Raw genomic sequence first — 59,838 nt, forward strand, 5'->3', positions numbered from 1 at the left:
CACCAAAAGTTTGTTTACCTGACAGTCATGGTAGGAAGCAAGTGATATCCCAAAACAAAGAATACCAAATGCTATATATTTTGTTAATTATATGCTTTTAAAAACAGAGCCTTTAATAACTAAAATTTGAAAAACATTAATCATATTATGCCTTCTAAAATGGCTGGGGTGGGAAGCACCAGTTAAAAAAAAAAATTCCTTTGGATGCAGAGAAAGGAAAGCATCCTTATTTAAAAACAACTATATAGCAGTTCTATAAAGTGCCTGTTTGAGGAAACACATCAACAGATGTTTTCCTTGTGCAAAATAGACATTTTTCAGCTCAAATCTTTGGAACATATATGCTACCCAGAGTTTGTGTTGATGCATTACCTCCAATTTCAGTAACTCAATAAAACTTCTAATCTGCACTGCCAAAATTGTTTTGCTTGATGCAAACTGTCCACCACCGCCAATTCAGCTTTCAGGGCTTGAGCTAAAAAAAATGTCATCAGAAAACTCTGGTTTTCGTTTTCTCATTTCTTAATTTTTCTTTTAACTTATTTGCCCATTGTGCGTGTTTACTTTTGACTGTAAAAGTCCATTACTGAAGGCTATACGAAATACATTCTCTCCTAGGGAACAGCAAAACCACATTGCATACCATTGTAAGACACCGTTAAAATTTTTAAAAAGCAGCATTTAGGATCAATCTAAAGCCTGACAGAGATCCGTCTCCACTTTGAAATGCAAAATGCAAGACCTCTTGAAATGGCTTTATTATTAGAGAGTGGATATTTAAAGTGTTTTGAAACTTAAAAAGAAAGGTGCCTAAAAGTTAAAAGGAAGCTGAAGCAGCCCAAGTTACTGTCACTTTCAGTTTTAGGCTCAGGTCCACCTACAACCAAGCACAGACATTACAAGAACAGAAACTGCACAGACAGGAGAAGGCGGCCATCAGCCTGCGCCCGCCAGTACTGTAATCGCTGCAGTGCAGCAGAGCCACACCAACACTACAGCGGTTAGCTCAGTTACAGGTAAGGCTCTAGCTGTGGCAGCAAGGAAAGTTAAAATGCGTACACCATCCCTCTCAGTCTCACCGTAAACTGGCTACTAACTGTGTATCACTGAATTACTAATATTGGATTTAAGCTTTTCAGTGCCTACATCCATTACAGGCTCCAACGGGAGTGGTGAACAGGGCCAGCAGAGAGAGTACAGGTATTTCTTTGTAAACCACAAGGCTGCAGATCAAAATTTCCAATGAACAAACAAAAACAACCACCCCAGAACACCACCAGTCCTTCCCCTCAAATGTGCCCTCCCCTCCCAGCCCACTACTATTTTGGCAGTCCATCGTCTCTTCTGTGTGTAAGAGGAGTTTTCACATCTCCAAGCAGGAGAGGAGAAAATAGGTACAACGCTTATGAGAACAAGTATGAATTACATGTAAATCAAGATAACAGATTTAAGTGTCTTAAATACATGTACATTCAAAAAAAAAAATTTAAAAAAAAAAAAGATATATTTGCCCATTTTAGAGAGAAGCTGCCAAGTGTTTATTTGATCTGAACTGTCTCTTGTAGGAAAGGTATTCTGAATGTACCAGTGTATAGCTGGTCTGACCAGCCAGGAAGTTCATGCTGCAAAGGAGTCCTTCTTGGATAAAACGTGTAATCAGGCTCATAGTTCAAGAGACAACTCAACGATGCCATGTAGATATCTGCAAATCTAGAGAGACGTCTTAGGAAATACGTCGGATTCTCATCAGTTCTGAATAAGCTTCCGAACTGTGCGTTGAAGAAATTCCTGTTCATCTCCCTGTCCCCCAAAAAAAGAAAACAGAGGATGAAGTGAACATACCTGCAGATATCTCTTTACCAGCTAGCATCCAGAACTTGAAGCAAGCAGTTCCTATAATCTGTTCTATGCATTATTCTCTTGCCATTGCACTTCAAAACACTTAAATGCACCACATAAGAAATTTTTGCACCTCTTGCAAATATGTAGCCCAGATCTAGCAATCACAGTAGTGAACAGAAGAGCTTCACACTTCTACCAATAAAACCAGTGATAAGTTGCTTCTGACTTCAGAAACACGGCATCCCAAGCTTTCCTTTCTAGAGACTGTGAAAGAAGACTTTTGCCTTCATCTAAAATACTAATGACACCCACTTGTCCCAAAGATAAAAGACTTTTTAAAAAAACACGAAGATTTGGCTTAAGGTACACAAAAAGCTTAAACACATCTTGGAATTAACTTCTGTTATTAGTCACTGCCAAGTATCATTCCCATTTCACTTACCTCCACGTTTCTGGGGAAGGCTGCTGGTGGTACAGCTGCTGGCCTTGCCAACTGTGCACTTCGCACACCCTGCATTTAGGGATTGCTCCTTCATGATAACAGATTTTTAGGAGTTTTAGCCCTATTACCTATTTTTGTGATGAGTCCACTGCTAGTCTAGTGCAGAGCCCAGTTTCTGCATATTCTAAAATGTATTGCATGTAATCTGAAGAAATCATCTAAAAAAACTGAAGAAGTGACCTAAGTCTTGATACAGAAACACATTTTTAAATCATGCAGAAGTAAAGCTGTATAATCAATAGCGACAGTGACAGCTGAAGATAGAGGGACAGGAGAACCGAGATGAGAAGGAAAAGTATTTGATATGATGTTACCCTTTCATGCAGAAAACCAACATCTGTTCCAAAGAAGGGGAACAGGGAAGAGGGGTTCATATGCACAAAGGGTCAGAGGGGAGAAAAGCTGCACAAGAGACAGGCAGAATATTGCTTTACACAGATTATTTTAGAAGGTCTGTAACTACCAGGGAATATAAATCAGGGACAGAGAGAAATTCTGAAGAAACCTGTGGAAGACAGCACATGGAACACTTGGCTACCATGAAGCATATTGCAAATTCTTCATCTCCCGTGTCTTACCTCATTTCCTTTCTTTCCTTCTTCCATTCTTCTAAAATCATTTGTGAATCAGGATCACGGTGAACCTGGAATGTAAAGTATGGATAACAGGTAACTAAGGATGCCCTCTTAAATGAGCCTTTCCATTAATAAACCCTTATCAGCTAACAGAACAAGAGCAACGCTTTAGAGATCAGCATACAGAAGTTATCCACATGCATTTTAAACAATCAAAAGCAGCAATCAATCCAGGCTGACCAGTGGAGGAAGGGGACAAGATTTTGAGAAAACTCTTATTAACTACCCACACAAATAATTGCATTTATTTATCTACAGTCAAACTGGTGAACTTTAATGAGACAGAAAGCACTTGCAATGTCCATGTCCAGCATTTAGAAACTTGGCTGGATCCCTTCTGCTATACAGAGCCGATTACACACACACACACAGAACAAACCTGCATGTGTTCCAGTAATCCTGTCAAGGTTTGCAGCCAGGTCATGGTTTGAATGTACTTCTCTGTGTTCATGATTTTAATCTCTGATCGTAACTCTGGAATAATTGCACCAGTGCGCCAGCCATGCTTCAGGGTCAAATCCTATTTACCAAGAATTACAAAATACAAGTATTAGTCTTAAAAAGAACTACTTAAAAGAACTGAAGAATTTGACCATTACTTATCCCAAAGGGGCACTAATTTAATTGCTTCTTATGTATAAGCAGAAATATTAAACAGTGGAACTTAAATTCTATTGCCTATTGGTACAGTTAATTTCAGAGTAAGCTTCAAATGCCACATTTTTAAAGAGAGGGAGATAAAGAACACATAAGCACTTGCAAATAAGCACTAATTAGGTTTAAAACAAACAGTAGGAAATTCTTCTTGTTCATCAGACCTCTGCTGCTGTCAGAAGTATCTGGAGGAAACTGTGCGTTGGGTTTGTGGTATTTGCCTATACACCCAGCTGACAGAAGGGTCCTATCGGCACCGCCAGCTATTCAAGCTCGTCCTGAGAAGTACAGGACGAGGCAGCTGCTACCTGTGCTTTCTCCTCCATTGTGCCAGAGAAGAACAGAGCTGCATCCTCCTTCCTTTGCCCCTCAGCCTTCTGAAGCACCCAAACTTACTTCTCTTTTTAATAGCAGATTGATAACGTTAACACCTGCTGCTACTGAAACATGTTACCACAGCTTGGCAGTGGAAAGTCATATCCAGGCATTCATACGCAATCAATCACAAAAGAGTTAAGTGGTGGTCACTTATTCTAAAGTAACGGTTAACAGTACATTTGTTCGTAAGGTAGTAAGAAAATGCCTGGATAGTGGGGCTACAAACCATAGCAAGATCTTGGGAAGAAAGAAAGTTTACCATGAGTGACAGAAAGTTTGCCTCCTGCATTCAAAACAGAAGTTCATTCAGCTCTTATTACACTTGGTAGTAAATGTCACCCAAATCAGCCACACCCTGTAGGTTTGGATATCTGTGTTAACGCTCTGTTACATCTGACACAATCAGTATCTGGATCAGGAATTCAAACTCACACATTCCTGAGCACAGTTTGTAAACAAGTTAAATGCTACAAGTCAGGTGGAAAATATGGTCGGCCTTTTACGGCACCAATTTTCTTCACTGCAAGAAAAGCAATATGGCTTAACTACCGACTCAAATTTTGTTGTATTTAGAAATCTCAAATGAAAGTGTGTTATATTGAATAACTGGGGAGGAAGAGAGGAAAACTAACAAAAAGCCTCGTCTTTTATCCTATTTTGTGAAAGTAAACTACTTACTGCCAAGTCACTGTAAATGTGATCACCAAAGTAGAGAACCTTAGAGCCCCTCCAGCCAGTAAGCTTCAGAAATTCGTACAAGTTACCCTGCAGAAACAATTACACGTACATTGTAGTGGCATGCAACTTGCACCTTCACAGGCATGAAAAAGGAATTTACTACACCCCTAAAAATATTTTCATATCAAGAATCTTGTCCTCAGTTTATATTTTATGAATCCCAAATTTTACAGGTGATTTCAGTAATACTATCACTTCAAGAAGCAAGTAAACTGCAGACGTACAACACCAACAATGACTTTGTACTGCTTCAATCATTAAAATAACTCTCTTAACCTATCTACTTTTTAGAAGCCTTTATGATATCTAAAGAAGCTTGGGATTCTAGGAAATAGGTATTAAATTTGAACTGAAAGAGTTTATTGGAAGCGTACCTGTTTGTAAATCTGACCTTTCTGTAGCTTGTGAATTTTGTCCCAAAGCAACACTCCCCTTTCATTCACCTTCCGAAATGGTCTAGAATAGAATTATATACAATTGTTACATTGCTGTAGAAATTCTGTCACTTTTTAGGAGGAGATTAAGATTTTAATATTAAAAATATTCATCTTTCAAAAGGAAAACATGCTCTCTAGCATCTGAACATTTTGTAATTGACAGAAAAAGCAAAGCTCCGAAACTTCCGCTTTAGCCAGTGAAATGCAATGTTATCTATCCAGTATACCTATGACGTTTATAATGGAGTTTGAGAACAACTGTTGAGAACTAAGGCAGGGATCCCAGACAGAAGGGAAGAAACAGTGTGAGTTGTCTGCCATTAAGGAGAGAACAGAACACAAAAAAAGTGAAGATGTGTAAAAATCTTGCCCAATACCTCATTTTGTACAACTGAACAAGAAAGAGGCAGAGGACTGGGGGCAAGACGTACAGCAAAGTTCTTTTTAAAATTAAATGAAAAAGAGTAAAGGGGGAAAAAAATCCCACCTCCCTCTATCTCACTTTCAAATCATAAGTACACATAAAGGAATAGGTCTTTTTCAGGTGTAAGAGTAGTGCATACACATTACAAATGTGTTTACTTAATTGAACAAATAGTCCAAATACTCTAGTCTGTCAGCCAGTCTGCCCTTTAAATATCATGTGTGACTTAAAAAAAAAAAAAAAAAAAAAAAAAAAAAAAGCAGAAGCAATGAAAGACATTTCCAGATAAGGGACTGATTCTGAAGGCACCAAAATTTCTCAGGTTTATTAGGAAAGGAACACATTTCACCAACTTACAAGCTAAGATGTTAAAAACAGCTTCTGTGACCCTAACTCAGTCCAGTAGACCTGTAATATCTACTGGAACTTTCTTAGGTAAGAAATGGTAAATATTTGGACTTCAGAATTGGGTGTTGCTGCATTCTGTAATGACCTTAAACAGGATTTCATCAAATATTATTTCATTTTACATTGCATCTAAATTAAAATATTTCATAACACGCTCTATAGCCTTACGTGGAATAAGCTGCTTGAATCATTCTCTAGTGACTAAATACCCACCTTCGCTTATCATTGAAAAAGTTTGGCTTATCAGCCTGTACAATGACCACATCAAAGAGATCCCTCCAGTCCTTGCCGACTATGAACTTCATGCCTTTGTCCCTAAAAAGGACAGAGGGATGTTAACAGTGAAGCGTAACAGGAGTGCAGTTATCTGTGCAATATAATGAATTACATTTGAGAATCTCATCCTCCCCCATCATTTAAAAATGTATAGTTGAACAGCAAACAACTGTTCACTTACACAAAGCTGCTGGGACTGTTTGTGATGAGAAACATCTTCTTGCCATGATCAGCCAGCTTTGCTAACACCGCACGAGTTTGTTCAGCATAGCAGATGTATTTCTCTGTGAGGATTGGGAAAATTACAGTATTAATTGTAAAAGTTTTTCATGAGAATTTTCTCTGCATTCAACCAAGGGTTCAGAACACGAGGTTATACTTAACAAAGGCACCTTAGGCAAGTGGAAATAACTCTTTCAAGCTTTAAAATTTAGAATTTGTAATCTTAAATAAGGAAGCCAGAAAAATCAGTATACTATCAGTCAAAAAAGCTTTGATAGATGATCTCATTAGTACTTACCAATATCTGCTTCAATTGCTCTGTACATTATTCCTTTGATGTGGACATCCCTGATTGAATCCTGTCAGGAAAGCAACAGAACACTAAGGAACTGAAAAATCTTTTCAAGTATAAAAACAGTGCTCACTGCATAGCAGTAGTAATTTGTTTTTAAAACAATTCCTTTCTCTGAATTCCACTTTCAACTTTACAGAAATGCTATGTGATGTTCATAATACATATGTCACCACTAGACAAAGAGTAAGCCTGTTCTCCAAGAAACTAAATTCATACTTTTGGGAAGTACAAAACTGCATAGCACAAGGGCTGTTTTACGCAACAACTGTGAAAGGGCGCTCAGAAGCGTGAAGTGAGGTGAAAGCCCTCTACAGAAGCAGTCATGACAGATTTCCAATGACCTTTGGAGCAGAACACATTCCTTTCCTCTTGCAAAAAAAACCCAAAAGCTTTAAGACAGACAGATTTTAGATTATGATCACTCACAAATGCCCTGGTTATTTAAAAAAGAAATTTATGAACAGATGAAAGAAGCTAAATGCTTAAGCAAAGTACTCGTAAGGCGCTCTGAAGGCATGTGGCAGCTCTCCTGAGCCAGCTCTGCACCAGGCAGCTTTGTTTAGAACAGTGGTACCACCATTTTGGTACTTACATGGGGTATGTCCTAAAAATCCTCAAAAAATGCCACTATAGGGCTTCCAAAATGTTGGTAGTGCTGAGCAGTACAGCAGTTTCTACAAACCCTTCAGCAGAAAACGCTAGAACTAGCCTTCTGACTCTATGTAACCACAGGCAGAAGGGAAAATTACTCTGGAAGTCAAAAGTTTCTTAAAACCCATCTGATCTACTTGAGAAAGTGAGAAATTCAACATTCAGGTGCATCACATATGCTGAACAACTACACAAGTTTAATACATGTCAACAAGGGGCCAGGAAAAGGTTTTGGATGGAAAGCCTGTGCAGACAAATACCATCAACTTGGGCATGACCTCTTCTGTTCTTAAATAATGTCCTGGTTTCAGCTGGGATAGAGTTAATTTTCTTCCTAGTAGCTGGTACAGTGCTGGGTTTTGGATTTAGTGTGAGAATAATGTTGATAACACACTGATGTTTTAGTTGTTGCTAAGTAGCGCTTATCTTCAGCCAAGGACTTTCCAGTTTCCCATGCTCTGCCAGCAAGCAGGTGTGCAAGAAGCTGGGAGGGGACACAGCCAGGACAGCTGACCCGAACTGGCCAAAGAGCTATTCCATACCATATGACATCATGCCCAGTATATAAACAGGGGGGAGTTGGCCAGGAGGCATGGATTGTGGCTCTGGCATCGGTCAGCAGGTGGTGAGCAATTGCATTGTGCATCACTAGGGGGTTTTTTTCTCTGCCCCCCCCCCCCCTTTTTTTTGTTATATTCCTTTTCATTACTATTATTATATTTCATTATTACTATTGTTAGTATTATATTTTACTTTAGTTATTAAACCGTTCTTATCTCAACCCACGAGTTCTACCTTCTTTCCTGATTCTCCTCCCCACCCCACTGGGAGCGGGAGGGGAGTGAGGGAGCAGCTGCGTGGTGCTTGGCTGCTGACTGGGGTTAAACCACGACAAATAACCATGACATAAAACTATCTCCTCTGCAGGATAATCCTGAGGAATCAAGAGGGTCAAATTACTCTAGTCATTATTACTAGATTTTTTTGGAGGAGGAAGAGAGGAAAACAGGCAAAATAGATATGCCAAAAGCAAGAGACAGCAAATGATCATATACTAGCAAAGATACGGAGGCAGTACAACTGAAAGCTCCAAACTGGAATTTCCTATAGCCTTTTACAATTCCTACTAGTGAGAAAAGTATGTGTTTAATAACAATCAAAAGAAGCTTTATTGACGTACAAGGGCTTCTTCACTTTCCCCCATCCACCCCTCAAACCTACAAAAAGCAACAGCCCTAGAACTTCAGATTTAAAACAAATTTCAAATTATTCTATGTTTCTTTTCCAAGGTCTACCTTCATTTTACTTATGTTTTTATGGTTGAATAGCAATAATTTCTCTATACAAAACCTAAAGTTGAGGTATTTCACTGAAGCTGACACAACAGGTTGAAGCTTCCTGAAGTGCTCAGAGACAAGATGCGCAAATGTAGGGGTTTACCTAAATCTTCAAAGCTAGTACCTTGACATCTTTGTACAGATGAACAGGCTCATAGTCTATGTTGTTTTTCAGAAAATATTCATTCACACAAGAAAGGAGTGTCATTTCTGGCAAGGAAAATATATCCATGAATTGCTTCATTGTATTTCCATGTGAGCTCTACAGGGGTGGGAAGAAAAAAGAAGAAAGGTGAGGCATTTCTCAGATTAGAACGCTTTCATTCATTCAGTATAGACACTTCAGCTTAGTTGCAGATATTCAGCTTTTGCCATCACTGCTCACATTGCTTTAGATTCTTTTTGAACTAACAGACTTTCAATAAAATAACTCCAACAAAAGTGTTGGCTTTATTTTAAGAATTAATCGTGACTCATTACTCTTAAGAGCAGTATTTTAGTTCATAAACACATAAAAGACAGTGCGCAGCTAAAAGTCAAGGGAAGGACTTAGAGGGCTTCACTGGAAGTCTGCACTTCTATAAATAAGAGGCACTGTGTATTGTGATGGGGGTGGAGGTTTTGTTACTCGTTTGGTTGTTTTGGTTTTTTTAATAAGTGGAATACTGATTAGGACTGCAAAACAATGTAGCTCCTTGAAGAGAGAAAAAAGCTGTAAGAATCTACAATAACTAATGCAGTAACAGAGGAAGAGATTTCTAGTCTGCAAAAGCTGTAACTATAGTTAAGTTTCACAAAAGTAGAGAATCTCATTATACAAAAGCAAATACAAACCAAATACTTCTCAAGGAGAGAGGTAAAGCAACCAGCTCAAGACAGCACACTGGTCAGGATCACAGAAACACAGAATGGTTGAGCTTGCAAGGGACCTCTGGAGGTCATCTTGTCCAACCCCCCTGCTCAAGCATGGCCACCTAGAGCCAGTTGCCCAGGACCTTGCCCAGATGGCTTCTGAATCTCCAAGGATGGAGACTCCACAACCTCCCTGGGCAACCAACGCGTGCCAGTGCTCAGTCACCCTCACAGTAAAGGAAGCGTTTCCTCATGTTCAGAGGCAACCTCCTGTGTTTCAGTTTGTGTCCACGGCCTCTTGTGCTGTCACTGTCCTTTCCAAGATCAAAGCAAGCATAGACCTGCAGAGACCAAGGCATCCCACAGGGAATGCCAGGGCGATATTCAGAACTGCTGCAGAGACCAGATTTGGGAATTCTAAGTTCAGCTCCTTAAAATAAGAACAAGTACGAGAACAACAAAATGCTCCACAGCACAAAGAAGGGCCTTTCATGTCAACATGGAAATAACATCCATAAGTAAAAGGGGTAAAATAAACTTGTTTTTTACTAAAAAGATCAACTTTCCCCACAAAGTCAAATCCTAAACTTAAAAGCTTTATCTTTTATCATTCATCTTTTGTCAAATCCTCTTATTGTCACTCTGTCAGCTTGTATGCAAGAGATGCCTCCACACATTTACTTGCTGCTACATCAGCTAAGCCATTAGACCACCGGGAAGAAGTACATAGCCAGGATAAGGCACCAGATACGGTTCATTTCCCAGCCTTTATCAGATTTGCTGTGCAACACTGAGCAAGTCACTTGATTTTTCTATGTTCCGCTTCTCTGTCTGTATGACTGGGCAAGGGAACAGTGAAAGAAGAAACTACAGCGAGCAGGAGAAAGAAAAGATATTTGTCACTTTAGAGGGCGGACTTCACAGCTAGCACTAAGTCAATCATATATTGAGAAAATATAACTGCTAGTAAGAACAAGAACAAAATGTGAACACCACTACCCCCACCCAAAAAAAAAAAATTTTTTTTTAAAGAGCAGTTTGTGGTTTTACCTTTCCATAAAAGTCACTCATTTGTTCTAAAGGGACATGGGAACCATCATACATTGCAATGACTTCTTCATCTGGGACAACACTGAGGCCTCTGGAAAACAACATTAGCTTTAGTTCAAAAGTCAGATTAAAAATTTTCAAGTAATTACCGAATGAAAGTCTGACAGATTAAACACGCAGATCTGGAGCTTATTAAAATACTAATAACGTCACAGGAACACTTTAGTCTGTAAGTTAAAACAGCATCTTTCCTTACAGAACAAGTAACATTTTAACAGGCTGACGCACATGGAACACATTCCAATTTTAAGTCCTTTTTACTTTCTTACGGGAAAAGAGCTAATTAGTCTCCATTGAAACTATGCCTCAAGGGTTTGTAAGAAGTAGTTAGAGCTTCCAGTTTCTTAACACAAAGTAATTCCTCACTCTGCCTTTGTTTCATACAGCACTGATGATGTGATAGTGTTTAAACGAGACCATTCTGCAGCATGACCTTGAAGATTCAAGGGAAAGAAAAACATACAGAACCTTTAACTAAATAAGAATTTCTTTTAAACTGTATCATCAGTTCAGTTTCCCAAAATTTAAGATTAGTTGAAGGACTGTTGACAAGTAATTAAAATATAAAAATATAACAACAAATGAGGAAGAAGGAGACATCATCTCTCTCCATAGTTTCTTTATCAACTATTAAGAGATTAAAGGCTTTGTTTTGGTTTGGTTTTGAATGTTTACAGTATCAAGCATCTTGCACTAAAGCATCTAAAACACTGCAGGCATGCAAACATCCTCACCAGAGGACACAGAAGTGTTGAGGTTTTGCTTAAGATTAAAGAATGCAAATGAAAACCAGATCATCTGGTCCCTTTTTTCCAAGCCTTCTTATGGTGGTTTGCAGCCTTGTAAGACAGACAGTTATTTCGGTGCCTCCCTTTCCTGGTCTTACCCAGAAGTGTTATGAGGCATTAAAAAATAAATTAATTCATTAATAAGCCTAGTACTTTCAGTGTTTAGCATCCACACCAGCTTTGCAGTGGAAGGGCATGATACATGAATTTCCTCAGGGCTGCTATGGTAGCAGAGTCCCACGTTAACTAGCTCCTTTACTGCACTTCTCAATGCTACATCGACTTGCACACAGCTCTGTGCTGCTGCTGGTAGGAGTCCAGCATTCAAGTTAGTATTGTGCACAAACAGGGCAGATAATACTTTGGTTTTGTACCATACAGACTTCAGCATCACCCACTCCACAGCAGTAAACACAAAGAAATGCAACCAAAATATTAAACATATACCAAGTAATACGATCAGAATTGAGAAGGACTGACTCATCTAGTCTGCAGACAGCTATGCCAAGTGGTACGTGAATACTGCTAAAGAAAACACTTGTGGATCAGGAGCTACTTAAGCACAAATCAAGAGAGGACAATAGACATACGTAAAATCCAGAGAGGAGAGATGACTGCGTAGGCAAAGCTGTAGATTAGTTTTACCAGAAGACTCATAGTCTTGACAGTTCACAGTCCAGCTGTGTAACTACAAAGTTTATTTTATTCCACTGACAGCATGGACAGACGGCACTAAAAGCATGACAGTTCACCTACAGCAGTGCTCCCACTGCTGCTCCTGGAGATGTGCATTGTTAGAGGGATACCACAATTGCTTACACCTCACAGTGCAGATGAGGCTGTACACTGGGGCAAGTCCTGCTACCTTCAGCTGTATAATTGACCTACACACATACAGAACACATGGAAGGTTAAAACTAAGAAATACAGATATGCAGCAACTGACAGCAAAGCTCAGTGTTGGTACAGAAGAGAAAAGTAATCTTATTTTAAACAAAATTAAGAGAAAGTATTGAGTGAAATTGGTAGCTTTCATTCTCACCCTCACACACACTCACAAGTACCAAGATGTGTGACCTAGCAGTCTGTCCAGAATTACTTTGGGTGATGCAGAGAACAAAGGACACCAGCTCTTCAACAAATCTCAACACCTCTCTAGAGTTTTCTTCACCAGTCATCATGTTCTGGCTTTGGATGTGCCTTTTGTACTAGGAGTTGACAGCAACTGTGATCTTCTGCCTCTTCATTCTGTCCCACTCTGAGTCATAAGGCAACACTGCTGATGGACTCACCACCCATTCACCTTCCTGTCTAGGTCACTATACAGTTCCAGTCATGCCATTCTTCCTGACATCATCTCTCAAAGCCTTCAGCCTCTTTTTTGCTCCCCCCATCCCCATATGGGTGTTTGGAGAAACAGCATGCAGATGTGATGACATCGTGACGACCAAATGATCCAGGCACCACCAACACATGCCATCCTTTTGTCCCTTCTATCAACATTTCTTCTGGTGCTCTCACACATACACATTTCCATTCATATCAATCTTAATATTTCTAGTACATACCTCTACAGATAAACGTAGCTTTGATTACTTCACCTAGCCTTTAATCTAGCAAACTAGCATTTTTCACAGTGAAAAATGTAAAAATGTGACAGCCTTTTTAAATGAATCTTACAGTCAGCGACCTTCACACTGACTTCTCTGGTTCCCTCCTAGCCCTGCATAAACGATTCCTTTGAAAGCCACAGGAACAGGTTTTGTCAGTTGAAACAGACAATAATTATTCTACATCAGCATGTATAAAACACACAAATAAATGGTATAAAGTTTCACTCAGACTCTGATGATACATACAGAACACATTGTTTTGGCAGCTTTAGACAGCTACTATGTTGACAGTATGAGGCTAATGCTGGACCATGACGTCTTTTTTCCTCTTTCATTTTCCTTCCCTTCCTCTCCCCTCTCCCAAAGGGCATCTCAGACTAACTCATAAAAGAAAAGATCAACGACTATGGCTGAATCACCTACCTATCTGCCTGACTGGCAAACAAAAAGAAGTAATGAGCACATTATCATCACTTCATAGTACCATATACAGTCCCCCATAGTAAATCACTTCAGGGTTGTATTATCTTTTGGCCCCAAAAGAAAACTTTTTGTCCAATGACATTAAGAAAGGTGCTCAGGCTTCTTGTTTAATTTAAAATCTGGTACCGAGTGTGGTGTTCACATCAGTCAAATGTGTACTGCTTCATTACAGCAAACTGAGCCATACTAAAAAGTGTCCTGTCAGATCACATACAGTACGTCTGTATCACGTAACAAAGCACAGCACAGAGATTGCCAATTTTACATCAATTCAGTAAACTCAAAAAGTGTCAGGCTGTGCAGACACAAAGCAGTTGTGCTCCGTTCTGCAAGTATGATGTGGTTAATGTGTCCAAACTTAAAAGCTCTGTGCAAACACAGCAAGACCTCTCAAGTGTCTTCACAACCACACCAAAGTCATGCTAACAGTTGCTCTGTGACAATTATTTACATAGAAAGCAACAGCGGAGAAGTCATCAGCGTATTTTTAGATATCTTTCAGCACAATTTAACAGCCGGAAACAAAGTGAGTCAGCACTATGTGACCAACCAGCTTGCCAACTTCCCCAGCTCCGAACTGGGGAATCAGATGTACTGTATCAGTCAGTAAACATGTGCGCATGTCTGTGTGTACACAGAGGTGCAAAGAAACCCCCTTCCAGTAAGACTGCAATGTTCATTCATGTCTGTGCTTGTCAGGGCACTGTTCCTGATATGAACCTAAGATGTACACTAATAAATGCAACTAAGAGATTAAAAAAACAGGAGTATACATTTTTATTATAAATAGGAAATAATTTTACCCACCTGTAAACTGTTCCCAGCTGAATATAATGAAAAGCATCAATCTTCATTAATAATGCCTTGCAGGGGAAAAAAAAAAAGTATCAGTTTTTATTACATCAACTATTTGACATGAAATTATAAAAATCAAAGCCATTTTATCTATAACCTTTCTGTCTCAAGAACACCTGAGCACCTTCACTTCAACTTCCTTCATAGCTTCCAAAATACTTTTATCAATGGCTTTTACCTAGGGCTTGCCAAATCACCAAGGAAACATTGTCCAGTGACCTGAGCTAAGTCATGAAGAAATAACTTTTCCTACTAGCAGATGCCTGCTTAGGTTTATTCTGTTGCACTCTAAATTGTCATCCCCCATGAGAACAAAACACCCAAAACATTTTCTACTTAAGATTTAAAAAAAAAAAAAAAAAAAAAAATCAAGCTTGCTATGAAAGGAAAAATATGAAACAAAATCCTTACACATCAACGCAGAGTGAAAAGCTGGAAGACTTAAAAGCCCTATTTATTTTCTTTGGCTAGGTTCTCAGCACTACATCACTCATCACAAAGTTATTTATACATACCCGGTGCACATCATAATGAAGTCCTCTGATTGCAAAATTGGGATCATAATCGTATTTTCTTATTTCTGCAGGATACTAAGAAGAGAGAGCAATGATTGGATTTTAAATCCATAACAGAAACAAATAAAAAATTGTTTCTGCAGAATTTTAAAAGCCTAAGTTTTCTATGCTTCTCATTTTCACTATTCATTAAGAGGCTTTTTGATAGGTTGGTGAGATTTGCAAGAACACATGTAGAGTGCAAGACAAGTCAAACATTTTTCCAAAAACCAAGGTCATTATTTTAAATCTAACTCAAGAACGGTACCTAAAGTTGGACATCCAGGTACTCTGTAGTGATCACCTTTGAACATTAGCTTCTTGTTCAAAAAGTTATTTTAATATATGCACCTTTGAAAACAAACTAAATTTTATTAGCTTCCTAAAATTTAATAGCTGAGTTACCTTGCATTGTGAAGTCTCCCCATGAAACAGACTACACAGTTTCCAACTCAACCTTCTAGCTAGAAACCCAAGAACATGCCCTAATTTACAGAGATACCTGAACCTTAGTGCTCACTTCTACTGAAAGAAAAAGCAATACAACATCATCAATATTAACAGGAGCAAAAAAATCTTTGGCATTTTCAAGAAATAAAAGCAGCACAGCTATTGGTTTTGACTCCCTCAGTGCGGATCATACTCCTGATCTTAGATTGTCGAGTTTGAAATATAGACCCCAGAGGTGTTTAAAGATATGGTGCACTGCAAATGAACACAGATGGGGAGGAAGGAAGAAGAGAATTCACAATGGCTAATGTGACCTGGAGAAGCCAGGCTCCCCTAGCAGGGACCTTCCCCAAGGTACAGTGTGTCACAAAGATCAGATCCTGAAAGCAAGTCAGGCATCAAACGCTGTCAGGGCGAGTCGCTTCAGGAGAACGCCACAGTGACCCAACTATATTTACCCTAGAGAGCATTTGTAACACCTCTTTGTTTAGAGACGCATGTGAACTGAATGTCTGTCATGTACTCTTTCCTCAGGTTCTTTACAGATAGCATAGGTAGCTCACACCACCTATTAGAGAGTTTTCTAACATTTTTCAGTACAAGCCTTTTTTCAGTCGATTGTAATTTTGTCCTGCTTTAAGCATAGGTTAGCCGTGAAAAAAATAGACGTTAGGTGTGTGCCTTGGGCTAAGGGGTTTGTTCATTTGTTTTTAAAAGGTAAAATGCTTCATTCATTTCTGACAAGGCCTGAGAAAACTATCATTCCTTTGATTAACCAACTGAAAGGCAATCCTTCATTTCCCTCCCACAGGCTACAGCAGTCTTAGAACTTGACAAATGCATCTCAGGCACATTCTCCACCTTCTCTACAACAGTCTCCATAGATATATGGCTAATTTACAAGCCTTCGGGGAAAAAAGTAGATTATACAGCTTCAACAGAGGCTCTAGCTACTTTTACAAAAAATAAATCGCAATTTCTCCACAAAGTTTTTATCTGTGCTGAAGAGGACTTGCTCTACAACTGCTGTAGATTGTGCTTGTACTGAGCACAGGCATCTACATTTAAAGAAAATAGTCCTATCATCCCTACTACCACTTCCAGAAAACATGGGGGAGGCTACTGATCTGAGTGAAGAACAGCATCAAAAGCCTGCAGACAGGTTGGGAAGATGTGTAGATTCGCCCAGGGAACATGAAGCAGAAGAGAGAAGGGAAAACATCAGGGGAGGACATAGAATGTGATCAATTAAAAACTACAATGTATTGCACATGCCCCAAGGCAGCCACATCAAGCATGAACAAGGAAATTTATTTCTGACTTTTTCAAATTTCTGCATACTTGACTTTCCTACTTTAATTTATTCTAGTAGAAGGCCGTCTTTTTGCATGCATGCCAGTACATATGAGAAAAAGATTGAGCCTACCTTGGCACACAAATCAAAGCCTCCTTACAAGTCAAACAAAAAAAATGATAAAAATTGCACTGTTTGCTTACCCAACTCTTGGTAGGGATACATATATCCGGACTGAAACAGCAGTCCAGATAAGGTGGCACAAGGCCCGTACATTAGGAAAGAAATAAACCCAAGAGGAAGAGTTTACATTCAACACCTGCTGCCACCTCTGAGATTAGCATTAAATTGATGTTTGTTCTCTTGGACACACTTCAAAATTCCTTGCTTCCTACACTGCATTTTGCAATTTCTGATGAATTACCTTACACTGCCATGACCATAATTGGCCATCTTTTAGGTTGACTGTGACAGTCATAATGGGCAAAACTATCTAGAAGTTTTTTCTAATGTTAAAGGCAAGAAAAACATTACCAGTATAAGCAGCTACAGAGATAGCATTAATAAAAACTGTTGTCCCTCAAATTCCAACAGGAGATGATGTATTTCAATAAGCTGTCTCAAAAAGTAATTACAGCTTCATTTACTAGAACTCAAGATATTTTAATCAAGACAAACTGGAAAGTTATTACTACCTGAATTCATTCAAATAGTAAAGACAGAGCACCATTTGAATTTTTGTCTACAAGAATTAATCTTGACTCCTACAGTAACATTGGTTTTTGCAAGAACCACATAGCTTTAATAAAGTGTATTTACACATCCTACAGAAATTGCTACCAAGACATGCCAAAATCTTAGGGGGATCAAGTTGTGTATGCTTGTAGTGCCCATGAAGTTTTGTTTGTTCTTCCAGGGATATTTATAGATGTTTATATATAGCTCCTAACCTTTAGATTCAAATACGAAAGTAGAATAACACCACCCATTCAGATTTACATTGTATCAAATACACAAGCAGTTTTATTAATTAAGTTACTCTGTGGACTTTTTGTCCTTTATTTTCCTGCAAGTCCTACCGTTCAATCAACTTTGCCTCTTTCAGTCCACGTTTTCTTCAATCTTTTTCCCTGCGATACCTTCAGTTTCCCAAGTCACCCATCTGCCCCCCGCTTCCTGACACACAGTAACTTTGCCCATCCCCAAACTACGGAACAACCAGCTCCAAGCTGCTCGGATGTCAACTGGTCACCGATGCAAACACACTGCTTGGTGAGGCAACAGGGCAGTGCTCCCTCTTAGGGGACTACTGAGCTGAACACTTACTTGGGTCTCTCTTGTATCCAGCCTCTGATTACAGCGTCACTGCACACGCTGCCCCTTCAGCTAACTCAGCTGAAGCGCCGGGTGCATACAGAGCACCTCCCAAGCACACAGTGCAATCAAAGACCTCCTGAGAAGTCAGGCTAAAAATATTTCATATGGAAATTAATCACTGCACTCACAGCAATGCATAAAACAGAGCAACAGTAAATTTTAAGCTTCTTATCTATTAGGGCGACTCCAATAATTGACAGTCAGGAAAAAAACAAAAAATCACACCACTACCACCAAATTAAAAAAAATAAAACAAACAAAACTCTGTTCCTTAACAGTTGTCAGATTGCACTCTGCTCAAAACTGCAGCTGAGAATAAACCAGGACTTCTGTGGTTCATATGTAGCTGTTGTACAAAATGTGTTACAAAGGGAGCCAAGCTAGGGCTGAGGCATGAAAAGATGAGTTATGCCCCTCTCAGTTAGAAATTACTTATTATACTCTTTATTCATAAGTTTATTGTTATTCCATTAATTTTACTTACCCGATGCTCGTTAATAAGAAGATCTCGAGCAGCATTGAAGATCAGCGTGTGCAGATGTTTAGAATAAAAGACCAACGTGTAGTCATAATCAAAACCATAAATTTCAATGTCCGACAGGCTCATTTCATTGTTTGAAAAAATAGCATCCGGATTCAGCATGTTACTCATAATTGAAGGAACCAACTCTGGGAACAGGGGAGAGAAAAAAGTTATACCAGCCTTGTAGTTTTATTTAAATAAATACATAGAAATCCATTAGCAATTTCTAAATATAGATAAATAATGATGGAAACTATCAAACTAATTCACACTAACCAGCTCATCCTTAACAACATGATGCTATTGACAATGCTGTTCCTAACTTGTCTTGGTGATCCACAGTTTTTATTTGAAGGACACTTTTCTCTGTACAGTTCAAGTAGGAGAAAAGATGCATTTTGGCATCTTGCTTATTAGAGAACCCCAGACTCAATATATATAATTTTTTACTAACTCCATTAACACATTTATTACTGCTTTTGAAAATGAACTTTGGAGTTGGAGGAGGATATTATTATTACTCTAGGAGCCTTGTCTTCTCCTCCCATTATTTGGTCCAGCTTCTGCCCCAGAAGCAGAACTGACATTAAAACAACTGACATTGTTTTAATTTGACATTGTTTTAATTTCTTTTGGTTCACCACTTCAAGGTTACCACATTACTCAATTTCAACTCAAATAAGTAAATTTTATGTGATTGCCATACTTTCCAAACAACAGTTACATACACGTTGCTATGCTTATTAACCTTCTAGCAAATCAGGAAATCAAAAATATTCTGCTTGTTCTCTACACACATGTACCTAGTGTGTGTAAATCACTTCCACTTTTAAGGGTATGTTTCTCTTGATATTTGTTTGAAAAGTATACTGAGAAGTTAAGACCACTTACATAGAGCCGTAACATATTAAGTAACTTTAAGACCAACACCAACATCAGTATTAAGGATGTTTGTATTCCTTGTTTAGAAAACTTGAAAGAGCAATAGTAGGAGGCTAAATGCTACCCTCCTGGAAGCATAAAACACGAGCACGTTGTCATTCCTTCCCTTCCCATATACTATCTTTATAATTCAGCCTTCCCTACTAGTGGAAAAAAGGGGAGCTTTCATCTTAAATCTGTGCTTGGAAGGGTGAGTTTAAAGGGAATATACTTTGTTTGGTTACTTTCTACATATAAGTCTAGAAAGAACTGGTCACGCTTATCTCAACACCTTCAGCTCTGAGGACAGATACACTACGTGCTACACCATGGGAGGAAACCATCTCAACGAGGCAGGTAGGCGTGGGGTCCAGATCTGTTAGAAAGATAGTGCTCCATTTTCAAAACTCTGGCCAACTCATGGAAAGGGAAATAACATTTCTTTTGTAAAAGCAATGTCTTAGACTGCTGCACAGTTGACGGGCAGATACAATAAGAAACTTATACAGATGCCCAATAACAGATGGTAATCTGAAACCATTCAACTTTATCAGATGCAGATACCTAACCCTTTTAATTTTTAAGACAGAGAAAGAACAGTGATTTCACCGAATTTAATTCCAAGTTTCAAATGAAGTCCAGCATCTCTTTCACCAAAAAAGATCCCAGGAGTTCCCCATGCTTAAGCTGACACGAAAAGCTGTATCTTTCATTTCAGGAGATTTAACAAAATAAGTCTCAATCAAAACATTATCCCCTACTATCTCCAGTCACTGCTTATAGTAATACAGGAACTAAATGTTATGCTCAGTTGAGGTAACAAAATAATCAAATGCAATTTGACACACTACTATTAAAGCAAATACTCTTACTCTATAAAAAGGGCCATAAGTCATTTAATTAACTTGAAGTCATAACCATAGTTTTGAGTGAACTTCCAAAATCACGTTACAACATCCATTTCTGTATTAAAATATTTTTTCAGATGTCAATTGTGCAGTCTGGTGAGTCCACATTTGTTTTAAAAATAACGATATTTATATATCTATATATAGATATAAAGATATTTCAGATTAAAAAAACCCTTCACTAGCGTCTGTCTGAAAACAGACAGTATAAACACTTTGTAGCTATTAGACATTCTGGCTGGCAGACAGCATCCCAAGTGCTATAAACCTTTGGTCAAATATCAGGACAGCTTTGTCATGCTAACGCTGTAACTAAGTGAAACATCACATACTTGAAGCCATTGGGTGACTTAAGCTGTAATAAAATATTCTGAATTATTCTAGAAGCACTTGCCTCGTCTTTCGCCAACCCACACCCACTGACTGATTTTCTCTTAACGTTACCCTACTCTCTGACCTCAGCTCTGAAGTATTATTCGGGTGTGGTTTAGAATAAGAAAAAGTTAATTCCAAAAACAGGAAAAGAAAAAAAGATCCAAAATAAAAGGCTTTTACTCTCTTCTTCCTATCCCTTATCCCACCCTCCAAAGTCCATAGCATTCTTCTGAGATCTCTAACACGGCTTCTTATTTCACTTGTGAAATGCTGCCACTATTTTATGTTTGCAAATGCTATGTTTGCACCCAACACAGCGAAGCCCCAGTTCATGCTCAAGACTCTTAAGTGCAGGATAATACAGTAATTTCTTTTCTTTTTTAATTTTTTTTTTTTAAAGGGTAAAACATGCAAGACTAAAGCATTATCCATTGCCACTACAGGACAAGCTTTCTCACCTGACTTTGTGGAACACATGCTGCCTCTTTCTCTTTCGGTTCTCTAAAAAGATCCCATATTCAAGCACCTTGGTAATACTCTTCCCATCAGAGCAAGGGCAGAAGCAAGCAAGCTTCAAGCAAGTATTTGGCCCTTAACTTTTTGCCTAGCTGGGCTGAAGAACAGGGCTTCCCAGACTCATGAACGTATCATTAGCATTTCACCCTGGCTTCAACGCTTCACAGTATTTTAATGGAACCATAGACAAAACGAAAAAAGTCCTCCAAAACTTCACAGCATTTTAACTTTTTGGAAGAGCAGCCTGTTGTGGAAAGCCCCTCAAACAGATGACCAACTTCCTGATTTTCTGTTTTACATTTGCTTTTCTCCACACAATGCATCTCCAACACCAGCCACCTTGCCCGGCCCAAGCTATACGCTGTACGAAAGGCTTCTTCCCCAAGGCGCTGCCGAACAGCCACAGCCCCGGTGGGTCAGAAGGGCGGCGGTCCGACGGGCTCACCCCTTCTTCACAGCAGGGGAAGAAAAAGGGGCAGCCGCCCCCCGCACCGCGTGTCCACCGGGTGTCCGGCCCTCGGGACCTACCGAGGTGACGGTCTCAACCTGCGCTCCCAGTTGGACTCTGGGAGAGCACTGGAGACCACCAGAAGGGAGAGAGAGAGCACTTTGACACCAGAGCCGCGGCGATTCCAGGAGCGGACGGCGGCTTCGCCGGGCGCCGCGGGACGGACCCACGGCTGCTCACCACGGCGACCCACGAGGAGAAACCCCGCGGGTGGAGGCGCCCAGCGGCTGGCACGGCCCCCCTCCACCCCCCATCCCCTGAACGCTTCACGCTGCCCGCAACGGCTCCCACAGGGTTCGCCGTTCCTCCTCTCCGAACCGCCAGCCTGTATTCATTTGCTCGAAGACCGGCGGCACTCCGACCTGCAGGCAGGAGGAGGGCTGGCACGGCGGGGGAGCCCTGCCCGCTGCCGCCCGCGGGCCCCGCGCCCCGGCCCGCCGCTCACCCTTGGTGACTCTCTTGGCCTCCTTGTAGCGCGACCACAGGTAGCTCTTCATGTCGGGCGGCGGCTGCTGCCGCTGCTGCGGGGCCACAGTGCAGTAGGGAGCGGCCCCCGCGGCGGGCAGGGCCCGGCACCGCCGCCCGCCCGCCCGCGCCCGCCTCGCCGCCAGCAGGGACCGCGCCGCCGCCGCCGCTGCCATGCTCCGCTCCGCCGCTCGGGCCCCGCCGCGCCGCTCCGCCGCCGCCGCCGACTGAAGTCACTTCCTCGGGCCCCGCCCCGGGGCCGCGCCGAGGCGGGGACCGCCCCAGCCCGGCGGCAGCGGCAGGTAGCGCTGACCGCCTGCGGGGTGAGCAGCGAGAGCGGCCCGGCGCGGCCGGCGAGTGCTGTCCCGCCCGTACACTCCGCCGCTCTCTTGCCTCGCCTCCACAGCGCTGGGTCGTGAGGGGCACGGGGAGGCTGGCCGCTTGGCTTCACCGGGAAGCGGCTTCCTAACGCGCTGACCCCAGCAGGCATGCCCCCGGGGGGAGCTAACCCAGGCGTGCTTGGGGCCTTTGCCCTCAGGTCTGCCATCCCGACGAGGGAAAGCAACTCTCCCCCCATCCGTAACCGCCGGCAGCATTTTATCAGCAACCGCTGAAGGTTTGTCACTCAGTTCAAGGTCAAGTGGAGCTGCGTGGGGAACGTACCCCGACTTCATGCCTCCACTGCTCCTCAGGTCTCTCACTGGGCTAGGAGCTGCCTGGGACTTCCACAACAAACACCACATCAACAGCAAATACTTACTTTTCCAGCCAGTGTGCACTTGAGAAGCGCTATATACACCTGCTTACATCCGTGAACAAAATAAGCTCAAAACATAAGCTGGATATAAAATGTGTAACACAAAGAATACCATGAAATCCACAGAAGCCCTAGTGCTGGTTTGAGGCCCTCATCTTGTTGTGAAACACTTGCCACTGATAGCTGTAGACTCTGGCAATCTCAGAACTTGAACCATATCTAGTAATACTTGTGGAAAAAAAAAAATAATAATTTTGATGATGCATGGATGAAGAACAAAGACCATACCACTTCCACAGCAGAAAGGTTATAGCTCCACATGCAGAATTCCTGATGTGCTCAGAAACCTTCTTTCTTTACAAAAAAAGGAACATATTCTTTTTCCAATACAGTAAACATCAAACATAGCTTGTTCTTATACCAAGGAGACCCACATAACCCATTGTCACTTACGTCCGGAAGTTACTCAGCCATTCCTCCCCATACATCTCTAAAGCAGTAATCCTATACAAATCTGAAGGATTTCAGACTAAATACTACTCTGAGTATTCTCTTTTTTACAATGAAATACACCCACCTTATTTTTACAGGCAAAACCACAACAAACTGAAAGAAAAACAATCGACCTTGGATTTCAAAGTGTCTGTCAGTGGGTTGCTGCGTGCTCTATCCTTCCCACCGAGGCTGAGTTCTTGATTAACATTACAATTGTGGTTGCGAAAAGTCTGATACCCTACGGACTTCCCAGACTTGGTTACTTGTGGAGATCAGATACAGCTTTCATCAAAGTTCCTACATTATCATTTACGTTACAAGGGAACATCATTTCATTATTGCAGTATGTGATTCTGGTATACGTTACTATGAATCCATCATGATAAATTCTGGGAACAAGGGGAGAACAAGACAGTCAATATTTAGAAAACAGACAAGGCAAGAGGAAAGACAACTTCATAGAGAATTTCTAATCTGGTACTTGCTTTCTCCAATCCTTCTAGTCAGAGAAGATTTTTACAGAACTCTTTCGCTACAACACCTGGAGCAGAAAAAATGAAAACTCCCATTTACCTTTCAACATCAGACTTTCCATGTACAACTAGAAAAAAAAATATTAAGTTACCTATGAAATTAGGAGACTCGGTGAATGTCATTCTGAATTCATGGCATAGTTCTAGGGTATTATAGGTTTTCTTGTCACCCCAACTCCTAATTAATCAATCACCTTCAACAAAGCAAAAATGCATTGGAACTGGACAGCTTTTTCACTCCAGCCTATGGGCTAATTAATCCCACGTGCAATTCAATTGACATTAATAGAAAAAGGCACATTGTTCTTCTCCTGAACACAGCCTAGCCCGATCTCCAAGTCCAAAGACTATAAATATTGTGAACAATAACCACATTGGTAGGTGAGGCATTCTCAAGGAAGAGTTACAATAACTGCTCTGAATAATACAAGAAGGAGCAGTAAGTGGAGGCGTTGCTGTTCTGGCATAAGCAATAAGAGAATACTGCAGAGCCAGGGATTTATGTTCCCTTACTGTGACACCAGCATTAAGGTTAGAAAAACTTATCTCTAATAGAAGTCTGGAAAAAGACAATACAGTGGCTCTATAGCACTGTCACTCACCCCTTGAAACATGAAGGCTTTGAACTTTCACATTCATTTTTTTTTTATACTATCAAACTGGAATGATACCACTTCTAGTTCTTCTGCAAGCATGCGCAAGACAGGGCCTTGAATGTTAAAACCAATATTGTGGGTAGAAACCCCCATTCTTGCCGCAGACAGTCTGTGTTTAGCTCCCCAGATAGCTGGGACTAACCTATAAAAAGAGATGTGTGCTTGAGTGTCTAGTCCCAGTGCTTTCAAAGATCATTCTCCTTGCCTGTGAGACAACGTGCTTTTGTAACGCTAGCATATGCTTGATGTATGCCATATAAAGGAAACAACTTTTCTTTTTATTTGTGTAAGTCTGTTAGCTAGAGCAACTTTCATGGGGTGTTTGCTTCTGTATGAAGACCTGTTTAGGCCAGTGGGTTATTCACACAAATCAAAGTAATCCCTAAGTGTTGGCAGCGAGACTAGAGACAGAACTAAAACATGAGGTAGTGGTGTTTAAAAATAAGTTGTTAAACAACTCAACTACAGACAACTCTGTCCTTTCCCTTTTCTGCTGGGCTCTGAGTAATGACTCAAATACTGGAAAATATGTGGTAAACTGGCATGAAGGAGCACACATGGAAATTAATTTGTCTTTATTTGGGGTCCATAGAAGACAGATGAAGTTACATTCCTTCTTCCAAAAGTTACATCAGTTTTTATTTAAACAGAATGGGATATACAGAAGTAGAGGAAGTCAACCTACAACATTTTTTCTAAAATTGCACTTAACATGACATATAATCCTACAGGCTAATGTAACTTTAAATGTCCCTTCTTAATCAGATCAGTCCAAGTGATCCTAGCTGCAAGATGACTCAAAAAAGGTGTATCCGGTACTTTACACAACGCACAAAAGAACCCAGACTTTCCCTCATGTTATTGTCAGAATTGACCACACCTATGATACTTATCCGGTACAAACTCAAACTGAAAGGTGTTTAGGTATGGCTGGCAATTTAAAAAAAAAAAAAAGAAAACTCGCACCCAACAAAGAGCTTCACAGAAGAATTATCCTTCAAAGAAGAATCTCAGAGGACTGTCTTACTGCATGGATAGAGCAAGAGATAGCATGGACCTAAAACCAAAAAGGCATGCAGTTGTGTTAAGTACATACCACGTACTCTGATTTATATCTGGCATCCTACTACTATTCAGGGCCTGTATGATTAACTAGAGTCTGCATGGGGATAATACACACAATTTCTTTCAAGATAAACAGAATGTTTATGAACTAAGTGTTTTACTTTTGGCTGAATTTTGTGACCAGGAGTAATTCAGAGAGAGGCTACATACTATCCTCAGTTCACAAACACCAGCTCTATTAATACTGTTGAAGGTTCAGGACGTAGATGCCATGTGATCTCCATATGTGCATGCATAAAACACCTTTGAGAACCTGTTAAGTGTTTCACATATAGTATGTATGACAAATTAGACCTATAATTACACCACTATCTAATTTCTTTGCTTTTCATAGTTTTGTTCACACAGGGGAAACATGCAAATCTCCCTGCAGCCCACTCAGCCCTGTCAGCTCCTTCTCACGTCTGTGATTACTGAGAGCACTCAACACCTCAGAAACCACTTGGCTAATAAAGACACTCCTGCACTTAAGTGACTGCGGGATGGATTTCTAATCAGCTAGTACAGCCTTCAAGTAAAGCCTAAGATTGGGCTAACAGATACTACAATTCATTAAAGTCCCATTGAATGAAATTAAAATGCAACACTAGGAAAGCTGACAATGTCTTACTGCAGCTTCTGCAGTACAATGTTCCAAACGGAACAGCTTGGTAAGCAATAAAACCATTTGACAGATTGTATCAGACAGTTGTTTGTTACAGAGGTGAATGACCTTGGACTGACAGAGCATGGGCAAAAACAACACAGAAACAGTCTCTTGTGAAAGAATCAGAAGTCTTTCTTACTGCCTTAAAAGATTCTGAGGAATCTTATTTTCTTCATCTTTAATATATTTCCTGCTTACATAAATCTTCCTAAATGTGTTTGTAAAAATTATTTTGCTTTAAAGGCCACAGAACCATCAGATGCTGGTAACAGTTTTCAGCCATTATTGACCTGAGTCCTCTTTGACCCTGTTACGGTCCCTTTAGCCAGCCAGTACCTCTCCCACCAACAAATGTTTCCATATGGAAAATTCTTGCATACATTAAATTCTTATACATTTTTCATTTTGGTATTGGTATTTAAAAATAAGCAGAACCGTGTTCACGTGCAACTATTTGGGAAAAACATCTTTAACTATTTGGAGAAAAATCTTTTTTCCGAGCTACTTATTTGCTTCCTTTGCTTCTGTTGAAGTAATACTAACATCATTTGAAATGAATTTGCCAGATCCAATGTGGAAAAGCAAGAATATAAGCACACACTACCTATGCACATTAATATATGGTTAAAACGAGAGTAGAAAGAAAGCAATTGAAATCAGCAACATTAGTCTCTATACTGTTCCTCACAAACTCCAAGATAAACCAGAGCTGAATACTTTAAATGTTACACTTCCATAGTGGAGCTGGGCAGAGAAGATTCTGACTATTTAGTTCTGCCTGGTGAGCGTTTGTTAGCCGTCCCTCCTCCCAGAAGAAAATGTTTAATCCAAACAAGTTATGAGATTTCCTGGTAACCCAAGTGGCACAATTTTACCATCCAGGCACCTTGCCATGTGAATTCCGGTATGTGATTCCAGCCATTACGTCAGACATCCTAAAAACCCGCCAAAACTCTAAACATATTTTAACACAATTTGAAATGGCACAGGAAATTTGTGCTTACGGGCACAGCCAAAAAAAACCCCAAACAAACAAACAAACAAACAACAAAAAAAAAAAAACCACAAAACAAAGCACAACCCACAGATCCAGTAACATCAAGCAAACCTAAATAGGGATGCAAGTTTTGTAACTGCTTTTGCCCAACTTCCTAGCTTTGCAGCCTAATCTCGTATTGAGGAGAAGATTAAATGGCAATTTAAAAAAAATGAACCTTGCTTTTTACATGAAGTACATTTTGAACTACATATCCACTTAGGGGCAAACTTACCAGAGGAGTTAGAATCCCATCATTCTTCTCTGTTAATGCCATCCAGTATAGTACATGCTACCTGTTATGTGACAGGTGAGCACTTAACCAGCATCTGGTCCAAAGGGAAGTCTGAGTCTGCAAGGTAAAAAATAAGCAATCTTGAATTATTTTATACCAGATCTCAAAATAACAACGCTGGCAAAGCAGACACAGCCAAGTGTGTCTCTGCCTAAACTCACAGTGGACAGGAAATGCAAAGAAACACAGTACAGAGACAGCCAAACCATCTGGAAGGAAGACGGGTCATGTCCTAGACATCTCTGCCTGGCACCACGTGCAACCACTCCCACTATCTCTTGCACAAGCTTGTTTAACCCTCATAAAAAATATCCAGAACTAACACAAGTCCACCGAGCTCTGTTCTACCCCATGGGACTACATCTAATTCAATTTTGCATTGTAAACATGTCATAAACACCTGGCCAAAGAAGCGTAGATATACCCTTGATTTGGCCAGGGCAGTCCCAAAATGCAGGTATCACTCCTATAAAAGTCAGGACATGATTTCATCGTGCCTTACACTAGGACAGAGAATTTTCTGTCCCCACTTTCAGTATGTGCCTGACAATTCATCCCCAACATGGCAGAAAGGGAAAAAACCTATCAAATTCAGCACTTGCACCAGGTCACAACTCAATGTGGGCATTTTTCCCCCTCCACCAGGAGCTGCTGGAGGGACATCTTTCTGGCTCTGTCACATACTAGTGCCAGGGAGCAAGCTCTGGTCAAATGACACTCCACAAGAAGCAGGGCCCACACATATCTAGCAAAAAAATTGGTTGCCCTGGTCTCTTAGTGCATGGACTGCTTCCAAGTCATCTGAAAACTAATCCAGCTGCAGCAGCCCAGAGTTCCCATGGGCTAATTTATTCCTCTCCTAGCTAATAATTCAAAATATCTGCCTCTGGGCAGAGTAAATTACCCTATACAGAACCTGGTACTGTCACACCAAACTGCTTCTGGTCCTGGCAGAAATACTGGAAAGGTAGCTGAGGCATCTCTATATTATACCAATCTGAATTAGAATAGCTCAAAGAGCAAAGAATATTTCTGGACTGCACAGACAAGCAGGCATGGGCCAGAGCGTCCTCCTAGTCACACCAGTTGACGCTGCCCTTTCACACTCAAAAAGTGACCACCAAGGAGTTCCAAGCGCAGGAGCTGGGAAATTCATTCCCCAAGGCATACCTCACCTCAGGGCTACAGAAAGAGATGTCATAGCATGCCCCCTCTACATGACTGACTTGATTACCAGCATAACATGTCACATCACATCATTAGACTAAGCAGGACTGGTTCCACCCACCCCCCCACACACACACACTATACCCAACCAGAGCTCAGTAAACACTCATCCTATGATCTTATTTTCAATGAGTTTATGAGCAGGCAAGAAACAAGAGGCTGTAAGCCATCAGCTGGCAGGATTCCCCCCGTACCTGGGGAACTGGGTTGTTTTCACTCACCCAGCTAGGCAGAGATAACACTGACAATAAATTTTAAGAGCTTGGGGGAAATGGTGAACAGCTGTCAATCTTTAAAGAGACTAATAAAACTTGAATAAGGTTTCAAATTCTTAACATATCATAAAACATTATTTCCTTTACAGACAAATTTAGGTGAGGTGATCATATAATTATATGTCACTTATTGCTCAGCACTTTATATATAGCCCTGACTTTTTACTGTTCTTGAGATGACTTGAAAACTCTGCCAGCTGTCCTTGACCGCCAACTAAAAGATTAATCTTGCCATGAGAAGTGTAACTTGCATAGAAGCAAAAAGGGAAATACCCTTCACGCCCAAAACATCACAAGCCAAAAAACCTAGTAATAAAAAAAGCCCCACACACCACAAGAACTGAATTACTAAAAACACTTTTTTCCTGAACACAAGCACACAAAAGGAGATTTTGGCTCTAAAAAAAGGATTATTTTTGATAGACAGTTGTTTTGCCTGAATAAACTTAACTGATAAATAAAGTTACATTGAAACATGATACGAATACACGCTTTGTATGAATGTCATACCATAGCCCACTGGGCTCGCTGTGGCCTCACACAGTGGCACCCTCAGGGAGGTTTAGCCAAGTCCCTGTTGAGCACATGCAAACTGCAATTCTGCAAAGACTTGCAACTTAGTCACAGTCAAGCAGATTTTCAGAGGGACATTCGTAGCACATCGGACACAGCTTCCCATTTCCAGTCCCTGTTCTAAATCAGAATAGTTTAATTAACAATTTACACTTTTTCCTAGACAATCTTTACTTGATATTTCAAAACAAAGAAAAAAAGCCTGTTGTAATAATCTTCAAGTCCACGTACTGAAACTTTGCCAAAGTCAAAACCAACTGAAAACAGTCTTATTAAGATTGTGTGACATTTCCTGTTACTAGAGGCAGGGCCTATAATTCAAAAAAGCCTTTAAAAAGAGGTGGGTTTACCTTCTTTTAAACAGTGTCAGCGTCTCAAAGCCAAGAGACAATGTAAGGGTATTGCTTCAAACTGAATATATAACACATATACTGTAAAAATGCAACCTCTTTTCATAGAAGTTTCCTTGAAAACAGATCGTTTATTCAGAGAAAATAAATAGTAAAATTTACTCTCTAATGCCAGACCTATTGGATTTGTCTCCAACCATGCAGTCCTATTACTTCATCTGGTCTTGTGCATCTCCAAAGTTTTGATTCATATCAGAAAAGACTGGTCAATGTTTCTATCTCCATTGCCCTTTCAAGAATGGAAGGAAGAAAGCAAAACAAACAGACCTAAGCACCATTTAACATATTTTACCACAAATTAAGTTGGAAGCCTCGGTCCTGCAACCAGACCAAATGGTGAATCCTTCTCTCCTCACGAAGCGTCGCTAACATGAGTTGTGCTTTATGCTGGTAAAGGAGTCTGTTCACTGAGCACAAGGCTGTGGCAGACCCAGACACCCACGTCATCATTGAATTGTCAGGTTTGTAGCAGAAATAAATACTCCTGACCCATATCCATCTCTGGGTTAAAACATACTCCTTCTCCATAAAACTAATGAGTTCAGCAACAGCACACTGATAGGTGTATGTCTGTTTTGAAGATATATGTACTAAAAGAGAAATAGATATGATACGTACGTATCATATCAAACATATAGAAATATTATTTTCTTGCTTCTGGAGGCTTTGGAAAACAATGATATAGATCAGTAACATTTTTTTCCCTCCAGTTTCTGCCAGCCTCCTCCAGCATCCATTGCTCTTGCTTTGGGAAATCCAGAAGTTATCATCTGGTTACACAACCATTTGCCTGAAAAGCATGACTACTCTCACACTGTAATGCTAACTAGTCAGGAAGGAAAATATGTTTTAATGTTATTAGCATAAACAAGATTTAAATAATAAAAAATAAAGAGGAAAATTTCTGCAAGGAAAACCAATGACGTCTTATACCATTGGATTAGAATAAATGGGCTTTAAAGCAAGCATAAATTGTACTTTACACATTTCAACTTACACCCTGTTAGAGAAACATACAGGTGATCTCAAGCCTCATTTACTTGAAAAAATTGCACTGGTTTAACTTCATCCAGTTTTCAGATGCTGTAATTAAAGCCGTATAAAATCATTATGTTGGTTTAAGACTGTTTTATTGCAATTTACCATATATCAAGAGGATATCTTTTCTGTCCTAAAGCAAAACACGAACTCATATCAAAATAAGTGTCCATGCTGCTTAGTTACACTTGCGCAACCTTTTCATAGCCTTAGCACAAATGCAAGTGAGAATGCACTCATCATACTGCTGACTCTTCTCTGATTCTTGTAACACACACCTCATTTGATTACAATAACTAGATTTTGTTCTATCCAAATCAAATTAACTGTTTGTAATATCTTCTGCATAGAAAACTTTTGCCCTAACTTTATTCTAATTTAACTGTGTTGGAAACAAATAACCTTCCACACAGTTAGGGAAAAGGGGCATTTTAAAAAACAACAACAAACAGCTCAGTGCTTTGTACTTGATAGTGTGGTATGGCTGCATTCTTTTTCTAGTTGCTTCAAGTTTGATCTAGTAACATGACAGTAAGTTGGTTTTGTTTTTTTTTAAACATGGTCTACTACTTTTGTCCAAAATCAAATCATTAACAAATAATGACAGCTGTGTCAACACATACTACTTTAAAAATATGGCCTAAGATAGAACTCTCCATTTTAATTAAATTAGTTTTAAAAAACCCGTGCATTTTGGCATAAAATCTTGTGTTGCTACAAATGAAAAATGTGCCTGTACCAATTTTAGAAAAAAAAAAAACCCACCAAACGAAACCTCTTCCTCAATACTAAGCAGGTTGTATTACAGTTATGACCCCATTAAAATATGCAAGTCTCGGGATACATCTTCAGCTCTGCAGATAGTATTTTAGCTGTAAGTATGATGCACGCTCACTGAAGACAACAGAATTCAAGAGCAGCCATGTCTGTTCTGCATCCTGTGAAGATCTTCAAAGAATTGAATCAAACAGATCTGACCCTCCACATCTGAGCTACACGAGACTAGCTCCTAAGAGTCAGCCAATCAATTAACTATATTTTTTCTGAGATGTAGCACACAAATCTTTCATTTAGCCTGTATTTTCCAGAGAACAATTGGGTATATGTGAATATTTTAATTTATCTTCCTCCTAAAAATCAGAATCACCTCCCTTCAGCCCACTACTTTCTTTTCTTTCTGGAGATTCTACCTGTCTCCTGTAGTCTTTCAAGGATTCCCTCCTCACAACATTTTACAGCACTAAGACTTGGCAAAAACAGGATGCTAGTATTCAGTGGTTGAAAGACAATTTTTTTTCCTCTTTTGCGCCTAGATTTGAGAGTATGTGCATGGAGTTAAACTTTTTAGTTCATTTCTATTATAATTTTCTGTTGATAACAGATACTTTTGATAATGTTACCACCTGTAATTGTAAGAAAATGCAAGCACAAATATTAAGTGAGGTGAAGATAGATGTGTCATATTCTTAATGTTCCTTAAATGTGATAATTATCTGTCATCTGTCTCCCCCTGCATGGCTCTCCCTTTTATGGGGCAAGCCTATGCATCCTCTCCACAAAATCCATTACGTTACATTGCACTGCAGTTACACTGCACTTGTAACTAACCTTAGCATAACTACACCATGTCTGGAACCTGCGAAGATTTATGGATACGCTTGACTTAGCAGTCTCCTTGAAGCTTTAACTACTCCTTGCAAAAAGTTATTCACTGAGCTAAGTCTTCACAGGCACAAGTTCAAGGAACACAGGATGCAGGAACTGTGTCTTGCCAGGGCATAATGCTAAAATAGTGATATGCAAGTAGTGAATGACATTCAAATAGAGAAGTCAGTGAAAGTATGTGTATGTTAAAAAGTATGACTCCTTCCTCATAACTTTGTCCATAACGTTACTAAGCAACATGAATTTGCAGGCACTCTATTGCTGCAATTACAGTCATCTCAGATAAAATTGGTACAGCTTCAATCTGCAATCTAAGTAATTTCTGAACCCTATAATCAGTTTTATTGGAAGAAGGGCTCAGACTATTTCATTTCACAAAGAGTAAATAGACAGTTAATTTATAGTGGTTTTCATATTCTCTGCATTTTCTAATATGAAAGTAAATACATGGTTGCCTTTGTCCTCTGTTTTCCGATATATTAAGCAGCAGATGCCCAGCCAAGAAATCTCAATATCCTAAAGAACCAAACCATATGTTGTAGAACTTACTGCACAATTGCTGGGTTAATGACAACAGTCTCACAGAAGCACAGTAGAAATACCATCAGTGATGGCAATCACTGGCCGATCATTCTGTAGTCAGGGAGGACGGGGACTTGGCAAACAATATGATGTCCAAATACATCTGCTGACCAAATATGGCAAGGTGAGTTATATACTGTAATCAGCATAGAGCAAGAGCACCATAAACCCAATCAGCCTGTTTATTCTGGGAACCTCTTACTGATAAGAATTGTACACAGAAGAAATATGGCATTACAGCCATCCAGTGTGTCACTGTGCCATCTGGCAAGCTCATGGTGTATATCTTGCATGAATTAAACACTACAAACATACTTTTTTTTTTTTTTTTTTTTAGTGAGCCTGCCAGGAAACACCGTCACTCTTTAAATCAATGATAATTCACCCCACCTGAAGGGCCTTACTTTCTAGTATGTACAGTTCAAGATTTTCTCATGGAACTCCATTTTTTGCAAATAACTGAAGGTATCTTCCTATCTCCTCTAGATCAACCTTAGGAAAATTGGAAGAGATACAAAACTTCTTGTACATTTCAGAGTTCAGGAAAATTCACTACCTACATGGTAACGCTTACAGAATAGCACATTAAACTATGACAGATCTCTGTCATTGCAGTGTAATATTTCATAATTTTGTCACTCAAAGATGTATAAGACCTTAGAGGCTTGATCATGCACATCTGAAATCAACAGGAGTTTTGCCTCTATTTCAGCAGGAACGAGCCAAGAGTTAACTGTTAAATGCTTAGCAGCTCTCACTTAATAACAACAATAATAAGGAATTGCTGGGTGCAGATTGAATTTGAAGTCTGGCTTAAGATTTGCCTCTCATGTCCTACTGAGCACTGATATCTTTTGAAAATCTGGATGCCTACTCATAGATCTAAATTCAGATAATGGGTCCCTTCAAAATTCTACTCCAAGATGTACGCTAAAATCTATTACAGCCTATTAACACACCATTCTTAAAAGACAAGTTACTCAGAAAAATCTAAAGCCATAGATAGACATATTCGCTCTTAAAAATCTACTGCCAATCATTTTAAAGAGTTCATTAGTTTCATAACATTGATAATTCCAGCACATCATCGACTGCATTCTGCTGCTTCTTTAAAACAATGGTATATTTAGCTTTGCTATTAATAAAAACTCACAGCAAGAACCATTCACTTCTTTAAAAGTGTCTAGGTCTTGTAGCTGGAGAACTTCTGAATCATTTGGTACAAAACTATTACAACAGATTTCAGCATGTCTCTTTTGACTGTTCCTGTCTGTCATGGTTTAACCCCAGCCAGCAACTAAACACCACGCAGCCGCTCACTCACTCCCCCCTGCCCCCAGTGGGATGGGGAGGAGGATCAGAAAAGAAGGTAAAACTCATGGGTTGAGATAAGAACAGTTTAATAACTGAAGTAAAATATAATAATAACGATAACAAAATATAATACCAATAATAGTAATGAAAAGGAATATAACAAAAAAAGAAATAAAACCCAAGAAAAGACAAGTGATGCACAATGCAACTGCTCACCACCTGCTGACCAATGCCCAAGCAGCGATCTGCCCCTCCCAGCCAGCTCCCCCCAGTTTATATACTGAGCCTGACATTCTATGGTATGGAATATCCCTTTGGCTAGTTGGGGTCAGCTGTCCTGGCTATGCTCCCTCCCAGATTCTTGCACACCTGCTTGCTGGCAGAGCATGGGAAACTGAAAAATCCTTGACTTAAGTGCTACTTAGCAACAACTAAAACATCAGCGTGTTATCAACATTATTCTCACACTAAATCCAAAACACAGCACTGTACCAGCTACTAGGAAGAAAATTAACTCTATCCCAGTGGAAACCAGGACACTGTCTTTTGAGAGAATGCAGAAGATTCACTCCTCCCTCTCTCTCCTGTAGCTTTAATGAGCCTAACTCAGGCATGACAGCATTTTACCTTACACAGCAACTTGTCAGATTAAAGTCTATCTTTCTACCCTGAATTTTATTACTGTCTGCTTTCATTACATAATCATTCCTACAGGTGTTTTCACAACCTGTTACCTGTTGGTTACAAGCAGAATTAATAGGGGGAAAAAAAATCATTATTATACAAAATTCTCAAAACTACTTCTTTATATTCAACCCTCCAAATCCATATCATAGCTCTGGATAAATAACAAAGAGGTATAATGGCTTTATTGTAGCATCCATCAGTATCAGATCGCTGACAACTACCTGTGACTCAAAGAAAAACTGCAGTTTTTCCATCTGTCATAGTAGTTCTCATACACTCTAAAAATCATTTTGCTTTCAGAAGTAGAGTTACAATTGCATGCTGACTTGCTACCTTTCAGATAGAACTGAATAAAAGATAGCTTACAAAAACAACCCCCTCAAACTTTTTTTTTACAGCTTTTATTCAAAACATAGCTATGGTCTAAGCAGCATTGTATCCTATAACTAAGTTTGTGCAGCCAACTCATCACCTAGCTAGGATACCCTCATCCTACAAACACCATTTATCTTAGGAGATGCACCCTTTCTCCTACTAAATATCCCATCCTACCTCACACAGAATATTCAAGAGAGAGACAATCCTGGATTAGATCTGCAGGACTCATATGCTGGCAAGGAAACAATTTTCAACAGCCTTGCCACCAAATGAAACACACACTTTTCACAAAGGCTGGAAAAAAGCTCCTAATACATAACAATAGCAAGGCAGCTATGGATGAAACACTCGTACACCAAGAGATGGAACAGAGAGCCAAATGAGTTAGCACTTACAATGATTGAGAAATGCCAGACTAAAAGCACATCAGAAAAGTAGCTGGGCATGTAATCCTGAGTATTCAAACAACAGATATTCTCACTCACCCCTGTTAAAGCTGTTCCACTTTGCATACAATAATTAAATCATTTGGCCTAGAAATAGAAAGGATGGTCTAACATCATAGAAAAGACCTGAAAAGGACTTTTGTGACCAGTGTACTCCAGAACCAAGAAACCAAGTCCAGTGTAGAAGAGTAACACACCCTAGAGAAAAAGAGCTTTGTCCTGATCAATACTTCATTTCTTTTTCATTATATTATCCTGTAGCTCACTTACCAAGCTGCTCATGCTATCTGGCACTTTTACATTGATGAAAGTACAAGGGGTCACTGGAATTTCCTGAATTCACACCATAGTAGCAGTGAGAAGAGAGAGATTTCATACTTGTCTGCATAGCTAGAACATCGAAAAGCCATGGTGTCTCACTACCCCCTAACTCAAAGCAGGAAATATCATTTCAGAATCATATACCCTAAGCACACAAAGAGACTATAACTACCTTGAGCAGCCCACAACCTTTCTTCTCTGCAAAATCTTTGTTACATCGTCATCCATCCACCCCCAGACTGCAGCTGCCAGTGTTCAGGCTGTGCTCTGATCTGGCACAGCTGTGTAACCTGGACCAGAGTCCTGTGAGAACAGCTGTGGGAGAAGCCTTCTCTGTGCCTCCACCCACACACCTCGCACCCTTTGGCTCCCGAGCTGCATTTAAGCTCAGGCCTGTGCCTTACTGCTCATACGGCCTGTGCTCTAGGTACAGCTGGCTTGGCCAAGGTGACTCCCTGGCTAGACTCAGATCCACCTGGTCATACGTAGACTATCATCATTCAAAGTCTAGTAAGGAAAAAATTGTGGTCTCATGCTTAAAATACATTTCACGGTCCCAGTATAAGGATCTTCCTTCTTTTTAAATGTATTTGGACATACAATTGGTACACAGGTTTCACAAAATTAATTACAAAAGAAAATATTTTGCCTTACCCTGAGAAAGCTCAAGGATTTTTTTCTAATTAACATTCTTTTACTATCTATTTTCCAGGTACCTTAGGTTTGACATAACGTATAAGAAACAAAAGCCAGAGATAACAAATAAATTATACCTCCAGCTATTCACTGAGATCCTGGCACTCATTTCTGTACAGTCAACAGGTCTAGAGTTCACAGGCTACTGCAGTTTACTTATGATGTCTCTGAATGGAGGAATAAGGACTGTTTCTCCTGACACAAACAAATGTTGCTGAAAGGTTGTCTGTTAACCTTCTCTGGCAGTACTGCAACGAGCCTCTTCCTGGTATACAAGAAGAGAGAAGTCATGACACATTTGCAAGGTGGTGGCAATCTGTATAACCACAAAAAAAAAATGTTTTCCCTATTAAAAAGTTAGAGAAATACTTATTTTAAATACACGCATACACACATATGTATGTGCAAAGAATAGTTGAAATATTTGAGAAATGGCTCTTTCCAGTCTTAATGTCTCTTTACGGGGACGAACATATAAAGGCAATGCAAAAAGGAGAATACGATGATAAAATATTTCTTAAAAGCGGCAGGAACAACAAACGTAACCCAGCCGTAGGCACGTACAGACCCGGCAGGGGTGCCCTCTTGAAAGGACAAGCTCCCTACAGGCCGCCAGGGCGAGCTCTCGCCCAGCAAATCCAGCCCCAGCCCTGCAGCTCCGCCACTTCGGGTCCTTCCCTCCTCCCGTGCTTTCAGGCAGGGGAGGGGAAAAAAAAACCCCACCCCACGTTCTTTAAAGCTTAATGCCTTCTCTTCAAAGCTTTTTGTATCTTCCTGCCTCGGTTCTTGAGCCAAACGTGAGTGCCGGTGCGCAGAAATGGTGTTTCCCAAGGGTACGTTCAGATCTAGACAGTCAACTTTGTGGACACGGGCCCTACTCCAAAAACTTTTAACATGCACTTGAGCGATAAGAAAGCTGGCTAAACTCGCAGGAAATAGCTGGAAGCTATACCGAGACGTCTGGGTGTCGCTATGCAAATACTCTACACTGCCACAGCTGTTCTACACACCCTGAGCCCAGCTTAGCCCTGGTGACCTGCACCAGCCAAAGGTCTGACATCTCCTTATCAACAGTGCTTCTGCTGCCAGGGGTCCCCAGTTGCCATCCTCGGAGGGGGGAAGCAGAAGTGATACTCTTTACACCATGGGTTTGCTGGGCTCATTTCGCTGCAGGTGTTGACAAGCTCCTCTTCAGTTAACAGAGACGTGCCCTCTTCCACAACTAGAGTATTTGACCATTTTAGCTTTTCTCTCCTCTATACGAACACTTCAGCCCAGCACAGCATGGGAGCATGTGCTTGACTTCAAAGATGTGAATGGTTTCCTTGATTTTTAATTGAAACGCATGCTCTGCCGCAGTTGACCCCCTAAATCCAATCATGCACCACAAGGCAGAAGCTGCTGTGAAACCAAAGGGAGCTCGTAGCCGATGCCACTGCTTGTGCACTCGCTATGGCCAGCCCTTTCAAGCTAAGACTTTCTTCAGCCATGGAGATTGGTAATTACAGACCAGAATAAGGCTTAACTATTTTGAGAAGAGTGATATTCCCTGTGATATGTTTTTTATTCTTAGCCACAGAAATATGTTACTGCAGGTGCAGATTTCCAGTGATACTGAAACTTACAGAGGTTTTACTATTTGAAGAGTCAGGGAGGTTTTTATAAGGATCAACACATGGTTATTTTATCTGTACAAAGATTCTTCTAGTTACAATTTTTCACCTTAACAGACTTTGCCCTTTATGCTAGGCTCCTTAAAACCCATTCCCTTCTGTCAATTCCTCTATTATGAGAATACAGAGCATTAAACTTCAAGGGACACCTTGCAGACTTCAAAAATACTTGACGGGGGAAACCCTACAGATTACTGGCTTTTCACTAATAGTGCCAGCTGCAGTGCAATCATCAGTCTCAGGAGGAATGGCATAAAGCTGACTAAAGGCCAAATAATACCTGAAGAACAAACACTTTCTTCCAAACTTAGAGCTGAGCAGAAATAAAAATTAAAAATACTGGAAGTATGACACGGATGTTTAAGTCAGTATTTAACATTCTTGGAAAAGGTTATTACAAATACAAAATGGCAAAAGATAGAGGAAGGGTTTTTCCTAACGTGATTTTGATGGTGTTGTAAACAACAGTCTTAATGTTGAAAGAAACATTTATACCAAAAGTGCTTGCTGAAGGAACAACTTAGACCCCAGTCCTTCAGATGTTTAAACACCATCTGTGACCATGTGTGTAGTGTGCCTAACATCAGTGAATCTTTCATCAGATTCCTAGGACTTGCGTATCAGTATGAGTACTATGTCTCCTGCAAGTGTAGTGTCTGAAAAGTTAGGCATTTCAGACCAAGTTTCTACAAGATGCTTTGGACCTCCTGGAAATTCCTAAACCGTAAATTCACAGAAAGTTATAACTCACCTCTAGTTCCCTCTTCAGATATATGCGTCCAAAATTGCTATCTCCAAAATGCTTCTCCAGCTGTTACCTAGCCTTAAAACCACCTAAGCTCTGTCAGCATCTCAATTTTCATTCTGAAGTTTCCCAAGCACTGAAAGTCTCTTTTCTGGTACTGTAAATGCTTATTGTGTCAAGTAGTAACAAATCCAGCTCACTCCTGACCTTCACAAAATAAACTTCCCTCCATCTTTCATGCTAGAGTGATTTTGATCTAGAAAGGAAGCCCAGAGCATACCTAGATCAAGTTTCAAAAAAAGGTGGAGACTACTGCCTTCCTTCAAAAACCAGCTGGTATTCATAGCATTTCTACCCAGTGACTCAGTGATTAAAATATTAATCCAAGCTGAGAGAAACTTCCATTCAATTTGTTGGTGGGGAAAAGGAAGAGAAGGTTGAAAACATACAGGTAACTTGCAACATATTTCATTGCAGTTGTTCCACTTCTTGTGATGAATGATGAAGGATTGATTTGACTGAACATTATAGTGCCCAAGGCTCCCTGTGGATCTGGTTCTGGCTGTGTTCTACACCCACTGCATTCAGGCCCCTAGGCATTCCAATTATTCAAGCTGATAAAGCTTGTATAAAACATATGTAGTTCCTAAGAACGGCCATCTCAGATCAGCCCAGTATCTTGTCTCCAGCAGTAGCCAACTGTGGATGCCCTGGCAAGAACAGAGGACAAGAAGAGAACAAATCAATAAAAGCCCAGACCGTTCCTGCTCATGTTACTTAGCTCACTATTCATCTACTGACTTAATTGGCTTTTTCATAAGTAAACAAAGAGGATTTGTCTCAATATTAATATTGAGACCAAAAAAATTTTTTTAAAAATTAAAATAAACCCAAGGGTTTCTCAAGTCTTTAAATAAAATGAATCATGCTGTGTCATACTAGAACTCCTCAGGATCTGGTCTGTGGGGGTACCAGTGCTGTTCCAGTGCTGTTTCATACGCTTTGTTATTTTTCCTCCCTGTTGTTTCTCAGGAAACTGGAAGTAAAATAGGTAAAGTGAGAGCACTGATATTATTGTAACAATTAAAAGCAACATTCCAATTTAGAGTCATTGTTAAGACTGATCTGTGCATTGATAAGCAACTTTTGGTAGTTGCAGAATGCTTTGTCATGCTCAGAGGTTACCAAAGTGGGGGGGGGTGGGGTGGGGTGGTGTATAAATATGAATGACACCTAATAACATGTCACATTACAGACACTGTATCACAATTGTTACAGTTGCACCAAAGGGGTTGCTTCTGCTGAAAGGATTTCACCCAGCTAGTGATCAGAGGTGAATTCCCACTACCATAATCTCCAGATAGTAACAGGATAAACTTGCCTGTTGCTCCAATCTTTAATCTAAAAATTAATGCAATAAGGAATCCATCTCAGCAGGAAGCACCTGTTTCTGTGCAAGCAGATATCTTCATAGTCCCTCTTATCTTGTAGTCAGTCCTGTTGTACCTCGTAAAATGTTTCCTTCTGCTCTGCATCTGACCGTGCTATCTTCAAAGGCATCTCTCATATCTATCGCCTATTTTAGTTGAGGCCAAAAAGTCCAGGAGGGGTTTAGAGGAGGGGGAGCTGGAAAGTAGGCTCATGCCCAACCAGATCCAGGACTCCTACGCCCCGCTGCAGCCCCGCAAGCAGCTCTTTAGACAGCAGCCCACCGTCATCATCCATTGCCAGAGTTCAAGGAAGATGTTGCTTCTCTCAAAACAGTTCCTGTTGCCTAGCATGGGGTCATGGATGCATACAGTAATAGCTTCATAGGGTAAGGAAGATGCTCACTACAGCTCATCGTCTGTGGGCCCACGACCAAATACGTTTCATACCACTCTCTGATGCGTATTACTCTTTGGAAAGAGGGTTTACACACTTGCTAACATCATCACATCAAAAAATGACACATCAGACCCTGGCCATCTAGCATCGTCCATACTACTGATACGCTGCGGGAAAAGTCAGAATCACAGCCCCATGGTAGGATTAGCTCTATGGATCCTTGGCAGCTTTCTGGTGAGATTCACTGATATTCAGCTGCACAAACTGCTGAATTTCAGAAACCCAGGAAAACAGGAGCAAAAGCAGGAGGTGAAACTACTGTTGCTAATAGAAATCTACTAAACAGCTGTACCAGGGAAGCTGATGGGCCTACATTTATTGCAAAAAAAAAGGTGAAGTTGTCTTCTATCTGAGCATCAGTCAGACACTAACACTCTGGGCTTACTGTTTTCTTTCACACATGTATAATTCAAAGTACCTCAAGTCTTAAAGTCCACTTTGGCTACCTTTCTCATACAGCACTCTGCTGAGTCCTGGAAACACTGAATGTACCTCTACCTAGCAAGTTACATTAATTATAACTGGGGAAAAAACCTGATTTTTCATAAAACAAACCATATAATAGTTTCTTTGCAAAGAATAAAAGATTCAAAGAAACAGGTGTAAAGATGTTTGTACATGAAGCTGTAGAATATTTGGCTGTGTAGCATTTCACAGTACAGGAATGAAAAAGTTAACCTTTTTGTTAGGATTCTCAACTCTTAAAACTAGAGTACAGCTGAAATCCCTCTTTGGTGGAGATTAATAGGTCTGAGACTAAGTAGGTAGTGGATACAGGATGTATTTCTCCTAACCAGAAAAAGGTTGATGTGAAAACATGGTATTTTGGTCAATAGAAGTTCTCGATAAAAAGAGAGCAGGTAAGAATAATTCACAGCATGAGCATTTAGTAAAGCTGTCACTGCTTACATACAATAGTATTTTAACCTTCCTTGTATGTAGTTACTGTTAAAATTTTCTAATATTTGGATCATCAGCTTGAAAAGCTAGCTAATGGCAGCATTTTTTTTTTCATTTTCACACTCAGTTCCAAATATTGTAGAGCGTCTTAAATAAGTGGATATGTCTTCAGTTTGTGCTGTACATACAGTATTTAGTCCCTGAAGCAGACATTGCAGAGGAAGGGAATATTAACCCTCAACATATTGTTTTATAAAGATACAAATGAAGCTCAAATTACAGAGAATGCAGATAAGTAGTTCTTCATATTTCCAATGCATTATCACGTAAGAAAGATGGGACTCAATTTGGTGGTACAAACTTCAGACTACATTAATTATTCTCAAATAAAATCACTTGCACTTCTTTATCAAAAACAGTATGACAGTAAATGGCTAGTTAGCAGTGACACAAATTACAGCATTTTTATTACCTATGAACAACAATGGAACTTGCATTAGTTACAGATTTCAATTTAACTGTGTATTAAAAGAGGCAATATTCTGACAATGCAAACTCATTGTTTAGTTTTATGGCTTCCTTACATTTGCATCTATGTACAATGGCTTTGTCCAATGTAATTTACATCCCAGGCTCAGCCCACCACCATCAAAACCAGGATATCTCCTAGCCATAAACTCCTGCTCTTTACCATGCTCTAGTCTGGTGCATCCTGGACCTGGTATAAGCTTATTTAACTACAGAATATTTTGGTGGGCTAGAGAGTTAAATCAGCTCAGGAAAGAGTCTGTCATATGCCAAAGCTAGTACAGTGAAAGGAGGACTGTCTCTCTATTACAGATGGAGCCTAGGCAGCTTAGCTGGCTAATTTAGCTGGTTAAGTCAAATACCTACAGTCGGGTCATACGAAGTCCTCTCAGTTTATCTCTACAGCTATTTCTGGCAAGGTAATACTTCTTGCTAGTTACAACTTACAGTTGGTATCATGTGGCATGCTTCAGTGAGCTGACTTCCCCACGGACACATGGATGAGCTGATAAAGTTGCATTCAGAGGACTTTGTTTAATCATAGAATCATAGAATGGTTTGGGTTGGAAGGGACCTTAAAGATCATCTAGTCCAGCGCCCCTGCCATGGGCAGGGACACCTTCCACTAGACCAGGTTGCTCAAAGCCCCATCCAACCTGGCCTTGAACACTTCCAGGGATGGGGCACCCACAACCTCCCTGGGCAACCTGTTCCAGTGTCTCACCACCCTCACAGTGAAGAACTTCTTCCTTACATCTAATCTAAATCTACCCTCTTTCAGTTTAAAACTGTTACCCCTCGTCCTATCACTATACTCCCTGATAAAGAGTCCCTCCCCATCTTTCCTGTAGGCCCCCTTTAGGTACCGGAAGGCTGCTATAAGGTCTCCCTGGAGCCTTCTCTTCTCCAGGCTGAACAACCCCAACTCTCTCAGCCTGTCTTCATAGGAGAGGTGCTCCAGCCCTCTGATCCTCTTTGTGGCCCTCCTCTGGACTCACTTCAACAGGTCCATGTCCTCCTTATGTTGGGGGCCCCAGAGCTGAACGCAGTACTTCAGATGGGGTCTCATGAGAGCAGAGTAGAGGGGCAGAATCACCTCCCTCGACCTGCTGGTCACTCTTCTTTTGATGCAGCCCAGGATATGGTTGGCTTTCTGGGCTGCAAGCGCATATTGCCGGGTCATGTTGAGCTTCTCGTTAGCCAACACTCCTAAGTCTTTCTCCTCAGGGCTGCTCTTAATCCACCCATCGCCCAGCCTGTATTTGTGCTTGGGATTGCCCCAACCCATGTGCAGGACCTTGCACTTGGCCTTGTTGAACTTCATGAGGTTCACACAGGCCTACCTCTCAAGCCTGTCAAGCTCCCTCTGGATGGCGTCCCTTCCCTCCAGCCTGTCGACCGCACCACACAGCTTGGTGTCGTTGGAGTGGAGAAGGGCTTGCTCTGCTGTTTGCATGGAAGAAGACACTACCTGTATTCTGTTTCTCTTATCACCACATGCCCCTGAATTTTTAGTTAACAGAGCAAATACAGCACTTAAATACACTATTTCAATCATTATGCACACAATCATCAAAGTATATCTAACTGCTTTACAGAACCCTTTAATGTAGCTAAGTTGCTGAAGAACTGTTACCTCTTAACAGTTACACCTTTCCTTTGGTATTAAATCCTGAAAGGTGATACTCAGACTTCTTTTGAATGGCAGTAGTAGTCAGTGCAACTAAGATCTTAAAAACTCCCTTAAGTTTTTTAAGCAGAAAGTAAGCTGAAATTAATAAATTTTCAGTGGAAATTCTACTCAGATTTGCTTAAAACATTGACAGCTGTATTTGACAATATGTTCATAGTTTTAAAATAAAGTATTTTTACAAGTTTCATATTCAAAGAAGATATTTTCTTCAATTGCCAACCTCCTTGTAAAGAGATCAAACTTTTTTTGTGAGAGCATAAGTACTCAGCTGCCTCATTCTTGCCTATCAGTTTTGTCCTGGGTAATCCAACTGGGTTTTCATGAAAGCAAACAGTATAATCTACATAAAGCAAGCAATGCCGCTAACTACATTACACTTCTTACTAGTTTGACCTCTAAATTCAAAGCACAAAACACAGGTTTATCAGGTTTCATATCTCCTTCAAAAGCAACATTCTACTTTGTATAATCATAAGAGCAAAGTAACCAGTAAAATTTGGATTCCACCAAACAATCTAAAATCTCTGTTGGTTTAGCGTAGTCAATAACAGAATTGGTTTGCATTCCTACTATTCCAGTTACCAAAGTTCAAAAATATTGTCACAAAGCAGTACATTTTCCCACTGCCAGCAAAATGACAGCTAAAACAGAACTGCCATAAAAACCTGTTAATGCAAGAACTCTACAAGATGGAGATAAATTTACTCTGTGAATCCCTGTGTCCCTCAAATGCCTATTCACAGTCATAGAGCAACATATCTCACTCTGGGAATCATACAGATATCATTAGGAAATCAAATCCTGAAACCACTTGTAGGTGAGTTTTAGAAAAAGACAAACTTTCTCTGCTTAGACTCCTGAAAAACTAAATTGTATTTTCAATTAAGTAAGACTAATAACTGCAAGTCATACAGAAAAGCTTCATGATTATTTTTAAATGTCACGATCGAATCTTGGCTTCATTAAGAAGAACCCAAAGATAACCATTATTTACTGTAATACAGAGGCTCCTTTCCAATTCTATAAACTTTAATTATCAGTAGGACAAAAAGGTACAACACTGAGTTTTGAGGCAAAAAAAATAAAAAAATCTATCTGGCCCATTGTGTAACTAAAGATAATAAGCTTATTTTTGCCAAGAGTTCTAGCTACTGATAGACTAACTTCAGTGTTTGTGAAGCCATAGAGAGGGGTTTTTTTTAATTTCTGTATTGAGCATCTCAGATCAATAGCTTTCAAATACATTCCTCTCCCAGTACAGAGTTCATTAAATCATTACTTGTCAGATATTTTTTTTCCCCCAATCTAACGCTGAACATGTGCAAGACAAAACAGGTGACTGCCACATGAAAGCCAAGGCAGACTTTTTCAGAAAAGCGAGGGGAGGCCATTAAGATATTTCAAGTAGCTTATTAACATACAAAATAAGTATATTATATTTAATCACTTGTCAGCTTTCACGACTTAAAAACCTGAAGTTGTTAACAGTGATGCACTGCAGAATTTGCATGCAGTGTGTTTCATTTCACAAACTGCAATCCCTGAAAGGGACACTGAAAAAGGTTGGGAACATCCCATCTCCTGAGCATTGGGCCTACCTTTTACTGTTCCACAAATACTAATTTCTTTTCACGCTGACCTTCCCTGACAGGGGCACTGGAGGAGCAGATTGCGCGCGCGGTCCCCTCACACCGGCGGCCCAAGGAGGCCGCTGAGGCAGCTGCTGGAGCCCCCACCCCACGGGGGGAAGGAAGGACCGCTAATAGGTAAACACCGGCCCCAAGGGTAGGCTAAGGAGTGCTAATAAGCTCACTGGAAGATGGTCGCCCTGATGAGCACTGGAAAGCAGGAAAACACGGAGACCTGCTAAGCACCCGGCTTGCTTTATCCTCCATTAACACTGACAGTCCCCACAGAGGAGGCCGCGGGGAGGCGAGGCTCGGCTGAAGCCAGCCAGTCTCTCTCACGGCCGTGTGAGGCACTAGACATGCTAGAGGGGAGCGGAGAGCCGCGGCCCGGGCAAGAAGGACGACGGAGGGGCCGCCTCCGGCCCCGAACACCTGGCGGAGGGGGAGGTCCCTGTCATGGCGCCCCCCCCCCTCGCCCCGCGCAGCTCCCGCGCCGCGGCGGCAGGGGGCGCCGTGTGCCCCGCCGGTGCGGACCACAGCTCCCGGCATGCAACGCGGCGCAACGGCGCATGCGCCCACCGCCGGCCTCGCACCCCCTGCCTGCCGTAGGGGGCGCGGGGAGGGATCCCCATCCGGCGGGGCTGGCGGGAGGGACCCGGCAGCGCCACACCTCCTCTGCCGGCGGCTGCGGCGGCCCAAGCCTGGCGCTGCTCCCGCCGCTCGGCCGCCCTGCTTATGGTCGCCCTACCCGTAACTTTTTCGCTCTCCTTTGGTATCCAGGGCTGTGGGCGACCGGAAGCGCCGGTTGCCATAGCAACCGTCTCCCCGGTAAACATCCCGGGTGTCCCCGGAAGCGGTCGGACCTGGCCTTCCATGTGGAGATTGTCTTTATCGCTCCTGGACGCGGCCGCAGCGGCTGCGGCCCACGTGGCCTCGGCATTAAACGTTAACGGCTTATTCATTAAAACATAACGAGAGGCCATGCCGGTTAAACCCCTCCGCGGAAACGATTGGCCAAGCGCCCCTCCGCCCGGCCAATCGGCGCTGGCCACGCTCCGTCCGCAGGAACCCGCACATGGAAAGCCACGATTGGCGGCGATAGCTGCAGGCCCCTCCCTCCCAGGCTTCCCATTGGCTGTGTATTTGGCGTGGTACGCTCCAATTGGCCAGCGGCGGAGCGGCTCCCCCCACCCTCCAGTGCCCCGGGTTGATAAGGCGGAGGGGGAGGGCCGCGGCCGCTCCAGGGGGCTCAGCGGCGGAGCAGGGTCGGGGCTGCGGCGGGCTCGGGAGCGCGGGGCAGGGGCGCCTGGAGCCGTTCTCTTCTGCGACCGCAGCCCACGTCGCCATGAAGTCTGTGTGGGGGCTCGCACTGGCGTGCGTGCTGCTCCTGGCCGGTGAGTGCCCGCGGGCTTCTAGAAGCTTCTGGCGGGTGGTGGTTGGAGGAGGAAGAGGGGCAGGGGCAGGGTCTTGGCCAACCGCCCCCCCCCCCCCCCCCCCCCTTGCGCCCTTCGCCCCCTTTTTGCTAGGGTGAGGGGGACGGAGGCCGACGAGAAGCGAGGTGGGGCCCTTGGCGTTTGGGCGGTGGGGGCCCTCGCTCTCCCCCGTCCCCGCTTTCTTCCGTGCGGGCGTACTGAGGGGAGGGGGAAGGTGGTGCCCGGCCTGCTGCCTCGCTCTCCCCGGGCGCCGCTCTCTAGGGAGCGGGGTGGCGGGGGGAGGGGGACGGTACGTCTAACGCGACTCATGCGCCGTCACGGGCCGGGGCGGAGGGTGGGCGGGGGGGTCCGTCCCCTTTCCCCATTTCTGATATCTGTGGTTGGGCTGAACTTTTCCTCGGGGAGGGGGCGTGGAGGGACAGAACTGAGCCTAAAACCGTAGGGAGGGGTAAGCGGAGAACTTCGGTAGTGTGTAGTGGGGATCAGGCTCAGATCGTTGGATTCCTTGTTTTCCCAGTATCGGTTAGAGCTGATGAGCTGGATGTGGATGGGACCGTGGAAGATGACTTGGGTAAAAGCAGAGAAGGGTCTCGAACAGATGATGAAGTTGTTCAGAGGTTAGTACCTGGGGTTCTGGGTAAGTTACTTGTGAAACACGAAGGCTTTCTCTTGCTTTTGAAGGGCCAGTTCGAGCATCAGTAATGCATGAAGTCTCAGAAATAGGGGGGGAAACACCATTCAAAAAAGAGATCTAGTCAGGTGGAAGAAATAAAATATTGCTGGAAAAGACTGTTTCCTTCTAAGTACAAGTGAGCCTGAGAACTTGGAGTCAGAAATACTCAACTTGCTTTTGTCTAATATCCATAGTTGTATAAAAACCTATACATTAATAGGGGTTTACTCTTGCACGTGGTAAATGGTGTCAGTTTAGTGCCTACTGATGAAATAGATCTATGCCCATGAACCACCTCACCTCCTCTGAGGTATACCATGTGCTGAGGATTACAGTGATTTTAACATACCTGTATTCTTCCCTGAATTTCTTTTCAGGAAAAAAGTCTTATTTGCAAGCATGGATTTTCACTCAACTTTTAGATTAAGGTTATGCAGTTGGGGATAGCTACTCTTGCACGTACCTCATTTGATCATGTAGCTTTTGGTCTGTGTCAGTGATTAAGGGTCTTAGTATTGTTCTAACTAGACTATTATTGCTGTTGTGTTGTGGTTTGACCCCAGCCAGCAGCTAAGCACCATGCAGCTGCTTCCCCCCCCCCGCCTTCCAGTGTGATGGGGAGGACTGGAAAAAAAAGTAAAACTTGTGGGTTGAGATAAGAGCAGTTTAATAAGTAAAGTAAAATAAAATATAATAATGATAATAATAAAAATATAATAATAATTTTATGGAATACCACTTTGGCTAGTTGGGGTCAGCTGCCCTGACTATGCTCCCTCCCAGCTTCTTGCACACCTGCTTGCTGGCAGAGCATGGGAAACTGAAAAATCATTGACTTAAGATAAGTGCTACTTAGCAACAACTAAAACATCAGCATATTATCAACAGTATTCTCAGACTAAATCCAAAACACAGCACTATACCAGCTACGAAGAAAAGAGTTAACTCTGTCCCAGCCGAAACCAGGGCACAATAATAATACAAATATAATAGCAATAATAATAATTGTAATGAAAAGGAATATAACAAAAAAAGAAATAAATAAAACCCAAGAAAAGACAAGTGATGCACAATGCAATTGCTCACCACCCGCTGACCGATGCCAAAGCAGCAATCTGCCCCTCCTGGCCAACTCCCCCCAGTTCATATACTAAGCATGTCATTGTGTGATAAAATTAGTGATACTGTTTGTGGACAAGACTACTTGACAGGTTTTCATTGTCCTAACAGAGAGGAAGAAGCTATCCAACTAGATGGCCTAAATGCATCGCAGATCAAAGAAATCAGAGAGAAATCTGAGAAGTTTGCATTTCAAGCAGAAGTGAACAGAATGATGAAACTTATTATCAATTCTTTATATAAAAATAAAGAGGTTAGTGCCTTTATCAGTACAACATGTTAGAACTGTTTGTGTGTGTTCTGGAATTCATGACTACTGGTTTCTATTTCAGATTTTCCTGAGGGAACTTATTTCAAATGCTTCGGATGCTTTAGATAAGATACGGTTAATATCCTTAACTGATGAAAATGCTCTTTCTGGTAATGAGGAACTTACGGTCAAAATCAAGGTAAGAAGCGTTAGATACAATCATCTCTCACGGAGGAGTGTTGGGAGGAATGTAAAAAGATAGTGCATCATTAAATCTAAATTTTTGGTTTAGTACTGATGCAAATACAAACTAGGACCACATCAGGACACTTGCAATTAACTTTATCAAAGACTACTCACCTTTTAATGGTGAAAATATAGTTCTGATTCTATAAAGAGTAACTGAAGTATTGAAATACTTTGAAGGTGGGTCTTCCTCGTTTCTGTAGTTACTGCAGATTTGATTTATTGTAGCCAGGCATGTTTGAATTTGAATAGCTGCTACTCTACCACTTTTCCATGGCAGTCTATTATGTATTAAGATTCAAAGTGAAGTCAAACTGCATCTTTCTCTTTTTTTTTTTAGTGTGATAAAGAGAAGAACATGCTTCATGTTACAGATACCGGTATTGGCATGACAAAAGAGGAGTTAATTAAAAACCTGGGTACCATTGCAAAGTCTGGTACAAGTGAATTCTTAAACAAGATGACTGAAATGCAGGATGATAGCCAGTCAACATCTGAGTTAATTGGCCAGTTTGGTGTTGGCTTTTATTCTGCTTTCTTAGTAGCAGACAGAGTTATTGTCACATCAAAACACAACAATGATACTCAACATATTTGGGAGTCAGATTCAAATGAATTCTCTGTGATTGATGACCCAAGAGGAAACACTTTAGGACGTGGAACAACCATAACGTAAGTATTAAGTTTCTTTGGATTTAAAAGAAAAAAAGTTGTGTGGGTACACTTTGCTCATTGGAATATGTGGATGACTTTAGCATTGTGACTCATATATTGTTTGATTCTTGTAATACAGCTTTTTTCAGTTTAATAGAAACATGCAAACTGTTAACTGTATCCAGTATAAATGTGGAGTGATAATGTCGTTCGCTTCACATTCCATTAGATGAACTAGGAAAACCACGAGCATCTTGTCAACTAACTGTCAGCAAGTAATTCCAGACAGTTCAGCTGCCTGCACACTCATTCAGTTCCTTAACACAATTGAGGCCTGTTGAAACCTATACAGGGACTGTAGAGCTTCCTCTTGGGAACTGGTTGCTGTTTATATACCAGTCAGACTGGTCGGATGCAAATCTCAAACTAGAGGTAGTTTGACAGTCCTATTCTCATTGCTTTCATGAGCAGATAAATTTGTGGCCTGGGTTTAGAGGACTTCTTCCTGAAGAAGGCACTTAGTATGAAAAAGTTAATATCAGTGCTCTAGTTCCAAGTAAAGCCAATGAGAGTGCATCAAGGTCCTGATAAGTATTACTGTGATTTGAGGCTTTCATTTAGACTTCTGGATATTGTGTTCTGCTCCAGTTGTTGAAAACAATTACCCCTTCCTTCTCATTGGAACAGTTTAGTAGGGATTGTATTTTTTAAGAGATACTTAGAGCTGAACTAATAGAAGCTCACTTGCATAAATTTGGATCACTACAGCTGCAACAGTAGGAAATGCATCTCCTCCTGTAAAACTATTTTAAAATACTTGTTCAGCACTTTGATTGAAGTTTTTTTATTTTCTTTAGCCTTGTCTTGAAGGAGGAAGCATCTGATTATCTTGAGCTGGATACTGTTAAAAATCTAGTAAAGAAATACTCACAGTTCATAAACTTCCCCATATATGTGTGGAGCAGCAAAGTAAGTATATTTAACCGAGCATTGCGCAGTATGAGCTTTTGTTGTGAAAACTGCCTGGCCAGATCTTTCAGGCAGGATGAGGGCATACTATAGAGCTTCTACTTGTCTAATTTATAAAATTCTTCTGTTCCTGACTCTTCTGGCTAGTATTTTACTAGTTACTTGCTCTCCAAAAGTTGGTTTGTTGCTAAAATCACAAACTTTCAAGGAACTTGGTTTTATTCTGACTCAAAGAACTTGACCAAAGGAGAAAGATATTACTAAGAAAGATCTTTCTTCCACTGGCTTTGTTTGGTAGCTGGAAACTTTGGTAAGCTCTCAGGCAGGGCCATGGTTAGGTGTCCTTCTGAAAATAGGGCAGCATCTTAACTTTTAGGCATGTTCTGATGGTTTTTTTGGTGTAGCACTAACTTAAAACCACCCAAGTCTCTGATTAGCATCATGTGTAAAGCTATGACAAACTTAAATTTGAGTACCGTGACCTCCCACTGTACTGAAGGAAAGCACATATTCATGAAAAATGCAACTAAAAAACCATAGCTACCTATAGAGAAATGCTTGCAATAGGCAAGTAGCTCAAGTTAAGCTAGTGCTCTGAGAGATTAAGCTGGTTGAGAGAATACTAGAACATACCTGGTAGGAAGCCAAGCAGTCCAAGTCCCCACTTTCAATTGTCTCTTTAGACAGAGACTGTTGAAGAACCCATTGAAGAGGAGGAAGCAAAGGAGAAAGAAGAAACAGATGATGATGAAGCTGCAGTTGAAGAGGAGGAGGAAGAAAAGAAACCAAAAACTAAGAAGGTAAGCTTTGTCAGACTTGGGGTTTTGTAACTCATGTCAGATAGTTCAGTTTTCATAGGTAGTCTTCCAGAGGTGCGCTTCAGTACTGTGTGTGCGCTTTCAAAAAGCAAGCCTGTTTAACTGCAGTTAGACATCTTGTCAGGAAAGAAGATTGTAAACAAAACAGACTTGGTTGAAATCAGGCAAATGACTGACAATAGCCTTGTGAGGCAGTGGTCCCAGAACTAATTATAAATACTTCAGTGAACTGCTTGAAATGGTAGTGGACTTAAGTAATCTGACACTGTTGACTAGTTTAAATTGAGTATACTCTGCTGGAAAGCTTTTTTCAGAATAGCAGTAGAACAGAAATACTCAGTGAATGTGTTAAATGTACATGGGACGCACCGTAGTGTAGACTTAAGTTTTGTTCCCATGTGTTATACTAATGTGTATACTTGAATGAGAATATCCAGGCCATTGTGTAGTGTATTTTGTAAATTAGAAAGAGCATGTATTTTTGACATGCTATTTTATGACTTAGCCTCAGTGGAGTGTCTTTACGTGACTTAACCTGAAGTAAAGAATGCGTCTTTATTATAGTATGCTGTTTACGTACCTAGGTTGAAAAGACTGTCTGGGATTGGGAGCTCATGAATGACATAAAACCAATCTGGCAGAGACCATCTAAAGAAGTTGAAGAAGATGAATACAAAGCTTTTTACAAAACCTTTTCCAAGGTAAGCTCTGAGCCTCAAGATTGTTCCAAAGCAAGAGGTTTGCTATAGTGTGTCTTGCTGTGTAAACAAAACTGAATGCTTATAGGATGTGCTATTTCTGAATAATTAATTAATTGCTGTCAGTAGATAGACTGAACTGCAGAAAGCCTAGGAGGTATAGCATCTCAGTCAGGAGTTAATCTTTTTTCCAGAGAGAAGGTACTGCCACCCAAGTGTTGAGTGGCCTAGGCTTGAGAAGTAATATGTTCCAGATCATATGGAGCTTATTTATGTGTTTAAATGTTGACAGGGAAATTTTTATTTAGCCTGAGAGTGGTGGTGCTTGTGTTGTACATGGTGGGAGAAAGAGGAAGATATGGCTTTCGAGAAACAACATTGGTTTTATGTGTAAAAACAGCATAAGGTGTTACTTGGGAGTCTATTAACTGTGCTGTGATGATACTGTGTTGGTTACTGTGCTATTGGTAATTTTTTGGTGGTTGGCTTGTTTAAAAAAAAAACAAAACAAAAACTAGTAGGTCTCAAGGAATGTTACTTCTATGTGAGTAATTCGGCTAAATCTGGAACTTCTGTCTCCATAATAGATTCTAACAAAGCATGGTTAGATAGTTTAATTGTAACATGAGTTTGCCACATAAGTGCAATTATTTTATTACGGGAAATGTATTAACTCGCTGATATTTTCCCCATGTCAATTAAAAGAATTCTCTCTTCACAGGAACATGATGACCCAATGGCTTACATCCACTTCACTGCTGAAGGGGAAGTAACTTTCAAATCTATCTTGTTTGTTCCTAATTCTGCTCCACGTGGCCTGTTTGATGAATATGGATCCAAAAAAAGTGATTTCATTAAGGTAGGACAAGCAAGTGTGTGGGTATGGTTTCATGTCTAAAAAAAAAACCAAACAAACAAAAAAAAAAACAACAACAAACATAACCTGGCTGCTGTTTCTTCTTGTAATTCAGCTGTATGTTCGAAGAGTGTTCATCACTGATGACTTCCATGACATGATGCCCAAATATCTTAACTTCGTTAAGGGTGTTGTAAGTATTATGTCTTACTTGCGTTTGAATTTTTTAATCTTCAAATACTGTTAGCTATACTTAAGAAGTTTCTTTCTCAATTAGGTGGATTCTGATGATCTTCCTTTGAATGTATCTCGTGAAACACTTCAACAGCATAAATTGTTAAAGGTAAGCTAATTGATCTTAAATTCCTTCATTTTAAACACATGACAGTAGCAAGATTTTAGAAGACTAATAGCTTGATTAATTTTACTTTATATAAGGAGTGTGAAATTAAAGTATAGGAAACCCATGCATTGCTGTTTTCAGACTACCTCTGTTCACTTCAGATCAGGGACACTAAGTGCCTTGAATGCATCCTTTGCAGTGGGGTTGAATTTGAGGGTTCTTCCAAGTGCTTACTGTTATAACTTGGTATTGCTGCTTTTTTAGGTGATCAGAAAGAAACTTGTTCGCAAAACTCTTGATATGATTAAGAAAATTGCAGAAGAAAAATACAATGACACGTTCTGGAAAGAGTTCGGTACTAATGTAAAGCTTGGAGTTATTGAGGATCACTCCAATCGTACACGACTGGCTAAACTTCTTCGCTTCCAGTCTTCTCATCATGAAAGTAACCTCACAAGCCTTGACCAGTACGTGGAAAGAATGAAAGAGAAGCAAGACAAAATTTATTTCATGGCAGGTGCCAGCAGAAAGGAGGTATGTGAGTGTGGAAGAAAGAGGGAAGGGGAAAAATTGCTACGGCTCCCAGTTATAGTAGTACCATAAACATTGTGAACTGTGTATTTGCTGTAAATATGGAGACTCCATGCTTATGTTACTACTGCAGTTCAGTTTTCCTTGTACCAACATTTGTCAAATAGTTGTACAGGTTTCAGTAGGTGCTGGTACCATCGCAATTAAACTGGCATCTGATCTGTTTTGTCATCTTAGGCCGAGTCCTCACCATTTGTTGAACGTCTTCTGAAAAAGGGCTATGAAGTGATCTATCTGACTGAACCTGTAGATGAATACTGTATTCAGGCTCTGCCAGAGTTTGATGGCAAGAGGTTTCAGAATGTAGCAAAAGAAGGAGTTAAGTTTGAAGAAAGTGAAAAGTCTAAGGAGAGTCGGGAAGCCTTGGAAAAGGAATTTGAACCACTCTTAAACTGGATGAAAGACAAGGCTCTAAAAGACAAGGTAAAATGTTATGCTATATGTAATACTTATTTGTAAATGCTGTTGTACTTGCTACACCACCTTGCAGATTCCTTGAGCATAGACTTAACAGTAGCTTCTCTGTCTTTCTATGGATAAATAAACGTGTTGTTTAATACCTTTATTTCAGGAAGATAATGAGTTAGCATGTCATCTTAGAGCCTTCAGAAAATACTGAAGTGACAGGAAATTTCAGAGTTACTTACTTTATTCCCTATATAAGCTATTAGCTCTGTGAACTAACATTAAGGCTTTTTTTCTACAGATTGAAAAAGCTGTGCTATCTCAACGTTTAACCCAGTCTCCATGTGCTCTTGTGGCTAGTCAGTATGGATGGTCTGGGAACATGGAAAGAATCATGAAGGCTCAAGCTTACCAAACTGGGAAGGATATATCTACAAAGTAAGCTTTCAGTTATGTAGCAGCAGACATGAAATGTAGTTGATGGCCTCCTTTGCTTGGTGTGGGCACATCAAGCTTCCATCTGGTTCAGATGATCCTTCATATTTTTAAGGTCACTTATAACAAAGTTGCGGTCTCCATCATAGTCTTACATTGTTATTTCAAAGCCCAGTATGTAAAACTGCCTGGTGAGCAAGACTCATCAGTGGTATTTGCTATCTGTCATTTGGTGACAAGAGAAGATTAACTGTCTTAGTAACTTGAAGACTTTTTAGAGTTAAGCTAGTATTGAAGTCGGGCAGGGGGAGGAATACACTTGTTACTGTGGCTGTAATCAGTATTCATGGGTTTAAAGATGTAGCTGGGTCCTGTGCTTCAAAACGTAGTGATGTAACTTCTATTTTTTTCAGTTACTATGCTAGCCAAAAGAAGACATTTGAAATAAACCCCAGGCATCCACTGATCAAGGACATGCTGAGACGAGTCAAGGTAAACAAATAACAGTAGTGAAGTATTGACTACTTGGCTGCATACAACCTAGTTAACAGTTCTTTTTGGTTTTTTTTAATACTCTTCCACATTAGGAAAATGAAGATGACAAAACAGTTTCAGATCTTGCAGTGGTATTGTTTGAAACTGCAACTTTGAGATCAGGATATATGTTACCAGACACTAAGGAATATGGAGACAGAATAGAAAGGATGCTTCGTTTAAGTTTAAACATTGACCTGGATGCAAAGGTTAGTTTGCCTTCAACTTGGGGCTGATAATTGACTTATTGCTGCTACATTTTAAAAAGCAGATACTTGATAGACTTGGATAAAATGAAATGTATCCAGCTGCCTACACTTAGGTGGGCCATCAGGAGCCCAGCCCAAGTACCTGGGTGGGAAACTGATGAGTCTGTACTTCATGCTCATATCCTCCCTTCCACTCTTCTTTCCAGTTACTTGGGATCCTGCTCTTTCATTATGCTTCTCAAGTATTGTCCTGTCCTTAATTAAGTGGTGGTTCTATGGGAGTAAATTGGGCCAAAGGCACATGTGTCCACCTCATTAATGGAGAAATTCATAAGGGGGTATAAATAATACAGGTTCTCATAATGCTGTGCAAGAACTTATGCTGGATATCTTGCCGGAGGAGGCAGGATAGTGTGTCAATGCTAAACAGAACTTGCTTTCTCCTTCAGGTAGCTTGGGGCAAGTGTTAGGAACTCATAGTGAAAATACTTCCATAGCCTGTATTTAGCTAGTCCACAACTAGTAAACATCCTAAGCAAATAAAGCAAATTGCTTGTGACCTTCCTACAGGTGGAGGATGAACCTGAAGAGCCTGAAGATGCAGCTGAGGAGGCAGAGCAAGATGAAGAGGAGGTGGATGCTGATGCTGAAGACAGTGAAACACAGACGGTAAGGTCTCAAGTTTGACTCTTAACAATACTTACATGCAGTTTTGTCTGTGGTGCTTCCTGGCAACAAACTTGTTCAAGACGCTAGTTTTTAGTGTGAGGTTTTCCAAGCTTTTCTTGGAGGGAAAGAACCTGCAGCACAAATGACACTTCATTCCTTATCAAACTATATTGTAAGGAGAAAACACTTAGATACGTTCAAAGTTGGAGCTAAATTAAGCTTAAGAGATTGTAGCAGAGTGCCCTATGGCAAGAAAACAGCAGGAAATCCTCTACAGTGAACTTAATGTTATCTGTTGGATTTCCACAGCTTGTGGGCAATAACATCAACAAATTGGCAAGAGTATAGTTTCAAATGCTTACAGTACAGACTTTGCAACAACACTACAGACAACAACACTACCTCTAAACAGTTTAACTGTTGTGTGAAGTCAGCCTTCACTTAGCTAATGTCTGCAGTTGTAATGATGTCTTGATGGATATGCTGAACGTCTTCCAATACCACAGTTTCTTGATAACATTAACTTAGTTATTACGAGGTCCCAACTGGACCTGCTTTCTCAGGTTGCTTTTGAAAGAGTCCTGCAAGGTGACATCTTGTGACTAGCGCAAATACATAGCTTATAGAGATGTACTTGCCTTCTGTTAAATGTCAGATAACCTAAGACTAAATTTGAGGAGCAAAGCTTATTGTACTATGGCTACTTAATTTTGATGCCATTACTATTGCGTTTACACGACAGTAACATATTATAAAGGAGCAAAGTTATGTTCTATTTGTTGGATTAGCACACTTGAAGATTAAGATTTCTGCCTACTGACTGGAAAGCAGATGTGCTTCCTAGCTCTGCAATCAAGTAGAATAGGACTATTAACAGCACCAATACTGTGCCTGAAAGATAGCTTAGAAAGTATTAAAGATTAAATGGTACATATACTAGAGCTACCGCTAACGTTTGAGCAGACTGAATTTTGGTTTTAGTCTTCATAGCAAAGGCTTAACATGCCATCATTTGAACAGAAGTTTGACTTCAATACTTCCTTAAAAAGTTGTATTACTTAGTGCTTTGGAAAGCATCAGCAGTACTTAGGTTCAGTTCTTCTGGGACAGCTCTTGTAACCTTTTCCACTTTCAAAAAGCAAGATTCTGATTCTCTCCTTGATGTCTCCACAGGAATCCACAGATGTGAAAGATGAACTGTAAGCTGCACTCAAGTACTGTCCTGCATTGGGGGGTTAAGGGGGAATGTGAATTAGATTGTTTTGGTTTTTTCCACTGTAAAATGTTGAGGGATGGTGTGGGGTTTAAGGGTAAAGGAGGATTTTTTTTAAGTTCACTTTTCTAAAAACATTCCTCATGAATGTAAATTTGTATTATTTAACTGACTTGGTGTAAAATCTTGTCATGTACAAAATAAAATGTTCCCAAACACAACTAACTCTAAATTTATACATAGTAAGCTCATCTTGTGGGCTAGCACGAAGAAACAAAGGGATCGTCTTGAGTGTTCAGGTCCTTTGTACAACAGGCAGTTTGCAGTCCTTGTGCCTTTCCGCACTGGCAGAGCGCACTTAACTGTGTAGCATATGTCTATGGTTGGGTTTTGTGTTAACAAACCTGCTGTGCTGTTTAACCAAAATATACCTAGTATCTGAGAGCTGTACTGAACTTGCTAGTTGAAATAAGCATTCAAGAAGTTATGTATCTACTGACATCTTAAGAAAGATGAGATAGGGCATTTAAAAATGGCATTGGAACTGAAGTCCTGCCAGCTTGCACTGGACTATATGTGATTTGACTCTACTGTACAAAATAGGTAGTGGTAGCTTTTACAGCTGAGATGAGGAAAAAAAAAAATTTCCTTTCACTGAATATGTGAACAACAACTAGAAGTGGCTTACTGCCTGTGAGCTTCTACCATCCTCCGTGGTATTTGGTAACCCTTTGACTTGTGTAGCTAGAGTAGTCCTGCTTTCTACAGTTTTTTTTTTAGAGGTGGAAGCTCTTGTCTCTTACTCCTTAATGCTGTTGTTCCTAAACTTTTTCACTCTTGTTCTTTGTCTCTTTAGTATGGCAACACACTGTAGATACTTAATCTAACTCAAGCTAAATCTGTTGACACCAAATTGTAATGTAGACGGGTTGAACTGGAGGTACCACTTTCTCTGCTATTCATTATATTAGCTTTATGTGGTGTTTAGAAGAAGCACTACATTTTCTCACTAGTGCCTCTACTTTTGAAACATTGTGACGGTGTTGGTGGAAAGTTTTTACAC

At 40.7% G+C, this 59,838-nt stretch overlaps 2 protein-coding genes across 3 annotated transcripts; one reads left to right on the forward strand and one right to left on the reverse strand.

Moving 5' to 3' along the window:
* Positions 1-1,319: 1,319 nt before the first annotated feature.
* NT5DC3 (5'-nucleotidase domain containing 3) lies at positions 1,320-36,939 on the reverse strand. 2 transcript variants are annotated; one of them, XM_050915338.1, is made up of 15 exons: positions 36,860-36,939; positions 27,935-28,051; positions 18,720-18,904; positions 15,076-15,150; positions 14,513-14,568; positions 10,762-10,852; positions 8,984-9,121; positions 6,815-6,875; positions 6,476-6,578; positions 6,232-6,333; positions 5,124-5,205; positions 4,690-4,776; positions 3,359-3,499; positions 2,923-2,987; positions 1,320-1,800 (listed from the first exon to the last, which is right to left on the reverse strand). In XM_050915338.1, exons 3-15 carry the CDS (start codon positions 18,885-18,887, stop codon positions 1,539-1,541), a joined length of 1,431 nt encoding a protein of 476 aa, XP_050771295.1. In that variant the 5' UTR covers positions 18,888-18,904; positions 27,935-28,051; positions 36,860-36,939; the 3' UTR covers positions 1,320-1,538. The 2 variants fall into 2 exon arrangements, with proteins under 2 accessions (XP_050771295.1, XP_050771302.1); XM_050915345.1 differs by lacking the exons at positions 27,935-28,051; positions 36,860-36,939 and adding an exon at positions 22,432-22,520.
* Positions 36,940-47,948: 11,009 nt separating this feature from the next.
* Positions 47,949-58,996, forward strand: HSP90B1 (heat shock protein 90 beta family member 1). Its single transcript, XM_050915326.1, has 18 exons — positions 47,949-48,054; positions 48,611-48,710; positions 49,997-50,138; positions 50,218-50,334; positions 50,722-51,053; positions 51,893-52,004; positions 52,688-52,804; positions 53,407-53,523; positions 54,242-54,379; positions 54,492-54,569; positions 54,654-54,719; positions 54,984-55,253; positions 55,488-55,733; positions 56,017-56,153; positions 56,564-56,642; positions 56,738-56,893; positions 57,464-57,562; positions 58,736-58,996. The coding sequence occupies exons 1-18, from the start codon at positions 48,006-48,008 to the stop codon at positions 58,763-58,765; spliced, it is 2,385 nt and encodes a 794-aa protein (XP_050771283.1). The 5' UTR covers positions 47,949-48,005; the 3' UTR covers positions 58,766-58,996.
* The last annotated feature ends 842 nt before the right edge of the window (positions 58,997-59,838 follow it).

The sequence above is a fragment of the Gymnogyps californianus genome, chromosome 1, assembly GCF_018139145.2.
Source record: "Gymnogyps californianus isolate 813 chromosome 1, ASM1813914v2, whole genome shotgun sequence".
Taxonomy (NCBI): Eukaryota; Metazoa; Chordata; class Aves; order Accipitriformes; family Cathartidae; genus Gymnogyps; species Gymnogyps californianus.

Bases quoted from the DNA above. Each gene is read 5' to 3' on its own strand.
- NT5DC3 (XM_050915345.1), bottom strand. From the start codon at position 22,483: ATGAAGAGCTACCTGTGGTCGCGCTACAAGGAGGCCAAGAGAGTCACC. The intron at 9,122-10,761 runs GTAAAACCACAA...CCACCCCTGTAG, and splicing joins TGAGTGACTTTTATGGAAAG to AGCTCACATGGAAATACAAT. The intron at 6,876-8,983 runs GTACTAGCTTTG...CTTTCCTGACAG, and splicing joins ATCTGTACAAAGATGTCAAG to GATTCAATCAGGGATGTCCA.
- HSP90B1 (XM_050915326.1), top strand. From the start codon at position 48,006: ATGAAGTCTGTGTGGGGGCTCGCACTGGCGTGCGTGCTGCTCCTGGCC. The intron at 50,139-50,217 runs GTTAGTGCCTTT...TTTCTATTTCAG, and splicing joins CTTTATATAAAAATAAAGAG to ATTTTCCTGAGGGAACTTAT. The intron at 53,524-54,241 runs GTAAGCTCTGAG...CTCTCTTCACAG, and splicing joins TTTACAAAACCTTTTCCAAG to GAACATGATGACCCAATGGC.